Consider the following 72089-nt stretch of genomic DNA (forward strand, 5'->3'; position numbering starts at 1 on the left):
AGGTTCAAGGTGGAATCAAGAAGCAAGGTGGAAGCAAGTTATGCACACGAACTACAAAATATAATAAATGCGGTAGTTTGTCTAAGCAAAATGTTCGATTTACATCTAAATGTTTCCAAAAATAAAAATAGATAGATTTGTATGCCAAAGGATAAATAATAAAACAGGTAACTTACATACAATATTTGAGAGCAAATATCAACAGCCAGTGTAACCCAAAAAAAATTCTATCAAAAATCAAACAAGCGACGAAAACACTTATGAATATGAAAACATTTTTTACAAGATCAGACCTTATTCTAGAGCTCAGAATTCGAATGATCAGATGTTACGTTTTCTCTTTTTTGCTGTAAGGCTGTGAAATTTGGACAATGGACTCTGAAATAGATAAAAGGTGAGGTACTTCGGCGTATGAATAAACAAACAAAAATAATAAAAATAGCATAATCAAAGAGAGAAAAATACAATACTTAGGTTGTGTGTTGAGAGGTGAAAGATGTGAATTACTCTAAATTATATTGGAAGGTAAAGTGCAGGGCAAAAGATCAGTTGGAAGACGCTATAACTCGTGGCAGAAAGACCTGAGGAGATGATTTGACCGCTCATCCAAGAATAATCCACTGACACCGAAGAACGGAGAGACATACTATGTCCAAGTTTAAAGGATAAACAACGTTTCTAATATTTCATTAATTTCGTATTTTAGATATGTCTCTAAAGTCATTTTGAGTTGAACTCAAAATAATCAATTAGCTTGGTAAGATCGGTTAATGGATTAATTGAGAAAAACAGAAAAGAGTTTGGTCATATTGTTCCACTATAAAGACATAACAAATATATAGCAATTTCCCCGAAGAAAAAACGATGATTTTAGAAACTTCCTGTATAGAAGCGAAGCTTCTATACATGAGTGGTATTACTATTTCTCTATAGTAAAATGGTAAGGCTAGGTTTAATTTAAAAATACCTAACAAAATACAGACATTAATTTAGAAGTAAAAAATTAAAATAATATCTGTCAATGTTTAAATTTTAAAAATACAGAAAACAGCATAAAGTTTCCAGCTAGTCTACTGTGTTACCTACTGTAACATTTTTTTATTTTATTTTCTTTTGGGTCTGTGTGTTTGAAAAATAAGACAATTTTAGCACGCTACCCCAATCCCCCTCCCCTACTACCAAAAACGTAATTTTTTCGTTTTTAGATCAACGAATCAGATCAAAATAAGGTTTTTTATTGTTCATTTTAATTTTTTTTTTATCTTTTATTATCTTTAAACACTATTAAGCCGCGCATTTCAAAGAACGTTCTAAAATAATGCCAACATAATAAAACAAAATATTATTTTTCAGCCTTAGATAAATATTTAAAAATTTATCTATTACGAAAAGTTTTTACATAATTATATTTATGTATATAATAAAATTAGGGCTAGAATAAACATAGAAATACGAAATATAATTTTTTTTTATTAAATTTGCAAATCTGCTATTACTAGCGTACAATCTGCTATTACAAGCTATTAGTGAATGTGAATGTTGCAAATACATGAGAGGAGAAATTATCCAATGATAACACTCCCAATACTAACACTAAAAAATTAAATTAATGCAGGATTATAATTTAAAACTAAAATTGAAATGAAAATTAAAATTTAAAATTAAAATTAGTGAATAAAGTCTGTTGGCCACTGTCTCTTCAATCTTCTCCTGACTTCTGATTGGAGGTGTTGTTGTCTTGCTTCCTCGTTGGGGTGGGTTGGCCGATGTTCTAAATAATATCTTGTTAGTCTACTGATTTTGTCTTCAACGAACGGTATACCAGAGTCATTATGCAGTGTTTTGTTACTAACGTACCACGGCGCATTGAAAATAATTCTGATTATTTTGGATTGAATTCTCTGAATGATTTTGGTATTAGAAGGCTTCGCACAGCACCATAGTTGCACTCCATATGTCCATATAGGCTTTATTATGCACTTATACAAGAGAAGTTTATTATGTGTGCATAACTGTGATTTTCGGCCTATTAGCCAATTCATTTGGCGTATTTTCATGTTGATTTGGACTTTTTTTGTCAAGATGTGTGCTTTCCAAGTGAGCATTTTAATCAAGTGTCATTCCCAGGTATTTGATTTCTGTTTTACTGGTAGTTATATGTTGTTCAGTCTGATTCTCGGACATATGATGTTTCTGTTGGTAAATGTAATCTGATTAGACTTAGTATGGTTAACTTTGATTTTCCATCTATTCATTCATCCAGTCTTGAAGTAGGTTCAGGTAAATTTGAAGGTTTCCTGATGCTACTTTGGGGGTCATCATCAGTGTATATTATGGCGGTGTCATTTGCAAACATAGCTACTGTGGTTGTATTTGTTGTTGGAATATCAGCAAGGTATATGAGGTACAGGAGGGGACCCAGAGGACACTTCCTTGAGGGACACCGAATTTTATAGGATAGTAATGAGAGATTCTTGTAAGGAATCTGACTTGAAAGTGACGTTCTGTGAAGTATGATTTTATGAGTAGATAGTGAAGAGTGGGACATGATGACTTAAGTTTATACAGAAGACCGTCATGCCAAACACGGTCGAAGGCTTGGTTTATATCCAGGAAGGCAGCAGTGCAAATTTTTTTCTCTTCGAGGCATACATTAATGTTTTTAACAATCCTATGATATTGTTGTAGAGTTGAATGGGCTTAGCGGAAACCAAACGGAGATGTAAATGAGATAAAAAGTGTAAGAGTATCGGTGCTAAGAAAAGTGTGCTTTGCTCTTATTCCACGAATAATAACGTTTTTAGACTTTGTTTTAGATTCTTATGAGGTTTTAATTGAACTCGGAATTGGCTGGGAGAATCGACTGTGATAACATGTAAAATCTAAAAAGGATTTAAAATCTCTCGAGGATCTAAAAGGAAGTCTAATAGCTTCATTACTCGTGAAATAAGCGCAAAGCAAAATTTTTCTTAGCGCCGATACCCTTAGCCTATCCCAGACCTAATTATTATATACACAAATATATGTAAAAACTGGATTTTTCGCAACAGATATGTTTTTATGTATTTATGTTATGCTGTAAAACACAGGGTGTTTCAAAAAGGTATGTTATAAATCACGCATTCCAGGGACAAAAATAAATTGACTGAATCCAACTTACCTTAGTACAAAAGTGTACACAAAAAAAGTTATAGCCCTTTGAAGTTACAAAATAAAAATTCTTTTTTGCTTATCTCCTAAACTACTTGACATTTTGTAATAAAAATAGACACGTTTCTTTCTTGTTCTAAAAGCATTTTCCATACAAAAGAGACAACAAAATCTAAGCGCACAGAAAAATTTTAAGGGGGGTGTGCAGCCCTAAATCCCCCCAAACTTTTGAGTACGTTCAAATCAAATTTTTTTGGGGCATCCATAGTTTAACACATTATTTTTAAAACTTTTTTGCCTCTTATCACTTTTCGAAAAACTAGTTTTTTCCTAGTTGGCCATAAAATTACAATTAGTTTCTACGGACACAATAATTATAAACAGTTCCATCAATAATAGTCAATAATTTGAAGCTATCATTTACTGCGTGAATAAGATTAATATTAAAATTTTGATATTACATCGGCTACACATTTCAGGAAATGGCAGATATGGATTTAACTTTGGGTAAGTTGAATCAGATTAAATTATGATTTCAATAAACTATCGGGAATATCGAAGGTGAATGTCAAGAAAATAGTGCAGCAGTCGCAAGGCCATTGATCGTCGTTTACGGGAAACGGGTATATTCCAACCGCAAGTTGTTGACAATAGTGGTCGTCCAATAATGGATGCAACTGATGAAGACATTTTAGAAATCATTGAAGAAGTCCCTAGAACAAGTACAAGGGTTCAACTAAATGTTCCTCACGTAAGGGTTTGAAGGCGTTTGAAGGATCAGCTGCTTAAACCTTATCACTTAACAACGGTTCAAGAGGTATTGGTTGAAGATTACCCTAAAAGGATTGGATTTTGCGATTGGTTGTTAGTGGGAAACATTAAAAATGTTAACTTTATTAGAAATATTTTGTTTACCGACGAGGTTATCTTCAGTAAAAATGGAATCACAAACCATCATAACGTGCACATTTGGGCCGACGAAAACCCTCACATCAAAAAACGACTTATATCCAATTGCGGATAACAATCTAATAGGCCCAGTATTTCTTCCCAACAATTTAAATGGTGATAATTATTTGCAGTTCTTGGCAAACGATTTACAAGAGTATTTGGAAGATGTGAATATTGCAATAAGGCAAATAATGTGGTTTCTACAAGATGGCACTCCACCGCATTACAGTAATGAAGTCCGGGAATACCTTTGCAGGCAGTATCCTGGTCGGTAGATTGGAAGGGGTCGTGACGCACCTATTCCTTGGCCACCCAGAAGTCCAGGTCTTAACCCCATGGACTTTTGCTTTTGGGGGTTTATGAAAGAGAAAGTGTATTCTGTAACAAGAGAGGACAAACAACAATTAAGGGGTTAGAATAATTGAAGCTGCAAATCAATTTCGTCAGAAAAATATGATCTTTCAGCGCATTCGGTTTTCTTTATTAAAACGATACATGTGTATTAAAGAAAAGGTGGGTCATTTTGAATATTAATTGTAATATTATATTTATAGAGGTTATAGACATTTTTGTACTTTTTAATTCATTTAAGCCATTTATTTAGTTGCACGTAATTTTTTAAAGGTTAATGAAAAGGGTTGATGAAAACTCAATAAAAACTGTTTTTAAAAAAAGTGATAGGAGGCAAAACAATTTTAAAAATAATGTATTAATCTAATGATGCCACAAAACTCATTTGATTTGAACGTACTCAAAAGTTTGAGGGGATTTAGGGCTACACACCCCCCTTAAAATTTTTCTGTGCGTTTACATTTTGCTGTTAGTTTTTTATAAAAAATGCTTTCAGAACAAAAAAGTAACGTGTCCTATTTTATTACAAAATGTCAAGTAGTTTAGGAGATGATGCAAAAAACAATTTTTATTTTGTAACTTCTAAGGGCTGTAACTATTTTTGTGTACACTTTTATACTAAGGTAAGTTGGATTCAATCAATTTATTTTTATCTCCGGAATGCGTGACTTTATTTATGACATACCTTTTTGAAACACCCTGTAGATGCTCTTCCATTATTTTAAAACGTTTTTGAAATGTTAGGCCTAACAGTGTTTAAAGGTGATAAAAGATGAAAAAATTCAGTAAAACATTTGAAAATCGGGTTTTTGCATAAGGTGATTATATTTTTCTGTGGCTGAAAAATGCATCATTTCATCTTTTTCATGGATATACTTTTAAGCATGCCATTTAATGACGCGCACAACGGCAAAAAAAATAGAAAAATCCAAACATTCAAAAACACTTGAAAACCGGCATGTTTCAAGAAATCTCTAGCTTTTCTGTAATGAGCAATATAAAATCTTGATATTTTATAAAAATGTTGTAAATATGCCGTTTTAATGATTTAGAAATATAAATAAAGTTGAATCTTTTTCATTTATTTTTAGTATGAATTGGAGACGCATTGATTATACATATTTTTATTTTTCAGACGCGAAATGTTTCTCGTCAACTAAAAAGAGTAAACATCGTCGATATTTTAAAATCAGGAAAGCTAACGATTCACCAAAAACTTACCGCCTAATTGCACTTCTACGTATATTCTACAAACTTTTTAAAAGAATACTATATTATAAAATTAGCTAAGCAATACTCCAATATAAATACCTGTGGAAAAAGCATGATTTTGACCAAACCGCAACTGTACAGATCAAGTCCTCGCACTAAACAACTACGTAGACTCAGGCGTTTAAAAATAACTGAAAATATCTACTGTTTTCATTGCTATGTCAGCAGCGTACGACCCATAAGGAATCGGGGACTACTGACCAAATTATTACAAACGACCTATCCTCGAAAGATATTTTCGCCACTGAGATTACAACCCATTACCTCCAAGACGGAAGTATTCTGCTATCATTTAAACAGCAGACTGGCTACCAGTGCTAAGCCACATAGCCCCCACACAGGCCCGCCAAGAACATGCCTTTGTCAAGGAGTATAGAAAAGGTAACGCTGATCCTGTACTCGGCTTCCACGTTGGCATTACCTGCAGAGAGAAAAATAGACTTCGTTCAAGAAACAACACTCTACATTCTGCAAGAAGTCTAATTAAAAGGAACTTTAAGATAACTGACCATTGGCAGTAAGATTGGAAGAAGAATACTTCATCTAACCTCCGGAATATACCATGTATCACAAGCAAGCCAGAGGGTTTCGACCAACTAAGACGAATCTGGGCTACACTGAACAGAATAAGAACAAAGTGTGGCAGGTGCTCCAACTCACTTTTAGAGTGAGCCAAAATCCCCTTTCCAAACTGCGATTGTGGTGCTAAAAGACGAAGCGTTAAACATTTAGTGGAGAAATGCCAGATCCAACAGTGACAATCCGTCTGATATCTTAGTTGCGACCTAGTAGTCAACTAAATGTTAGTTTGTAAAAATTAATTATTATTATCTATTATTTGCAATGTATTGCGTAGACAAAACTAAACTGTAATATAGACTTACGCTAAATAAATATTTGATTCTGATTTACATTCTGCTAGAAGTCTAATTAAAAGGAACTTTAAGATAACTGACCATTGACAATAAGATTGGAAGAAGAATGCTTCATCTAACCTCCGGAATATGCCATGTATCACAAGCAAGCCAGAGGGTTTCGACCAACCAAGACGAATCTGGGCTACACTGAACAAAATAAGAACAAAGTGTGGCAGGTGCTCCAACTCACTTTTAGAGTGAGCCAAAATCCCCTTTTCAAACTGCGATTGTGGTGCTAAAAGACGAAGCGTTAAACATTTAGTGGAGAAATGCCAGATCCAACAGTGACAATCCGTCTGATATCTTAGTTGCGACCTAGTAGTCAACTAAATGTTAGTTTGTAAAAATTAATTATTATTATTTATTATTTGCAATGTATTGCGTAGACAAAACTAAACTGTAATATAGACTTACGCTAAATAAATATTTGATTCATGTTATATCGTTCTCAAAAGTATGATTGACCTTGTAAAAACTAGCAAAAATCTTTAAAAACATAGAAAAAACATGGTTTTGTATGAGTTTATAGGTGATTCGCCCAATTTTTAAATGTTTTAATGACTCAGTTACTTAAAATTTGATTTAACCCAAGAACCTTGATTTGATTCATTGTAAAGTCTATTAAAGACAATAAAATTGGGAAAATTCCCTTAAAAATAGTTTTTCGGATTTTTAAAGGTGGTGTGCCTTATACAAAAATCAGGAAATAAATCAGAAAAATATTTTAATAAAATACACCACATAAAACAAAGACGAGCACGAGCAGGTATCTCCAAAAAAAGTTTAGAATTTTTTCCAAAAAAAAAATTTTAGGTTATGTGACCCATTTAGACTATTCATTTGGTTCACTAATTAATTGGATTAATTGTAATTAATATCATTATTTACTTATTCTGTCTGTCTTTCCGTAACGGAAACTCCTGCGCCACCTTCTGGAAAAAAATTCAGGGTAGTATATTCAACCAAATAAACAAATAAAATTTCATAAAAACCGCTAAGTTGTTTCGAAAGAGTGTGACAACTAACTCTGTGATACTAATAGCTCTGTCACAATAATTTTGCTATTAAAAAATAGGGGTTGCTGATAGAAGGATGAAAATTAAGGGTGGTATGCATTGTTTAATACCACATCATAAAAAATTTTTTTCTGATTCTCATACCAAGCGAATATAAATATAAAATTTCATCAAAATCAGTGAAGAGGTTTTGGAGGAGTATGGCAACTAATTTTTGACACTAATATGGCGATTTAAAATAAAGGTTAGTAATATTAGTGTTGTGTGAATACAACGTTTTTTAAGAGGAAAAAGACAGTTAAGATTTGATTTCACGTACAGTGCGTCTGTGTATCAATTTTTAGATTCCCCTTGTATTTATTAACATCTTTATCAACGTCTGTTTTGCCTTGCAATTCTTAGAAGGCACAGATTAAAGCAAAAATCTGAATTTGGTTTCGAAAATTAGTTTACGGATTTTAACAAGGTTTTTTATTAGTTTGGACTGGGTGGACTATTCTAACTAAAACTCCTCGATTAAACTCAGTTTACATTAATTTAAATGTAAACAATTCACTCCGATATGCCGTTCGTTCTATGGCTGACAGTGATCTATTTTTGTCAAATGCGTCGAGCGCGGCGCAATCGAAGACGGCTGAAGGTACAGTGCCGTAACATGCCGCCCGCCTTGAAAGAACTACCTTTGCTCCTTAAATTTCTGACATTTATATAGAGAATGATAACTGCCTGAGATATGATATGCCTTTCCATTTGTTTCTATGAATGCCCTACTAGTTGTAGCCTATCCGATCATCCTTATGTTTCCCCTGATTTGTGAATAGTTGACTTGTTAACCTCAATGCCTTCTTCCAGATATTGACATTTTTCTTCTATAAAGCCTAAAAAATTAGCAAGTGTTGAGAAACTAGTCTTTGGTTTATGTTTCTGCCAATCCCGTTTTGTTGTGATGTCTAATTTACTTTCCAAAATTACCAATAAAATTACGTCCCATAATTCTATTGGTTGATCTAAAGAACTTAATGCCCTAATATCCTTTCTGATTGAATCTAAAAATGTTCGTAATTGAGTATCTGACTCTTTTACTAATTGTGGATGTTTTATGATCAAATGTATATGACCTTTAACCCTAGAAAGGTGGACTATTATTTACTGACAGTTATGGTGGACTATCGTAATTTTTACGACATCTAACAAAAAATTGAAAAAAAAATACAAATATAATTATAAACACTTTTATTACAATAAATTAGAAAAAATGTAAGTATTAGTAAGTGGTACACATATAAATAAAGTCGATGTACACTACTCGTTTGCACACATTGTACATATATTACCTCGGTGTTCGCCACATATAGCGTGATGGCATTGGTTGCAATATGTGGTAGTCATGCGCCTCTTTTTACTCGGACAATGGAAACATGCCTTGCGTTTCTTTTTTTCAGGTAACGGACGTTCAACTTCTTCGGAAATTTTGAGGACATCTTTAATATTTTGCTTAAGATTTCGACGTAAAGTTGGAATACACAATCGTTCTCTCAGCCAGGGTTCGGCGAGATGACGAGCCAATTCAACCATATATTCGTATCTGGATAAAACTGTTCTGTTTGCTTTTAATGTGTTTGTGGTGTAAATAACATACGAGTTAATACTTGCAATATTTATCATATTATAGAAGATACACAAAGGCCATCTCCTCGTTTTACGACCCGCATTCATATTCGAACACATTTGATCAAATGTATCCACTCCGCCTTTTGTTCCATTATAATCAGTTATTATAGTGGGTTTGCCATTTATTTTGGAAACATCAGCACCTTCGTGAAGTGTTGAAAGAAGTAAAACTACCTTATTTTTCTTTGGCATATATGATACCAATGTCTTTCTTTTATCAAAACAAAACATAGATGTATTGGGGACTCTGTTCTTTACATTTAACAATTCCTGTGGAATTTCTCTTTTATTTTTGCGAAGAGTTCCGATAATTGTCAGTTTGTACTGATCTTTTAATAACTCCTCTGCTAAGCTAACTGATGTAAACCAGTTGTCCATGGTAATATTTCTGTTACTACCATGAACTGATTTTGTAAGTTCCTTTACAAAATATGTACCCAACGGCAAACCATTTGTATTGGTTTTCTTGCCTAAATAAGGAATAGCATCGATCATATATTTCGAAGAGCTGTCACACATCATTACGATTTTGAGACCATACGAATTAGGTTTAGCAGGTAAATACATTCGAAAAGGGCAACGTCCTCGAAATCCTACTAACTGTTCATCAATAGTCAAATAGGATGAAGGTGTATATGATTCTCTGCAGGTGGTAATAAAAATGTCCCATATTTCGCGTATATGCGCAAAAGGATCATCTTGCTGCCTTTCTTTTCGTGTTTCTTTTTCATCAAACCTAAGACAGTTTATGAGATATTTAAAACGCTGACCACTCATGCAAGCCTGATAAAATTTTCCTGATATATTACTGTCAAACATATATTTCACAGATAGATGACTGTCTTTATTTGCTGCAGACATTATCAAAATTGCCAATAAAGCTTGTAGCTCATTTTTACTCATGTCAGAAATATTAGGACGACTGGCATATTTTTTAGATTGTCTTGTAATTTCAGTATTTGAGTGTAACAGAGTACGACATAATATATCCTCTGAAAAAAAATGTAAGAAATATTCTTCAACTTTTGTGTAGTTTTTGGCATTTCCTTTGGGACCAGCTATAAAATGAATAATATTTCTAGCTGCCGTTCTTTTTGACAATGAAGGTATTTTGTTTGACCACTTATGCCCGTTTTTACCTTTTAGAGCCTTTCCCGGATTTACAATAAACTGAGAAACAGTGGAGTTCTCACCTGATGTTCCAGGTACTTCTTCTGTAGATTTTTCGCTTTCCACCACTATTGCTTTTATATCTGCATCCATTAAATTTACAGATGAACTGGATACACTGGATGGCTGGAAAATTTTGGAATTATCACTATTTTTAGAGTCATCTTCTTCATCTGAATCGTCCGATTCAAACTCCAAAGCATCTTCTTCTAACTCCCAGTCACTTCCACTATCTTCAAAAGGTTCCTGCTCACTATCTTCACCATTCATTATACGCTGTATTTCATCGTTTATTTCACTTGCCGTTAAAGGTTTTCGTGATGACATAGTGCTACAATTAAATAAAATAATATTTACTACAAATATAAAAAAGAATTAGATAATGACTTACCAAAAACGTCACCGGCGTCCAAATAAACTTGAGAGAAAAAAACTAACGTAGAAGGTGGACTTTCGTAAAATTGACGACGTGCCCTCAAAAAATCTAATACATAAATACAGTAGTGGAGAAACGCACTCACCGCCTGTTAAATCAAGACTAAAGAAACAGCTACTGAGAAGTGTATGGGCAGAGGTTACGCGACTGCACCCGAACTGCGGCGAAAACCGAGGAGCGTCGTCAAATTTACGATAGTCCACCTTTCTAGGGTTAATAATTAATTTTGGATTTTGAAACCTATCTGTCAAAAGATTCAAAGCTAGCAAATAATTACTGTCGATTGCCTTTAAACTTTGTATAGTATCCGCTGCTTTATATTTTAAAGCCCTTTTTAAATTAACTTTTTTACATTACTTAATGTATTATTATTCTGAATAACCGATATGAAAATATCGTAAAATTTTGTCCAAGACTCATAATTTCCGTGGAAGTATGGTATTTCTAAAGGAGGTAGTTTAACATTTTTATCCGATCTAGAAATACTTTAATTTTGATTAATATGACTACCGCTTACTGAAGCATTTTATAACTCTTCAGCTTTCCCCATAGCTATATAATACTGTTCCTCAAAATCCTGCCTTTCTTTGGACTGCTGTGATGTGTCATCTGTATCCTCAATTTCAGTTTAAATATTGTCAAATTCATTCAATAAATCTTTGCATTTGGAAACTCTAGTAGTTAATAATTGTGATAATGTACTTTCGGTTAAATTGTTTATAAAACACTCGAAAATCGTTAATTGACCTTTCAAAATACCTCGTCTTTTGAATAAAGCATCCATTATGATAAACAGTAATAATAATAAGCAGAAATAAAAATAAATTCAAATCCAACCAATGTGATTGCTCAAATATAAATCCAACAATAGGTAGAAATAGGAATTTTATAATAAATTGAACACTCGCCCTGTATTTGCCTTATAAAATAGTAACATACCTCGAATTTGGAAGCACCCAGAAATACTTTAATTTATTCCAAAGTCATCAGCTGTTTTCAAACCATAATAAACCATGAATTCACTGCTGTGAGATTTTTGTAATAGATATCGATTGCTAGCCTCTGTGGTGGTGCAAAATTGTCGTGTTAATTATGTTCCCAATTATATTTCAAATATTGTCGCTGTGAAGTCTCCTATAGAAGGCTAAGCAATGCCAGCCATTGTGATGTATTTTGTCTTTGAGTTGATGTCGGTGCTTGCAGTAAATTGTTTACTTACTGGTAATATCCCGAGAGAAAGACCATTATGTGTTATATGAATACAACGTTTTTTATTAGTTTGGACTGGGTTGACTATTCTAACTAAAACTCCTCGATTAAACTCAGTTTATATTAATTTAAATGTAAACAACTCACTCCGATATGCCGTTCGTTCTATGGCTGACAGTGATCTTTTTTTGTCAAATGCGACGAGCGCGGCGCAATCGACGACGGCCGAAGGCACAGTGCCGTAATAATTAGGGTGAAAATTAAGTAATACATATAATTTTTAATGCCACGTCATAAAAAAAGATAAGAATTAAAAATTTTGTTCAAAAAATATGTTTGTGGTGGACCACTCTTATCTCTTAGAAATTAGAAAATGTCCTCACTATTTTATAGCAGGGATGAACTTGAAAGAAGAACACAGATGGAAATATACTCAACGGCAAAATATTCGAAATTCGTTAAAAATTAATGAAAAGTATAAAAAAAACGTCGAAATTAAAATAATCAGAACGAAAGAATACAAATATAATCTTGGTTGACTTTTTAGAAGTATTCCAGAAGGCAGATGGACAAAAATTTACGGTTAATATTAAAATCAAGAAATTGATGACAGCAAACATGTTTACATCTGAATAAATAATAAAATTAAAAAATAAAAAATTTATTTTTTAAGTTATATATTTTATATTAATTTTCTTTGATATTTTGACTCACAAAAATATATTTTTAATAAATTTTGTTATTTTGGAATAGTTTCGTACATCTTTACAAATATAATATAATTGATAACTCCACCTTTCTTTTAACTATAATCGCAATTGCTTTGTTTAGACAGTTTAAGCTTACAGACTTCTATAAAGACGACGTACGTTGTTCCTTATATAATTTCCACAAACAAGGAAACTTGGCACAAACTTCCCCGTTTAGTGTACAATACACTCCAGACCCGCCCCCAACACTTTCTGCACAAGCCCACCTCTTCGCCGAGCTTTATTTCGTTGAAAATTCATATCGTTCAACTAACTACATATATGCCGTAATAAATAGCTCAGTAAGTGTTTACTTTAATTCTGCTTAGAAAATATTTGTTCGGTTTTGCCTTCTGTTCCCGGCTCTCCAGAAATTTCTCCACAGTGACGAACTGCGCCAAGGGGAAATCTACGAAATCCTCCGAGGATGGTTTATACGATGTCCCGATGTACTTAGTCCTGAGAAAATTAGTTTTTCTTCGGACACAGAATATACACTACAACTGGGATTGAACGCAGGGCAGGCAAATGTGATTTTCTTTAAATCAGAAGTAGCAAAAATCAGCACAACCTTCTACTGCATAATAAATATTAATACTTATTTGTACATTTGTGTAATACAAAATATTACAATAAATACACAGTTTTAAAATAAATGTAAGAATAATTCAAATTGACAAAAATTTGTTATGGTATAACTTATAAAATGTTATATGTAAAAATTTTTTGTGCTTATTAGCAATGGTGCAGTTAATTTCTCAAACTCGCGCTTGTACTAACTGATATTTAAAAATTTAATCAAATTAAAATATAATGTAATACTGTTTTGTGTAATACTTAGAGGTCGCTGGTTAAATGAAATTAGCAATAATAATGGAAGAAAAATGCAATATTTTGACTGTAAATAAATTTAGAGAAAATAGCAAATATAAATTGTGAACAAATTACGAAAATTAGCTAGCTTTAACTCATTACTGTTATCTCTACAAAAAATAGGACTTACTTTTTAAAATATTGGTGTATTAATCATAGCCAGTGGAGTAGATTTGTAGCGTTGACTGTCGCGACGTCATCTGAGACAAAAAAAAAGGGACGTCCTGATAAACTCGATCTGCTTACTGTACGCTGTGTCGGTAGAAAGTTTCTTGGGTTGGGATGGACAAAAAAACCCTCTGGCCATTTCTGGGTGGTCTATGGGACAAGTGCTCCCCCATAAATCACCGCAATTATATGGCGCTTTTAAATGGCGATAATCTAACTTAACGGTCACTGAAATATGATACTTTACAGCGGTTTGTGTGCTGGCGACATAATTATTTTCAAAACAACAAAAGAAGTCAAATTCTTTGAACTTAAAAACAGACTAAATGTGTTTAAGTCAATTTAACAATGAAATTTTACTTAATACCAGGAAATAATATCTTTTAAAACAAATAACTAGTTAGAATAGACCAACAAATAGGACCATATTATAGTACAGTAAAAGAAAGTAAAAAAATGTAAAATATAAAAATATATAACTACATACTTTCCCAAAAAAATACAATATACTTACCTTTACTTACTTTTTTATAGTTTCAAGTCATTACATGCATCAATACTTCAGTGTATAAACGTGCTAAAGAGAGCTTTATATTTAATAAACTTATAACTTTACGACACATATTAGCAAAATTGTTATAGGTTATATTGAGACTCATAGTATATCGTGACATACACGAACGATGAAAATTTAAGCGTGGGATAGAAAACAAAAAAAGGTTTAAAACTCATCCACGACCCCAAGATACGACCATTGTTCAACAGCAGTAAAACTTATCGTCGTTAGTGGCAAAAAACTGTACAAAAGGTGGCAAAAATAGTCGATAAGGCTATTTTAAGAACATAGCTCATAAATTTCCGAACTTACCGGTAATGTCTAGTAAGAATTTATTAATATCATCTAGACAATGTTACTAAGGCACATATCCCGACGTTGCTACAGTCAGTTTATTTAATAACTAATCAGCTTAAGTACAAACAATAAATTCTCAATGAGTACCAGGCTAAGTACGAAGTAGACTCATTCTCTGTTAACACCACTTAGGCTCTTAAACACAATATGATTTCCCAGTATTAGTACAAAAAAGAAATATAAACTAAAGTAATAAACAACATCAAAAAGAGTAAGCAGGTACGAAAGCTGATGAAAAACCATAACCAGCTTTCCCGTGGCACTACCTTCAGACCTCTCAAAGATGACTTAAGACTAAACAGATCCTAACAGACTAAACAGACTAAACTAGTCCTAAAAGCTAATGCGCACTACAGCAGCTCAGGCCACAACCACTGGTCGGACCTTGGATGCATCGAATCCGACCTAAAATGTGACCAGCCGTGCTGCCAGCAACATGCTGGCTCTGAATCCAGCAGTTCGTTTTGTATTTAACAAAACATGTTTGTATACCGCCACTGGCCATATAAAAGACCAAGCAGACATCCACTTGAGGCATTCTTTGTATGCTGAACGAAGAATATCTAACTACCTACTACCTACTGCAACAGGTACGCTGAATGTGTTCTAAATCTCTATCAGTTTGGTGAGTTGAATGAAACTGATAATTCCTGCTCCTATCGGTAACTACATGCGCTGGGTGTAGCTAAAGAACTCCTTATACCGTCTGATGTATTGAATGATCCCGTAGACACTGGTTTCTGTCTGAGAAATCAATGTAACTCCTGATTAATTTTCCCATCGTTGATTTATTATTCTATAGTAATATCGTTAATATTATTCGTAATATCCAAGAACAAGAGTTAGGGAGAACATCAGTATTAATGATCACAACTTTAAAGTAGTAAAGTAGTTTAAATACCTGGGGGCGATAATCACAGCGGATAACCACATAGAAAAAAAGGTCTCAGCAAGGATAGCTGCGGGAAATAGAGCATTATACTCCCTTTCAACATTATAAAGATCGAAGCTGTTAAAATGAAAATCTAAATTAACATTTAAGTCGATTACTCGCCCAATTATTACATATGGCAGTGAAACATGGACTCTCAACCCGCGGGAAATCAATAAGATTCTAGTATTTGAAAGAAAGGTTCTTAGAATAATATTTGGCCCTTAAAAAGATGAATTCACAGGGGATTGGAGAAGACGCCGCAATGCTGAATTGGTGACTCTGTATGGAACTGAAAACAGAGTTAGACATATCAAGGCAAACCGAATAAGATGGGCAGGTCACGTGGTACGATCAGAGGATGACAAAGTGGTAAATCGACCGAGAAAAAGATGGAAGGATGATTTTGAAGCCGATTTATCTTTAATTGGGGTACAACAATGAGAAATAGAAGCGCAAAATCATAGAAAATGGAGGGCGATAGTAGATGCGGCGAAGACTCATCCCGAGTTGTAAAGCCAGTGAAGAAGAAGAAGAATTATTCGTAATATCAATGGGCCAAATATCGTCACACCATACATTTAAGGTCTACGAAAGCGGAAAATATAGAATTTGTATAAAATTAGAATAACCAAATGATTTTCATGTTGTCTATTTAGATTGAAATAAATGTCTTTAAAACGAATTCTGTCTCAGAATTCTGTCTTAAAATTCTGTCTATTCTGTCTATTTACTACTCGAGGTCATGTATAAGAGAGTACCAACAAGTATTAGAAGAAGTGTGGGAGAGACTTATCAATTTTATGTGAAAGAAGGATTTCATTAGGACTCAGTATTTAGTAATTATTTCTTATTAGTGTTGGATCAGGTAACAGTGAAACTATCGGGTAAAAAACCAAAACCGAGACATTCACTAATTTATTACTTTTAAGAAGGCCTTTAATACGTGACTCAATAAGCCGATTTGGCGGTGTTCTTAGTAGCGACAGTTATTGTACTACAATGGTATTATAACGATTGATTTTAGCAAATCTGTTGGTACTGTCCTCATATTGTATAATGTTATTAAACCTGTTGTAGCCTTTAGTGTTAAAGAGTTTTAGGATTTCTGTATTTTATACCATTTTGGTCTGACCGACTTATGATTTTTCAAGATTGAAAATACCTGCTAGGTACTACGTAATTTCTAATTGCCTTTATCCCTATACAGTATCGGCTTTTTTAAATACATTTTTCTATAAGTTTTTATCTTGGGTCACATCAACATCAATACCCTGTACCGACATGTCCTGCCTAAGCCTCCCCCCCCTGGTCTTTTTTGGTCTACCTCTCCTACTACTCTTAGAAACCTGCAGATCAGCAATTCTTCATATTTGGTGATGTTTCGACGTTGAACATAACCAAACCATCATAACCCATGCTTTTTCATCTTGGCAACATTTGGGGCCACCCCTATACTTCCTCTATTATACTTATTTTGAATTTTATTCCTTTTTTGTCACTCTATTCATCCATTTAAACAATCTCATTTTTGACACATGCATTGGTTATTCCTATTTCTTTTTAAGTGCCAAACATTCAGTTCCGTACATCATAGCTGGTATAATGGCTGTTTTATAGAATTTCAAATATATAGGAAATTTTTTATCGCACAACACACCACTCGCTTCCTTTCACTTTATCTATCTAACCCTAACTCTACTACATTCATCTACATTTATTTGCTCATTACTGTGTAACACCGATCCTGGGTATTTAAAACGATTATTTTTCATAATAATTTTATTATGCAAAGATATCATTCTATTTGTACTAAACACAGGAGTATTTGCAAAAGAACATTCTAAATAATCTGTTTTCGTCGTACTAATTTATAAATATTTTCCCTCAAAAGCTTGTCTCCACTGTTTCAGATTTTATTCTAAGTCACTTCCATTAGTTCCTATTAACGTTAAATCATCAGCATACATTAAGCACCACGGAATATTTTAGACTATAGTTTCGCTGTTATTTGATCCAGAACTATTGAGAATACATAAAAACTAAGCATCGAGCCTTGAAGCAATTCTACTTTCACATGAAATTTATCCGTCTCTTACACATTAATTTTTTCAATATAATTTTGTTGATATAATCTTTATGAGTTGTAAAATACTCTAAATAATTTTCACACAGTCTGCCTGTTCTCCCAAAGTCCAGCTCTGCTTCTGCGGAACATTTCTCCCCTGAGATCTAACTGTTTATTTAAGTTATCTGCAATCTGCACCCTTGCGAAACTGCTCCTGATAGTTACTGAAAGGGCGGGTATATTACATAGAGCAAAATTTTTCCATTTCTCTGTACAACTATTAAGCGGTATTTAGCTAAAGTTATAACACAACTTTCAGCTTGGTCGGTCGGAGCTGGAATAGGAATAGGCCAGTCCAATAATAAATAAAGAGATAAAGGAAAACATTCTTAGCTGAGATAATCTGTTTATAGCAAAACTACAGTTTTCGATAGAAAGAAAAAAGGGACCAATTCAGATTACTTTAATTAAGTCTAATAATAACATACACAATATTTAAATTTGAAGGATGTTATTAACCACTAGAGAATATAACATTTGTTTCACTATCTTTAAACCGTCATTAAATGATACGATTGTTCGACTATGAGCGCTGCATTCAGTCGCCATTTTCTCCTCATTAATTATATTTTATTAGGATATTCAATAATTATCGAAACTTAGTAGGTTGCTGGTTCTTTAAAAATTTTATTAGTGATAAATAACATGAACTTATGTACTCTTTTTTCATGATATAATACATACAGCAACAATTGTATAACACAAAAGAAATGTAAACACTTTATTCACGTTCATAGCATTTATGGTGACATATTGTAATTATATGTTCACCACAAAACCTGCAAAATTCCAAAATCATGGAGGAAATCTAAAGTAATAGCCTTGTTAAAACCAGGAAAGGACCCAGAAAACCCCAGTAGCTACAGACTTATCTCACCGTTGTGTCACTTTTTCAAACTATACGAGAGACTCATACTCGCCAGAATAGAAAAAAATGTCGACAAGCACCTCATCCCACAACAAGAAGGATTGAGACATGGCAAATCTTGCACCGGTTAAGTCCTCGCACTAACAGAACACATTGAAGCAGCTTTCGTAGATTTGACAGCAGCCTATGACACAGTAAGGCACAAAACATTGCTCCGCAAATTATATGCTCATTCAATGCTCATCAATATATACACTATCCCTCTAAAACACAAGTCTGCACTTTCCACCTTCGCTCAAAGGAAGCCAAGCGAAAACTACAAATTGAGTGGAATGGTAATACATTCGAACACACAAACCAACCTATATATCTTGGAGTAACTCTGGACCGGTCCCTCACCTACAGATAACATTGCATAAAAACGAGAGGGAAAGTAACAACTAGGAACAGCATACTCAGAAAGCTAACTAGAAGTAAATAAATGGGGCGCACGTCCTAGCGTTTTAAGAACAACGGCACAGGCACTGTGTTTTTCAACTGCTGAATATGCGTGCCCCGTTTGGGACAGATCTGTTTACACCAAACAAGTTGATACTGCCTTAAATGAGGATTGCAGAATAGTATCGGGATGCATAAAACCAACGCCACTCTCAAATCTATATAAAGCAGTGGGTTTTGCAGAACCCTCAACACGCAGAGGCGTTGCAGAGTACATAGAGAAAATTAAACAGATCGCAGACGAGCGGCAGGCCCTATACAAAGCTCGAACACCACGTAAGCGACTAAAATCTAGGAAAAGCTTCCTTAAAACAGTGCAGGATGAACCGCCTGAGTATTTTCCTCTTACCCATGTTCAATGGACCAGCCAGCACTAGACTTTAAAACGTTGAAAACTATGAATAGGATAAGAACGGGGGTCGCTCCAGTAAAATCAAACATGGCAAAATGGAAAAAAATCGACCAAGATGGTGTGAACTATGACTGTGGAGAAACACAGAATATTAAACATCTTCTTACATGCAGAAACTGTCCTCATCGATGTACCTTCGAAGATTTGTGGCTCGCCAACTAAGATGGAACCGACGTAGCCCAATACTGGGCCGAAATTTTATGATTGAAATGTCCGGACACGATAAAGTAAAGTAAGTACTACAAATAGGTTTTGAACAATCTGCACCCCTCAAAGTGGTCTTTTTTATTTTTACTTCGAGGTCAATAAAAATATTTGACTCTACCTTTAGTTTTTGCAGTTGCTACTGAAGTTTTTTCACCAGAAAGACCTGCTTGGCGTCTTATTTGAAGTCGTAATTATATTGGCAATGTTATGATTGCACGACTTGTTAGAAGGGGTCTGATGAGATCTGTACTAATTTGTCTTAGATATTTACGGCGATCCAATTTAGTATTAGTATTGCTATAATAAATTACCTGACTATTCATTTCTGCAATATTTATCAATGAAAAAAAGACTTTAAGTGACCATCGGCAACTTCTTCCAGAAACGGAGTAATTACACTTCATCTGGTCCACCATATCTACCTACTGCTTTCTTAGTCGTGGAAATTGTAAAAGGAAAGAACCTGCGGTTTTAAGTTTTCACCCATTTTTTCATAAATTTTGTCATTATCATGAAACGTAGATAACAACAGAACATTTTTTTTCTTGGAAACATATGGTAGTAAGACAGTCTTTACCGTAACCAAAAATGTTACTGTTTAGTGTTCTTCCTTTTGTAGCTACAAAAAGGGGAGGGATTTGTGGTTTATTCTTTCTCAGCGTTTCTACTAGAGGTATCCTATAATTATATAGCAAGTCAGTAGCCAGTGAAATGGACATAAACCAGTTGTTGCAAGTAATGTTGCGTCCAGTATAGGCAATTAGTTTTATCATACGTTTAACCACACTACTAGGACTATTATCTGTCACAAAGGGGCCTTCTGACTCCTTTGAAGCATTTATTTTCAACTTTGCTCTATGAAAAGTTTGAGAATCGTCAAGTGCAAACATTTTTATCCCATATTTTGACGGCTTACTGGATATAAATTTAAAACAGCTGCAGTTTTATCGAAAACCTTTAAGCATCTAGTTAATGCAGCAGTACATTTCAACTGTATAGCAAGATATGTACTTTTCCAAAAAGCGGTCAAAAACATTTCTATTGGATGCAAGTGCACGATGAAGGATATAGGATCACTTCTTTCACAAAACTGTCCGAGAACTTTCAGGAGCTGTTCCATCTGTAGCCCAAAGGTCGTCCAGATTTACATAAGATGCTTTAAAAGTACCACCTAAGTACAACAAGCCAAATAATAGTGCTCTAATTTTAACACTATTGGTACATACTGCATCCCTTTCACGAGAAAACTGTCTGAGCATTTATTAAATACGTATTGATATGCTGCACAAATTCGTTTGTCATTGCTTCAGAGAAAAACAATTTCTAGCATTCAATTGGTGTTAACATATTTTTCGCTATTTGTTTTACACCTGGTAGATGAATAACTATGTTACGCCTACGGGTGCTACTAATTTTTCGATGTGAATGAACAGTCCATTTTGTTATTTCATCTTTTCCAAGATAAACTGGATCAAATTTACGACAAACAGAAGCCACATCATTATCATCAGAATTTGCTGACAATTAGGAGTCTGTATTATGACCTAAATTTTCACACTGGTTTATATTACTGTCTTCTTCATCTTGTAAACCAGGTATATTTTCATTCTACTTTGTTTCGGTTTCATCTAACCACGCCAAAAGTTGTCTCTTTCGGGCTAAATCCATAATAAAATTCTTAGGTAGTACAATTATATCTCCGCGGTGAAGCTAAAACAGCACAACTAAAACATAACAAATTATTTTCACGATTGTTCGCGTACTGAGCGCGCCGCTCAGCTTATGACCGGACAAGAAATAAATATTTAGCGGTGGGCTATTTATGCTTGCCGGCAATGTTTTTACACATGCTCTACAGTTAAAGATTACACTGAGTCTGAATATCAGTTGTTTTCTGATCACCTTTGTTGCCTTAAAAAAAATTTAAACTGAACGCAGCGCTCACGACGCAAACAATGACGGGTTAGGATATATGTTGATGAGGCATTAAAAACAGACCAAAAAACTTCATAACAGAACTCAAAGGGTGTCAGGAAAAACACTATAATATTGAACTTGAAACACAAACTTCAAGGTCAAGACACGTTGGGTAGAAAAAATTGTTCTTTAAGTTATTTTCTTCCTTCGAACAAGTTGAGTAACTCCAGTATATCAACAACTTAAACTATATAAGAGAAAAGTCGAAAAACCATATCAACAATAATGTTTTTGAAAAGTATTTAGTATTTATTTACCTATTTTTATTTTTAAAATTTTTATTACTGTATTATAATACGATCTTACTTAATTATATATTCTAATTACTTATTTACTTATAAGGTGACAGTATTTATAATACTCTATTAAATTGTCATTTTTAGACTGGCTGACATTTATGGTAATCTGTTTTCAAGTCCAAAGAAATGTAATTGTTGTTAATTGCCTTGAAAGCACAGAAAACTGTTTAAAATATTAAATTTCTACTGAATTGTATGCAGAACTTGGTATCAAGGCGATACAAGGTGACAATTTAAAACCTTAATTTATAATAGGTCTTTCTGTCACTTTTTCTCGGGCAAACATTACATCTTTTGGCTACTTCCATTCGTTTACCTGATTGCACTTCATCATTTGTTACAGTTCCTTCAGGATGGACTTGTAAATTTCGCGGAAGCCTTAAGTTGGTAGACCGAATTTGTTTGTATTCTGTTAGTAACTGTATTGCTAATAATTTCAAAAATTTCCTTCGTTTTGACTGAAAATCGCCAGTATTTTGTTGATAAATTACTCTAGCATTTATACCTGCACAGTTAAGTATCGTATAAAAAATTGTAATGGGCCACCTTTTGCTATTACGTGAAACATCGTATGAAGCCGACAATTCATCTACCACATCTACCCCACATTTTGTAGCGTTATAAAAAGAAATTATTTCTGGTTTCTTACTTTCGCCAGTATTATCGTCAATATCAGGAGTGTGATGTAAAGTTGACATTAGAAGAACTACTTTTCCTTTTTTTGGAAACTAACGTTATACTCTCTTGAAATCCGAATTTTGAGGAATATACTGGCCTGTTCCTAGATGTTATAAAACTTTCAGGTATTTGCCTTTTGTTTTTTCTTACAGTTCCAGTAGACGTCAGTTGATGATCTTTTAAAAGCTTCAGCATCAGCTCATAACTTGTGAATAAATTATGAATGTTATATTTCGTTTGGTTCCAGATATCAGAGTTACAAGTCGCAGACCTACGTCGCTAGGTTTATTGCTCAATTGGAAGGGTCCCTCTGGCTGCAATCCCACGTATAGTTCTAAATTCAAAACATAATATGATTTTGCATCAACGAGAGCGAATATCTTTAATCCGTATCGTGCAGGCTTTTTCGGAATATGTTTTTCATCAATAGTAAGGTATTCGCTTGGCGTATAGACGTCTTGGCTATTTTGCACAACTTTTTCGAAAATTGCTCTAATTGCAGTCATTTATCAAGTTTTTTTTTTTCTTTTCGATTTTCTATATTGTCAAAACATAGACAAGACTGTAAAAAAATAAATCGTTGTAAAGACATCGTCTCTCTAAATAAGCTCATTCCGGTTCCATCGGTAGACCAAAGATCTTCTAAATTAAGCCGAGCAGACTTGAACATCCCAGCCAAGTACAATAGTCCAAACAATGCTCTTATTACAGTTGCATTGGTTTCGCGAACTGCATACTGATGGTTTTCATTGTAGCAAGTGGACTTCCTTCTTATTTTTAAATTAGTCAAAGTTACGACATCATCCGTCATACTAGGTGTAAAAAGTAAATTAAAACATTCTAAGGGAGTTTTCGCCATTTTTACATTTCGTTTTACACCTGGTAAATGCGTAATGATATTTACTGAGCGCGTTCTTACATTTATAGAAAAGCATATTGAAGATCATTTAGTGCCGTCCTTTCCTACGTAATGTTTCTTTTAACTCTCCTGTCCTTGCCCCAAAAGTTTATTTTCGATTTCTATATCAGCCACCGACTGTTCTAAATCAATAGCATCTTCCTCGCTGTCAGAGTTGTGGCTACTGTTGTCTTCATTGTCGGATTCGTTCTCGCCGGCAGATCTAATTACTACATCATCGTCTTGAGAATCGTCCCATAAAGCTTGAAGCCTCGCCTGCTCCCGTTCATATCGATAAACCATAGTCTAGAACAAAAACATAAATAATTTATGTATAAAATTTTACATTTTCATTAAAAATAAATACTTTCAACGGAAATTATATAAAAATGTGAATGCCCAACTCAAATAATACTACCATAAATATATTAACTTACCTGTGTGGTGGGGTATATGATACCCCAACGACGTTTTAATCAAAACAGCGATGCGTGCGTTCACTTCTAAAGTAAATCAACAACTGCGAGACCTCCTTCAAGGTTTTAACGAAAGGTACTGAAATGCCTGTCACGCTAATTTACCGATAAAAATATTGGAGCTAATTTTAAAATCACTGGGGTATGTCATACCCCACCACACTGGCGCCGGGTTAAAATACCATTCGTAGCTAGAATGTTACGATTTTAATTAAATTCGTCAACTACACTACCTTTATCTATATTTACAGCAAGTTCTTGGCACCATTAGATATTTAAATATTATGTTTATATGGAGTCAAGCCACAACGTTTTGATTTTCACTGCGGAAAAGGTTCTCAAAAAGAATTATTAAAAAAAAAGAAATTTTTAAATCGAGCCGAATCGAATTTAAATTAGAAATGCCACAACAAAGTAGTTTAGGTTTGGCTTTTTTGAATAACATAGATAAACGTGACATATTATCTTAATATAGTGAGGTTTATAAATTGACCTGCCCTACCTGTCACATCTTACATAGGTAAAACTTTCAGGTCATTTAAATTAAAAAGCAAATACAGTAAAGCCCAAAATAAACAGTACTGAACTTCTAACTATTTTATTGTTTTAAAAAATACATATTTTTGACACCTTATAACATGCTCCTCCTCTCTAAAGGCAGACTTAACACCGATATTTCAGATTTCTCGTAATGTTATGGAATAAAGGTTGTCTCAAGTCCGCGAAGAAGGCTCTAAGGGCATCCTTTAACTCATTGATGGTTTGTGGTGCCCGTTTAAAAACGGCAGTTTTAGCCATGCCCCAAATGTATGCGTCTGGAGATGTTAAGTCTGGAGAATGTGCAGGATAGAGGCGAAGTCAGTAAATCGTGCAATGAATTTGTTTGGAAAATTTCCCTGAAGAAATTAACAAACTGCTACAGCAGTACGGCAAGTTGCCCCATCCTGCTGGAAAAATTGGTTTTGAAATGCCAAATTACGTGCAGGACTAAATTTACGTAGATCAGGAACAAAGCGTGTTAAAATTTGTATTTACCTCTGTTAATTAAGTGTGACTTGCCTACCATTTTCTTCGAAGTATAGACCAATGATTCCGTGTCCCGAAACTGCACACCAGACACTTGCTTTTGCGCTATGTAAAGGAACTTCTTGAACTTCATCTGGTCTGGCAAAGCTCAGAAATCGATTTGTGCGACGATTTACTTTCCCTGACAAATAAAAATGGGCTTCTTCTGAAAACCATACATTTTCCAAAAATTCAGGATTAACTGAAAACTGTAATGCAAGAATTCAGGAATATTCCATTCTACTGTGATAATCCCTGGGATGTAATTGTTGATGTACCTGAATAACATACGAAAATGCACCCAGCTCCTTCAGGATTCTTTGCAAGGAAGTTCGTTTTAAGCCACGATGCAACGCTGTTCATATTTGGCTGGCTTTCGAATTTTCCAAGATTCGCTCAAAAACACGTTCATGGTTATCGTTGTTGTTAACTATCCTGGGACTCCCTGAGATTCCTTTTCGTGGGCACAATACATTACCCGTATTTCTAAATTTCAGAACAACCTTTAAAATTACAGCATTACTTGGAGAACGTTTATTAAACCGTTGTGTGATTTGATCACACACGTATTGCAGCCTTGCACTATTACGTCGGCCGATTTCGTATGAGCGAAAATAATGCTCCACAACAAACACTTCCTCCTCTGTACTTAACACAATTTTTTACAATTAGGCCCTAATGATTATTTGTTTAAGGATTACTTGAGAAGTCTATACTAGTTAATTTGAATATGACAACACGCACAAAGAGACATCTATGTTTCAGTTTCAGTACTGTTTATTTTGGACAATACTGTAAAATCAAAAATTAAAATTTAAAGTAAATTCATACTAATTTACCGCCATTAGAGATAATTGGCATGAACTGCCATTGTCTCACTATTGTGTGTGTGCCGTCGATTTCCTTTGACTCTGGACTTAATCCATTAGCCGATGTTTGTATTGTTTGTGCATTGTTTCACCATTGTATTCATAATTTTCTGCTTTTTAATACTTTATTGCCACAAATTTGTCAAAATATTTACATTAGTAGATTGTGTTTATTTAGTTATTTCTAGTGTTTTCGAAGAAGACAAACTTACATTTGTATGCCAAGCGACAGACAATAGAACACGTAACTTCCATAAAATATTTGGGAGCAAATATCAACAGCCAGTGTAACCCAAAAAATTTATAAATATATCTATGTCTCGTGGACCTTTGACCGGATCAAATTAAAAGACGTTATCCACTTATTGTACGCCAAAGGGATACCTCTTGGAGTCATTAAATCGATCAAAAATATCTTATAAAAACACAATAAAAATTAAATTTAAAGAACTAACTGAACCTATTGAAGCTGTCAATGATATAAGACAGGGAGATGTCCTAAGTCTTCTATTATGAACCAACCTAATTATGAATGAAATAATAAAAAAAGTAAGAAGCAAAGAGGGCTACCAAATGGGAGAAAAACCACTTAAAATAATCTGCTATGTATGTTGCACCAATCTAATATGTTATTTTTCCCAAAAAAGATAAAATGTATGGATATAACAGTAAATTTACTAAAATTTAAATTGGAGCTAGGCCACACATTTATTTAGCTACGGAAAGCTCGAAACTAAAGTGGAAGATCAAGTGAATAGAGCAAACAGAGTCACAGATTGCCTGAATGAAACAATATTTTTTTAAGCCCTTCTCTGTATTCGGATTGCCAAATATATGCCTAATTCTCGGCATTGATCTCTGCTGTTTGTAAGTCGTTTCCACATTGGCTCTGCAGTTTTTTTAATATCGTCGCTTCAGCGTATTTGCGGTCTTCCTCGTGGTCTTTTGGCTTCATATAGCCGCCAATTCCCGATATCACGCAAAGAAATGAAAGGCAGAATTTACAAAACAGTTATCAGAACAGAAACACGACCTCACACAGAGAAGAGGAAAAGGATAGCAGAAACAGGAGAGAGAAAAACACTTGATGGTAACACTATGGGACAGAGATAGAAGTAAAGATATACGATGTAGATGCAAGGTGGAGAACATCAAGAACTGGGTAAGAAATAAAAGAGTAGAATGGAACGATCATATAAGCCGAATGACAACAAATAAACTAGTAAAGATGGCAGGAGACAGTTCCTCAATAGGAAGACGATCAGTAGAAAGACTACGAAAACGATGAAACGACAACTTAGTGGAAGCACATTGAAAAACAGATTTATGTCTACGTAAAAAGAAGAAGAAGAAGAGTTAAAATTAAAACTTTTTTCTTAATCTAATATACAATAAATATAAATAACTTTCCTTAATATAACATTACAAGTACTATTTGACAAAAAATTATATCAATAGTTACCATTTCTCATTCTGGTTATTAACATAACTCCTCTCCTTAAGAACTTTTCAATATTTGTCAAAGTTCAGTGAAGCCCATGACCACCACATGTGAGCTAACCATCGAAGCTATAATTATTATGGTTACACGTATATTAAAGAAAATTCATTTAACCCATTTAGTCTCCCTGTACTCGTCCGAGTACAACAGCAGAAACGGCCTAGTAGTGACACAACTTGCAAAAGAGTTGTAATCCATGTATATTTCATTTTCTATTAAGAAGTGTTTTACTAGATTTACACAAACTATACCCCTTTAATATTTGCATTGAAATGTATTTAAATAATCTAGCGAGTTCTACTCATAAAGATGTATCGGTGGTAGTTGTTCGTCCTGAAGTTTGCTATTAAACTGAAGATGAGAACATAGATAAGGATGATTTTCAGACTCCTCGGCGAAATAAAGTTACTACACGAGTGATGACTCTGACAACGACGAAAACGACCATCTTTCCCTTGTTATTAAAAGAGAAAATTTACTGAAGGGTCAAAATAAAACCAAAGAATCTATCTGGTTGGAAGAAATAACTGATATTATGACATATACAACTGGTTACAAGGGTCGTTTGAAAGATATGAAAGAGCAAATCCCAGGTAAATATCCTATCGAACTAGTTGAGACATTTTTCGACACTAAAATTTTTAAATATATTACAGACCAGACAAATTTATATGTCCTAGAAATAATCATCAATTTCATGTAACGCAAATTTCACTTTTTACTGCATACATCTATTGGTATTTAGATGAGGATATTTATGATGCCATTGGGACGGATATAATTTTAACCCTTAGTTGCCGGATAAAAAAAATAATACAAATTTTTTGATGAAATATGTTCAAAAATACATTCAAAAAGTATAATTTTTTTCAAAATTTTTCAAAACCTTTTACGCAAAAAAACAGACGCGGTACTTTAAGGTACCGTCAGGCTGTGTAGATTAATTTAGTGTGGTAGTAAGTTATTAGGTGACTAATGATAAATACGGAGATTTTTATAAATTTATTTGTAAAAAATACATCAATATTCAACATCGTGATATATATTGAAACAGTTCTTCTTCTCATTCGAACACAGATAAACTTTGCAGGTAGAACATGTTGAATGAGGTCGCGATTATACACTTTGGCTGCTGCATACCTCACATCTACCTCTTTGGGCACCATATTTTACCCAGTGGGAGCCTCTTTTTGAAAGGCGTACATCGGATGGGATTGAATAATATGTTCCTTATCTTCTTCTTTCAAGGTACACATCACTATTCGGTCTTCATCGTTTTGATGGAGTTTTCTGAAGTTTGTGAGCCATCAGGCCCATAGCAACTCCTCTTCCAAAATCTAAAAGTGATTGGTTTTCTCGTATGTCGCAGAATATTATATAAGCATTAACGAATGCTATGTCTATTAATCCCCAAAATAGCCTATGCCACCACTTCTTACTACGTCTGTCAAGTCCATAAGCAGTTCTCAAACGATCAGCATAGTCAACACCCCCCATGAATTTATTGTAATCTTTTACAATCATGGGAGCAACAATATCAGCCTTCGTACCTATTTTTTTGGGTCCTTTGAACAGTTATTTCCTCACAACCGTGATAATTACTAGCAAAGTAAACAATTTGATTGTCCTTTCATTTCCACACTCCAATATCCATCGACGAAATCCTGTAATCAATCTCCGCGCTTCATGAATTTATCAGCTGTCAAGTTCTTAGGAAGAAACTTTTTATTCGGTCCACATGCTAAAGTTAGTTCACTTTTTCACTTCTCTTACAAGGGTATGGAGGTAAAATAGTTATCGAAATAAATCATTCTTTGCTTTCCCCATTCTTCTTCAGTAAGATGCAGAACTACACGGGCTCCTAGTCCAAAGTCCTTATACTCTTCTTCAACTATGCTGTGTTTTCCCTGGTAAATTTCAAATTTCATAATATATCCATATTGATCGGAAAGACACCATAATTTGTAGCCTCTCTTGATAGGTTTGAGAGGATTGTACTGCTTTAGAGAGCTCCGTTCTTTGAAAAGTTCGATTCGTCAACCGAAAGCTCACGAGCTCCTCTATAATTTCTTGAAAAATTTTCGTTCAGTTTGTCTATCATTGGCCTTATTTTGTATAGTTTATCTTGAGTTTGTGTGTTAATATTAGTATTGTCGTTTATATGAAGATTGCTCAATATAGCATCAAACCTGTCTCTGCTCATTGCAGCAGGAACGATTGCAGTTTTTAGGTCTTCGCTGTTAGACCAATAATGCCTCCAATTTGGTAACTTGTGATACTCCATGAACATGTTTATTCCTAAAAATGTTATCAATTCATCTTTTTTATATTCAGAACCTTATTTTTTTGGACAGCATATAAGTTGCTCTGATAAACTATATCATCAATTATGGAACCTAAAAGGCAAATAAAGATGTCAGTTCCAGTTTCGCAACCTGCAAATTCTGGAGATGGGATTGGTACATATTCTGGAGATGCAGTAGTTATTTCTCTTTTACGCCACTTTATATCTAAAATTGCCTCATTCTGCTGACTCAAGTCAATTTCATGCAATGAATTTACCTTGACATCTTCTGTTAAATCATTTTCTATGGACTGAGTCACATCTACTTCTAATGTACTTGAAGGTTCTGGTACAGCATTGTTAGAATTAATTAATGACTCATCATCATTATCTGATTCTTCGTCGGTTTGGAAATTTAGGTCATCCGGTATATCATCAAACAAGAAATTGTCAACAATATTTAATAATTCCGCATCACTTAGAGGTTTTTTGCTAGTCCAGTCTATTTTTTTTTCATCTAAAAAGATGAAACTGGTTAGAATATAATAAGAAACGATAGTTGCGAAACAAATTTATGTCCAGTAATAAATTACTTCCAAATGCCTGACGGTACTTTTAAGTCCGCACCGAAAAGTATCAGTTTTCTCAAACAACAGTAATTATTTATCATAAGTAAATACTTACGTTTGCAGTCAAATGTTTAATGTTTCGTCTACGATATTATAATCAGTTATACCGAAATACGTTGATAATTTTCAATTTATTGGCACATGTGTTACAGATGACAAATCACAACACAATAGTTAGGTTATGCACTAATATCGTTATTGTTTTAGAGCTTAAACAGTGTTGCCGGTTGATTGAAATTAACTTATATTATTCTCTATAAGGTACTTTAAAGTACCTATCGGAAAAAATCAAGGTAAATATAAAGATGTGTTTTAGACATATTTTTAAATAAGTGGCACTTTAAAGTACCGCCCGTCAACTAAGGGTTAAGGAAACCTTTTCAAGAAATTATAAAATAAATAAATTTCATGAATACAACGGATACAAAATGCAAGGATAAAATGTATAAAGTAAGGGCTTTCATGAAAAAACTAAATAAAAAAATTTTAACAATGTAGCATATTTCACAAAAAATTATCAATTATTGAAGCGATGATAAAACATTTTTGACATCACTTCTCTTAATAGTTCATAAGGGAAAAGCCAATAAGATTTGGGTGCAAGGACTGGATGCTTTGTAGTTCAAATGGTTATTGCCACAATTTTGACACATATTGTGGAACATCAGTGGCTAAGTTATTATGCTCCTTTTCTAACTTGACTGCACCGTACTGAAGACGATCAATAGTCAGAAATACGTATATGAGGTTACCTTCCATCTTATACACATATTTTATGATATTATTTTCCTTTGTTGCGAGCTATGCCGATACTTTCTACCTTATTTTACTACCAACTCGCATTAACTCGCATTAATGTTTTCGTGTGAAGCATTAATGTAGGTACATCTAAAAATAATAAATACGCTTAAAATTCTAAAACCTTATAATTTCGCAAAAAATTATATTTTTAAGGTAAAAACTCCTGGATATTTCGTCGAAATGAACATCCGGGTTTTAACCAAATAACCCGTTTTTCAATAGGTCTAGTAAAACAGGCACGAGCGGGACTATAATCCTTGCGGAAAGGTAAACTTTAAGGGGATATTTTGATAAGCAGATTTACCTGCTAAAAGGGAATCAAGAAATAATGTAAAGCATTATTAACTGCTAAAATTCCGGATTCCACTTCATGAATCACTACGAGATTGTCGAGGAAATATGAGGAGATAAAGGTCAAACGGAGGCGCATTTTCGGTATGGGATGATACCCTACGATTTAAAAAGGTGTTTCATCCATATAAAGAATCTACAAATATTTGAATACTATGAAATGTTTATCTTAAATTTTTTGGAGACTGTGTCAAAATAAATAAAGAAAAATTATTAAAAAATATTCACGAAGAAACGGAGCTGTGAAAACCCGCTATATATAAATCATCATCATCCTCAGCATATTCTATCGATTATGGTGTAGCCTCTATTACATACTTATTCTTTATATCTGCCAACGATTGTCTAAAATTCGCTTTTCTGTGTCATGTTGTACCGACTTATTTCCTTACGTCATAGTCCCACCTTAAATTTTGACGTCTGCTTGGTCTCTTGACTCCTCTTGGATACCACATTGTAATTCTAGTCGACCATCTATTGTCAGTTCTTCTCGCTAAATGTCCCGCCCACTGCCTCTTTAAATATTTAATTCTATGGATTACATCAGTAGTATTTATATATACATATATATATATATATATATATATATATATATATATATATATATATATATATATATATATATATATATATACAGATTCGGCAAATTTTCAACTACCGTATACGTTATTCAGTATGTGGAACAAAGATAACACTTAATTGTTTGAATAGAAGTGAGAGGCAGTCATAATCTCGACGGAGTAGGTATGACTTTTAAACAGTGTTGCTATTATTTCTGTTACATATTTCCTTCTAAATTTTAGTCCGATGCATGAGTCTAAAATAATATTTAAATCCACTACAGTTCATTGTAGAATAAAAATTAATATTGTCCCAAAAAAATTCAAATAAAGTAGCCACGTAATTGTTATTTTCTAATCGATTTTATCAATTACTTTATTAGTTAACAAAGAACAGTGATTTAAGTAATTTATGTGTGGCAACAAAGCATTATTCCCCTGAAGAGTTTGAAATTTTAAGCAACGCCTTCTTTTACAGTGCGAAGCGGCATAAAAATACACCGATGACCGACAGTAATTATCGGACGTTGATGGGGTGTAGTTCTTTGCATAAAATTATTTCGTCGCCAACTTTCCGTCAGTAAATCTTTAAGAAAAACTCAAACACTTATAGGAATTCGAGTTTTAAATGTAATTTTTGTAGATTTTTAGCTCTGGTAGCTAGGAAATAAAACAATAATTAACTTAACAAACATTAACTAAATATAAATATTATTTTTATAAGAAAAAAACCAATCAAAAAAATTATTCTAAATAATTAAAATTAAAGGCATTTTTAAAAAATCTCTAACCAATTAAATGTTCAAACAAACCACCATTTTAAGCTAAACAAAATCCGAATCTATCAATTAAAGCAAGCCTCATTGCATTTAGCTGATTTGGTTGTACTCTACTACAAAGTTGAACAATTTTTTCTTACAATTCTGCTAAATTGATGGCTCGTTCGAAATCATGCCGATATAATTTTGATTTTAGCATTCCTAAGAAATAAAATACCAAAGGTGCTAAATCTGGTAATCTAGGGGGCCATTTTATTGATCCTCGTGTAGAAATTATTCGTCCAGGAAATGTTTGTTCCAAATAATTTGTAACTTCGATTGCATTATGTGCTGGGCAACCATCCTGTTGAAACCAAACATCATCGAAGTTGACCGCAAGGTTTCGAACAGCTGGAATAATCTGATTGCGTAATAAATCTAGATACTTTCGCCCATTCAGATTTCCCGTAATAAAAAATGGACCAATTATATTATCGTTATAAATGCCAGTCCACAAATTTAATTTCTTTGGGAATTGTGTTTTCACAGCAATACTCAAATGTTTCTTTTCCCTAGACCAATAGCGGACGACAGATGGATTATGACGTTTATGGATTGTGAATGAAGATTCATCGGATAACATTTTTTAAACAGTTATTGTTTTTAAAAAGCAGCAATAAATAACTGTATTATTTCTACAATAGAATGGTTCCCATAATACCATTTCACCATTTGAATCTTTTCTTTTTGAAAATACAGTAGAACCTCGATAGGTCAAACCTCAATAAATTAAAAACCTCTATAACTTCAAAAAATTATATGTTCCCTTCCCATCGGAGCCCAAAACCTCTACAACTTAAAATACACAATCTCAATAACTTAAATAAATAATATCAATATTGGCCCTCAGTAACTTAAAGAAATGTTTTCACAATCCCTATAACATAAAATTGTTTACCAATGACAGCTGAACAGCTTACTGTATCATAAGTTTTGATCACTGTTCTAGAAACATCGATTTAGGTACTGTGTGATACCTTGCTTAAAATGAGTTCAAAAAGAAAATTAACAACGCTAACATATGCTGATAAATTAAAAGCTATTGAAGCAGTGAAAAATGGATTCAAAAGAAAAGAAGTTGCGGCTCTGTTTGGAACACACGAGAGTACATTATCAATCATCATAAAAAAAGAAACCGAACTATTGAAAAAACAAGAATCAGGAGACAAAAATTGCCGAATTCCCTAATTTGGAACAGTGTTTGTTTACGTGGTTAAAACAATATCGAAACAAAAACATCAGTATCAGTGGACCCATACTGAAAGAAAAGGCTATAGAGTTCGCTAATTCACTAAAAATCGATAATTTTAAAGCCAGCAATGGCTGGTTAGAGAATTTCAATAAACGAATGATTTAGCCTTAAAAAAATGTGCGGCGAAAGTACGAGCGTAAGCAAATCAGTCTGCCAAGAATGGAAATCTGACTTGCATAATTTAGTGAATAATTATGATCCCAATGATGTTTTTAATGCTGATGAAACTGGTCTGTTTTTTAAATGTCTTCCCGAAAAAACATTAACATTCAAAAATAAAAAATGTCATGGAGAAAAACACAGCAAGGAACGACTTACGATTCTGCTTTGTGCAAATTCTACGGGCACAGAAAAACTCAAACCTTTAATTATATAGGTAAGTCAAAAAAACCTCGGTGTTTTGCAGGTTTAAAATCACTACCCATGGATTATGAAGCCAATAAAAAAGCATGGATGACAGCAGAACTTTTTAAAAAATGGCTGAATAATATAGATTAGCAAAGGGCAACTTGAAATAGAAAAATTGTTCTGTTCATTGACAACTGAACAGCACACGGAGGCATACCACCATTAAAGGCAATCAAAGTACAATTTCTTCCACCAAACACAACATCACAACTTCAACCTTTGGATCAGAGTATCATTAAAAATTTTAAAACATTATACAGAAAAGAAGTTGTTAGAAGAATGATAGCTGATATGGAGCAAAATACGATTTCTTCTATCAATGTTCTTCAAGTAATGAGGATAATGAACAAAACATGGCAAAACGTAACACTCCTCACAGTGAAAAACTGCTTTAGAACCTGTGGTTTTTCTTCAGAACCTCAAGAAATCATTTTGAAGAGGAAGATAATAATGATCCTGAATAATGGAATAACAACATGCACTGTATTTAAAGTTATAAAGACGATGAATTTAATGACGACCCACAAACTTCATCTAAGAGCATATCAATCAACGAAGCAAGAGTGCTATAACGACTGTACGATCATTTATAGAGCAGTGTAGAAACATAAAAGATAACGTATTTTCTTCTCTATGTTATTTAAAATCAAATCGATTTAGAATCTATGAATTGTTTAAATCAAAAGAAAATCTCAGACTTTTTTTGATTAGACTATACCTTTAATTATTGCTTTAACTTTTTGTAACGAATATAATAAATGAATGTAGTGTATAATAAATGCCTATATTTTAATGAACTTCTGACCTATATTAATCCATCACAACATAGACCCTTGATAACTTAAAACCTGCATAACTTAAAATATTTGGTTTTTCCCTTGGAATTTAACTTATCGAGGTTCTACGACTGTATACGCTTGGCATGTTAATTATTTGTTTTCAACCTTTTACCACGACAGCTAAAAATCAAAGAAATAGACCTTACCTTATTGACCTTAAACCTGCTGTACAGATAAGGACCGCCTATTCTTTTGAGGGGAAGTCGTAGAGGGGGCAAATGGTTTATACTATTTGTCTGTCTACTGAAGTGCGATATTTATTTAGCTCACGCTGTTGTCGCATCTCAATTTCTCAATTCAGTATTCTTTGTTAATTAATGAAGTAATGATATAATCTTTAAAAAAATAATACTTACATGATTACTTCATGTAAGGTTTGTTGGGGCAATATTAATTTTCATTCTACAATGAACTGTAGTGGATTTAAACATTATGTTACACTCATGTATCCGACTAATGTTTTAGAAGGAGTTATGTTACAGAAATTTCGCAACACTGTTTAAAAATTAGACTCGCTACTCCAAGTGCGTGGATTGTGTCTCACTCGTATTCAAACAATTAAGTGTTATCTTTGTTCCACATACTGAATAACGTATACGGTAGTTGAAAATTTGCCGAATCGGTATATATATATATATATATATATATATATATATATATATATATATATATATATATATATATATATATATATATATATGTACATATAAATACGTTGGAATTTTCGGGTAAAGTGGTTTCTTTGAAATGAATGAAAATCTTTGTTTTTTCTAAGATACTCAATATTTCGCTATTTATTTGATAGCTTCCTTAGGAGTAAACTGAAAAAATTTGTTTTTCTTGGGTTTAGATTCAATAAATTATATTACATGTGCAACTAGATTGCGAAGTATTTCTAGTGTCATTGCTCAACTGGTTCTGGAAGACCGAAGAATCTGTCATGAGTCGTTTAGTAGAATCATGTACCATTCCTCTACCGGTATATCGATGACTGCGATCTACGCTACGCGATCTGTGCTATTCCAACAAATAAAATGACCGAAATTTTAGATAAATTCAACAGTTACCATCCGAAATTAAAGTTTACTATAGAAATTGAACAAAATAATAAAATAAATTTTCTGGATATCACCTTAAATCGCATTAATAATACAGTTAAAACCATGTGGTTTACAAAAGAAACATTGTCTTCACGATATCTCAACTACAATTCTCATCATTTATTCTCCCATAAGAAATCTGCAATTATAAGTCTTGCAGATAAATCTGTACAACTAACAGACCCAGAATACAAACCAACTGCAATAAAAAAAAGTAAAAAATGCTAGCCCGTCTCCTGTTGTCTTCGAATTTATCATTACTTTGTACTTTGAAAAGAAACAAACCACAAGATTCCACAAGAAATGCTGCCTTCGCCAGAGCGTGAGCCTGAATCGTCATTACACGGATTCAGTGCAGATCGTGTTACCATTTGTTCATATGTGCCAAAAAAGGAAAAAGCGTTATCTTGCTGTCAACAATGCATGACAACAATAATGGAAGCGGCTCAAAAAATAAACCTGAAATAATTCAGTTCTATAATAAAACTAAAGGAGGCGTAGACAATATGGACAAAATGGTTTCTCATTATTCCACTAAATTTGCGTTGGCCAGTAGCCTTCTTTTACAATATCCTAGACGTAGCTTGTCTAGCAACCTACATAATTTATACAGAGAATAATCCACAGAGTTCTACTGAAACTAGTAAACGTAGAATTTTTCTACAAGACTTACGGAAACAACTAGTGATGCCTGCAATTTCTGCTAGATCTAAAGTACCAAATGTATACCGAAATTTTTCATCAAGGTCAGGAATTGAGTGTATGTTAGGAAAACCTCTACCTACAGATTCAAGTGATAGAGCAGAGTCATTACCTTTTTAAGACTAGACGCCTCAAAATTGTTAAAAATTGCTACATTTGTATGTCTTTAGCGAAAACGCGACTAGAAAGACACGAATATCATAATGTTTGTAATCGTCCACTATGTAACGAACACTCAGTAAATATAAGTAAGTGTGGACAATGTGTTTGAAATGTAACTTTTATTTATGTTTCTGTATCACTTTTATTATAAAAAAAACTAGACACAGCTTCATGATTTACTAAACATTAGTATTACCCGGGTCCCACGGGTGTGGACGTAATGGTGTAAAAAATTTGACAGGTATTTTTAATATTCTTTGGTGTTTATTATAAATCTCTTTCATTCTAAAATTATTTATAATATTTGGAATAAAAATATTTATACCATCGCCAATGATTTACATAAACCAATTACCAAGAATACCCAGGTACCTGGGTATAGACACAAACAAAGGTTAAAGGGTTAAAAATAAAAATCAAGTTTTTCGGCATTTGTCTCCATGTCGCATTTCCTTGAAAAAATTTACTTATTTCATAATTTTACCTCTCACTGTATGATTGACAAGATTGTTTCTTTCGTTTTTCTTGAATTTCTTTCAAACTGTTTTTTTGACAGTATAGTCTAAACATCTGAGCATTTTTTTATCTTCTGCTTTCTCTAACCTTAATATCGGAACCGGTAAATACATATTATTATTAAATTACAACAACAGTTCTGATATTAGCTCCCATATATCTATCATAATCTCGCAACAAAGGATGAATATACGACCAATTAAAAGCAATATACATAATAACCACATCTAAGGCTGTTGCGAATTATCCTTCAGTTTCGCCCAAGATCAAAGGTAATAAATATCTTCGCATCCGTACGTTGCTAATTAATCATGTATAGCCTCATTATTGTCAAATATGTTTGTTGTTTGTTACATTTTATGTTTATGCTGTAATGGTATTAGGGAAAGATAATAGGGTAAACAGGGTAAACCCTGAATCTTTTATAGATAACTAGAATATTTCATAATTATTTACCTATTTAATAGTCTCCGATAATTAATATTATTATATTCATCTAAAAAGCGATTATATGCACAAAAACTATCCCATATTGATTTCATGATAATATTGAAGTCCCTTTATTCAAAGTCAGTTCAGTCACTCAAAAGGAAGCAAAAATCTCACTTCACTCTTAGCATTGATTATAAACCACACATAGATACCTCACTCTTTGGGTAAAACGAAGTCAGTGTTAAACTCTGCCCACTTACACCTCTTTGCCCCTCACGCCTAAGTACTACCAGACTGTATGGTGGCGACATTAATTCAAATCTTTGCCAATATTGAAAAATAAATTTGAGTTACCTGCTCCGGCCATTATCTAGTGCAATAGATGACAATATAAGGATGGCATTCAGCATTTTCACAAATAACTTTAACGTGCTTGTAATCTATATTATTGAATTCCGATTTTACTTCAGAAAAAACGCTAAAAATTGATTGATGAAAACAGTAGAGGTTTTCTAAAAATTATTTATTTATCAATACACTACAAAAAGAAAATAACAAAATATAAAATACATAATACAATTAGCAGTGATAAATTACATCTCATGTAAATTACTTTTTTGTAACTTTTCAAACAAAATTAATTTCGAGAATTGATGCAAACTAAAATATTTCAAGCTAATATACAGAATTTATTTCCAGATTTAGTCTATTCACGATTTAACGAGATCTAACGGATCTAACGAGATACAAATGCAAAAGTGTTAAGAAGGTTACAATGTTACAAAATGATTGCGAGGTGATAAAGAACATCAACACAAGAAAGCTGGAATATTTAGGTCACATTACCGAAGGTGCGAAATATGAGATATTAGGCTCATAATACAAGGTAAAATTAAGGGTAAAAGATTCATAGGTAGAAGAAGAATTTCCTGGCTGAAAAACTTAAGAGAGTGATATAGTTTCAGCTCAATAGATCTTTTCAGAGCAGCCGCCAATAAAGTACGGATAGCTGTGGTGATGGCCAACCTTCGATAGGAGAAGGAACTTCGACAAGAAGAAGAGGATATAAATTTTGTTCTGATAGTAACATTGTACTATAAAAAATTGACAATTTATCTAGAAATGGCAATATAGAAGTCAATTATATTCTGTACAAAATAAGAAATTGTATAGAGGTGAACTAAAATAAATATGATTTACTGTTCGATCGAATACTTTTTACATTTAAAAAAAAAATCTGAGGACTATCTAGAATTACGTCATCGAGGTTTTAAAAACAAAAAGTATTGAGTACCAAATTAAATTTTAACTTTGACAAAATACCACAAAATACCAACGTTAAAAATGAATAATGCAAGTGCTTATCTTGATTAAATGACAGGGAATTTCCAACATATAAATAGTTGAGGGCCATCTGCCTACGAACAATAGGTAAAAGCTGATAAACAGACAGGATTAGAAAGTTTAAAGCATCACTAATTAGTTCATATTTCAAAACAAAGTAAATAAATATATTTAAATGTCAATTCTTTTCAAACTAAGATTGTAAAATAAAATTTTAGGAAAAAAAATATTTATTATTTCTTGTTCTCAAGAAGTACTTTCATTATTGACAATATCGAAACAATTTATTATTAAAAGTCGAGAACAATTAAAAACCATGTTCATATTTATATGAAAGTGCTATAAAAATAAAAGTATATTACTCTTGAGAAGAATTAATATTCTTTAACAAACTTGGTATACGACTCATAATATTTGACATCTGATTCTTTCATTTTGAGTTTTAGGACATGCAAGTTTTTATCAATAATACATTTTCCCTAAACTGAATAAAAAAGTTTTCCATATGATTCCAAGGTTTTAAGATATACTGATATTATAAAATACTTGTTAATATCTTATATTATATCTTGCTAATATCTTATTGTAGATAAAACACATACTTTTGATCTAGCATCATTCTCTTCCACGCATAAAACTACAGAAAAATCAGCTATAATTAAGTAAAAACACATGTTATTTTTATGAACGCCCTAGACTCAGTACATTGATATAGTTTAGATTTACATGTATCAAAGATATAGTTAGAAAAAAGACGTTTTCATATTTATTTTAACCCATGAAGGACTGGAGTTGCCATATGGCAACACTGGTATTGACGTACGAATCTTATTATTTTGAGGTTATGTTAGTTTGTTTTGTTTCCAAGAACGTGCCGGTCTGTAGAAAATAAGTGATTTGAAGATATACACCTAACAAAAACTTAATTCGTTGGTGTTTGTGAGATTTTATAGTCACCGTTTTTGATAGTTGTAAAAATGGATATAAGATTTGTGTAAGTAGCTCAATTTGTCAATTACTTCTGAATAACTATTACATCTAAGTGGCTAAAGTAACAATTATGCTCTAATAGAAAGGTCATTTTCCCTCTGTGAATATTTGACAACCCTTGAAAAAAAGCGATCTTTTACAATATTTTGTTTTTATTCATCGCGTTGCCATATGGCAACGCTAGTATCTACAGGCATCTTGTTTTTGCAGGTGGGGTTTCTCTCTACAAGAATCTTTGAACATGGTTTACGAAGATGACGTCAACGTTAGAAATATTTATGTTGAGCCCCCAAATATTGGAGACCTCACTGATGAAGATTCTGGCGAGGAGGATTCATCGACAATCTGTCTAGAAAACAGCTGGAAGCAAATGTTGAGGTGCAAATGTATGGCGAAGAAGCAGACAAGGAGTATGACGACATCGAAGAAGATGCAGTTCAAGCGATGGATATTTCCCAGGAAAGCAGCGGAAGTTTCATCCCACAAACTACCTCTCAAGTGAAGAAAATTGAATACGAGTCCCTAAATTGGATAACGGGTGATTTGGTCGACAATGCCGCTAGTTTCCCAGAATATAGCTACGAACCATTCAATACGTTGACACCTGTCGAGATGTTCGAGTTATTTTTCGACGAGGATATAATTAGTTACATTCTCAACCAATGCACGAGTTATGCACTACAGAAGAACTTTCCCGACCCCAAAATTTCCGCAGGAGAAATGAGGTGTTTCTTTGCCATTTTGATTCTATCGGGGTATAATTGGCTCCCGGGAAAAAAATTTTACTGGGATACGAAAGGCGATATGGGTAATGCAATGGTCATGAACGCTATGCGAAGAGATTGGTTCCTTACAATTTGGCGTTTTTTTTACCTTGCAAATAATAAAGCCATCGTAGAAAGGGACAAATATTACAAGATCAGACCCTTAGCTGACTATTTACAGAAAAAATATAAAGAATATTACGTCCCTGAAGGCGAATTAAATTACGACGAATCTATGGTGAAATACTTTGGACGCCACTCATGTAAACAGTCCATAAAAGGAAAGCCGATTCGTTTCGGATACAAAATTTGGTGCCTCAACACTAAAAGTGGGTATCTTGTAAGCTTTAACATGTACCAAGGAACCGATCCCAAAGCAAATAATCATTATTATAAAGTTTTTGGAGCATGTGCGGCTCCATTCGTCACAATGCTCGATGAACTGCCCAATGATAAATCAAGATTACCCCACAAATTTTTCTGCGACAATTTATTTACGAGCCTCCACCTTTTGAAACATATAAAGGATAGTGGCTATAGCCTTATCGGAACAATACGGGAAAATCGCATTCCCAAAAACTGCCCTATAGAATCGAAAGCTAATATGCAGAAACGCAAAAGGGGTGATGTAGAGTCGATTCTCGAGAGAGAAACTGGTATTATAGTTGTAAGATGGTTGGATAACAGCGTCGTAAGTGTAGCGTCAACATGTTATGGGGTGGAACCACAATCGCTCGTGAAAAGATATTCACAAGCTGAAAAGAAAATCATCCAGGTTCAAAGTCCATGCCTGATTGGTAAATATAATAATGCAATGGGGGGCACCGACCTAATGGACGAAAATATAAACCGCTTTAGAATAGGAATGAGGGCAAAAAAATGGTACTGGAGCTTGATTACCTGGATGCTAGATGCGACTATACAAAATGCGTGGGTGCTACATAAAAAATCCGGCAACAAGTTGACACAGTTAGAGTTTAGGCGTGAAATTGTGCAAGCCTATCTGACCAAATACGGAGTGCCTGCAAAACAAGGTGGCCGACCGTCTAGTTCACTCTCAAGTCGTTCCTTTCATAGAGTATCTGATGATATTAGATACGATGGAGTTGGGCATTTACTGGAACCAGTACCAAATAAAAAGAAAATTAGGTGTGCAGGTGAAGAATGCAGGTCGATCATGAGAACAAGATGCGCCAAATGTGAAGTAGGTTTGTGCACAAAGTGTAATGTTAAATTTCATACACAGCTATAGAAAGTTTTTTGCCGATTATCTCTCAATTTCATAGAATATTTTTTACTTTTATTTCATTCGGTTAATGTAGCCATAGGAACCTAGCGTTGCCATTTGGCAACAGGCAATATTTTTAGGTTTTAATATATTTAATAATTATTTTTGTCGTTTTCTAAGTAAGTTTTGTCCATTCATAAGAGTTATTTGTATTATTTATGTAAAATAAAGATTTTCGAAAACTTCGTCCTTCATGGGTTAAGTACAATTTGTGATGTTTCTGGTTTGTTTACTTTTGTGGTGTGGTGTGGTTTATAATCAATGCTCTTAGTTAGGTTACGAAAATACTTTACTTCGTGAGAATAATAGTAAAAAGGGAAGCACATTAAGTTACAATTGGATGATATTCGAAGAAGTATATACTTTCTTTGTACATTTCAATATCTAAATGTCTTAATATTGATTTTTTAGAAACTTTTTCAAAAATGTTATTGCAATGAAAATATATTTTAATTCAACTCACCAAAGTTTATAAAAAAAATTGTCATTATCATCATCATTTAATCTTCGCTTATCCACTGCTGGACATAGATCTCCCTCATAATTTTCCATCTATTTCGATCTTGTGCCTCTTGCATCCAATTCCTATGACAACGTTTTAGATCGTCAGTCCAACGTGTTAGTGGACGACCCCTGCTTCGGTAGGCATCATCTCTTGGTCTCCATTCCTATCTCTTTGTTTTTTTTTGATGGACAAAAAAATTGTAATATAAAAATATCATCAAATTATTTTTAACAATCTAACAACTGTATACGAGTGGCCTTACTACCTATACCATTGGGCGGTAAATGTTTAAGAATAAGATGACAATTTTATTGATGGGGTCACCAAAGCTCTGTCTCAGGTGTAGTATAGGATTTTTTATATAAAAATGATTGCACGTCATTCAAGATTTACGACGTCAGACCCCACAGCGTTGCCAAAATATCAGAATAGTTATTAAGTGAGGAATTTTTAAAATGTCAACTACTGCAACACACTAAAATACATAAGAAAACGTTTTAATATAAAATTATATATTCTAAATTTTAAACTTACGTCTTTTAGAGCATTAATGGTAAAAACGTCCCGCCATTATTTCTTGTTCAAAATAATTTATCTTATATTAAAGCTTATCAGCTTTCTACAGACTATGTAGTTGTTTTCTCATAGCACAATTACAACACACAACAATAATTAGTTTTTAAAGCTATTAATCTAAATTTAATATGTATTTATAAATACAATTTATTAATATATAATATATTATGATCAAATTGTGTAAGAAATCAAAACATAAACAAAATTCTTACTCTAAAAAAGAGGCAACACTCTAAACGATTTTGCCACAAGATGAACTCTCATTAAAATTTGAAGTATTCGCGTATCAGTTGCGTACAATTGTCTAATCTATTTAATTATTGTTTTCATCAGCTCTCTTTTCCGTCTAGCCAAGATTACCAAGTCGTTCGCAAATGCTAAGCAGCGATGTTTTTATTTGCGGTAGATCAGACTGTTCTATTAATGTTTGCTTCCAGTATAACCTTTTCTAATATTATGCTAAACATTTTAGATGATAATGGACCTCAAAACTTTCTGTTCTTACGATAAATATGAGTCATATTAAAAACCTGTAAACATTTTTTTATTCTCACTTTTGTTCTAGTATTTTCTCCGACCCGCTAGAAACCAGTCTGGCGTTCCCTTTTATTCTAGACAATTTAAGGGTCAACATCCGCCAGCTTCGAATGGATTCCAGAACTAACGACTGTTTGATATAAATAGCGGAATTTTTATTATGTGAGGTAGTCTGAAAATATAATCGAGTCGAGTTTCTAATTATAACGCGGAAATAAATATTGTAAATAAATAATATATATTAGAGTAGTTTTGATAAGTGTAAGCATATTGTATATATAAATTAAATAAAGACTTTAATAAACTAAGTGTTAGGGTAATGCTGTGGGTGACAAATGAAAGTAAAAGACTTATACCATCAACATGTATTAAAAAAAGACAAAAAAATGATTTATTATAATCAAAAATCCTGATGCCAAATTTTTGAAATTATGTAGTTTATAAATTTTTAGAATAACTTTAAAAACATAAAACTTTAAAAACTTCGTAAAAAACAAAATTTGGACCAGGAAATTAATTACATTCCTGAAATGCAAGAGTGTGGTTTGTTGTCCGATATTATATCATTCAGCAATAGGCTCAAATATCATGCAAAAAGTTTGATAAAAAGCGCCACCAATAATAACGCCGAAACCTTCAATTCTGTTATAGCAAAATTTGTTGGAGGTAAACGTGTAAATCACACCAAGAGAGGTGGCTATCGGTTAAGGTGTTTGGCGGCAACAGCCTCATATAATTCTCGGGGAAATTATTTAAATCATATATTGCAAAATATAAGCAAAAGTCCAACTGGTTATTACCAAAATTTATTTGCTCAAACAAAAATTAAAAAATGGGTCAAGCAAACAAAAAGACAAAAAAAATATATTAAAAAACAAAGTAATAATCAACCTGATAAAGACTATGGCCTAAATGCAGAAGAGTTAGTTCAGTTGTCAGATGAAGACTTTGAAGCAAAAAAACTGGAATTTAAAAAAAAATTACAAAAAAATATCTCGGAAAGAACAGAGATTTTTAATAATACAACGAGTCAAAATAACAGTGCTGCATGGTTTATTGAACGTCAACAACGATTAACGTCCATCAATTTCGGAAAAATATGTAAATTGCGAGACAAAACAGACAGAACTAAAACAGTGGAAGCAATATTGAATCCAACGTTTTGTGGAAATAGATTTACGGAATACGGAATTGCGAACGAACCTAAAGCAAAAACAAATGTTAGAAATAATTTTAAATATAAATATTGAACCATCAGGCCTTTTCATACATGATGAATATCCCTTTCTTGCAGCTAGTCCTGATGGTTTAATAGGTGTCTCAGGCGTAGTCGAAATCAAATGTCCATATAAAGCAAGAGAACTTACGCCTGAAAAAGCTATTAAACAAAAAAACTTCAATTTTGCCAACTAATTGATGACCAATTGCATTTGAAACAAACTGATTCCTATTACTATCAAGTGCAGGGACAGTTATTTATATCTAATAAAGAATACTGTTACTTTGCAGTATGGACCCCAAAAGGTATTTTATTCGAAAATATCTATAAAGATGTAGAACTGTGGGAAAATATGCTACCAAAATTGCAAGATTTTTATTATAATTTTTATCTGAAACAGCTTCTAAAGAAGCATTACACATAATTCTATTATGTGAATTTGATAGTATGCGTGATTTCTATTTAAAATATATCCATTATCTTTCACTTCCATATACTTTAGTATTTTCTTTCTATTGCATCTTTAGGCCATAAATCTTTGTTGAAATTGGACATTTAATTTAGACAATAATATTACCTATGAGTCGATCAGGAGTTGCAGCTAAAAAACGATATTCCTGATGAAGAAACATTCCTGATGGCATATATCTAAAGCAAGTATCAGCATAGTATCTCATTTCATAAGACCCCGAAGAGCTATAATTTATTCTTTTACCTTCTAGGAATTTGATATTACATTATTATGTACTGTTCGGCATAATTGGTACTCATATTATTTATAAGACTATTTGCATGAAATTTTACTCGTGCTGCACATAAGCTAATATCTTTCAAGAGGCTGTGTTCTTTCATTGGTATTGTATGATTTTCTGTGACAAAAATAATCTGTGCAATTCAAATAGTTTCCAAATACATAAAGATGACTATTAGATATATCATATCTTGGTTTATCTGACTGTCCATGATATTCAGTTGCTTTTGTAACAGCTGTTCTTAATCTTAATATGTTAATTTTTAAAAGTTTTCGTAAAAAAATGTGTACCAGTTTGCCATCGGAACAATATCGTTTTGTTGCTAATTCTAATTTAAGGAAGGATAGAGGACCGAAGAGGAGTAGGCAGAAGAACAATGTCATGGCTACGCAACATCAGAACTTGGACAGGCATGAACGTCCAGCAAGTGTTAAGAGCGGCGCAGAATAGAAAAGAGTTTGATGCAGTGATCGCAAACCTCTAGTAATGAAGTGCACCAGAAGAAGAAGATAATTCTTTTAATCTTGTACAATAGTTTCTTATGAGATGGTTACGACATTCAATTTTCACTGTGTAGTCTTCACTGTGTAGTTGATAATGTAGATTTTGTTGATTGTCTATGTTGTAACCTCCTTCAATATCGTGTATATAATATATTATATAAATATATATATATATATATATATATATATATATATATATATATATATAATTTGATATAATAATAATGTAGATGGATAATGGTGAATTGAAATTACACTTACCGCCGTTTGATGGAGACAACCGCATGCAACAGGAACCACGACGAAAATAAACTCGATTTTCGATATTTAGACCAGCTAGGGATAAAAAAAGAGTGGGAGCATTTGTCGAAGAGTGCCACACGAAAATGGTACTTAATTGACAAGTCCGATGTGGCCTTATTTTCTATAACTTCTGCTTTCTCTCGACAGAAAAGATTATTTCATAAAAGACCAATATCTCAGCTTTTCTTAGAAAGTAAGCTGAGTTGTTCCACAATAGAAACTAACTTCTTTGTTAAGAGGAAGGGTTTCTATTTAACTAACGAAAGGTAATAAGAGCAAGGACAACCAACTGTAAGCTATATAGTTGTTGTGAACAGGCATGACAAATCGTTCGTTGCTTATGGGTTATTTTTAAGACATCTAGCAAAATATATAGACATATGTGGCGTGAAAGTAATTTTCTAGCAGGAATAATTAGGGAAATTTTAAACATTCTTCACAAGTTATTGATGCAATGCCTCAGTAATTATTAGTTTTTTTTTTGGTCCTTTTTTATATATCATTGTTGTGACTATATTACCCCAAGATGAAGTAAATTGCTTTTCCTTAAATAGGTTATTAAAAAGTAAAGTTAGGTATAAGATCTAGTTGTTAGGGATATGTTTTAAGAAGGATCATAAAGGATCCATCAGAACCAGAAGATTTGTTGTATTTACAGTTGTTAAGGATTTTCCTTGGATGCAATGATATCAAAATAGGGTCATTCGCATCACAAAAATATTTAGTTTCATCAACCGATAAACCAATATTGCGATATTACGTCGTTTGCCACGTATTCTTATGGCAGTGGTACAAAACGTATCAGCGTACAGTTAGAAAGGTTTGTTATAATTTTTCTGTCATGCAGTTTTTTTTTTCTTCTCAGTAAATTTTGGTATTCTTTTTGAAATAAACATATAAGTTGAGATACTCTGAGGTACAAAAGAATTTTGTTTGCAAATTTGTAGTTTATCTTTCACATTTTTTTTAACTTGATACATTCATGGTCAAACTAAGACTATTGTATTCGGTTATTATTATTACTATTTATTTTACAAATTTTAAGTTTCAGTTCTGTGGCAATTTCGTTTACAGCGTCAAGAAAATTATTCTGAGCAACGTCCATGTTAGGTATAACTGTAACTCCAGAGGAATTCAGCTTTTGTAATTTATAACAAACATATTGTTCCTCTGGAGGTTTGAAACGTATTATTTCAAATCAAATCAATTACACTTTTCCCTAGAGAATTAGCAAAAGTGAACTGAGTGGGAGAGTTTAAAATAGCTCTTCCGTTTATTACACAGAAACCGTTTGTATCCATCAAAAAGAGTTCTGCCTCTTGTATTTAAAACCTTGTCAGGGCTAAATCTTATATTCATTCACGTGTTGGTCTTCATATAGTATAGGTCATTAAGTTAATAGCAATTTAATACGAGTTTTTATTATCTTAAATGTGATTGAAAAAAGTACAATAAATTGGCTGTTAAGTACAAACCAGGTGAATATTATTTTAATTTGCTTATTTGGCTCAGAATTTATTAGGCCTGTCACTGAGTTGCAGACTGTGATCTAAGCTGACATTTACTTTTATTTAACTTTTTCTTAATTTAACCAGTTGCTTGTGGTTTGGGTAACCAGGATAACAACAACATGTCAAACTCAAATTCACATACAAATACTAAAAAATGTATTTAAAATCCTCTATAAAAGGTATATAATTAAAACACTCAATCGGGCTACATCACAAAACGTTTTTGAGCTACTAAATATTTGGGTAAAAACCCGTTAAATGTTATTAATTTAAATTTAGGTTACATTATTTGATCTTGTATGTTATGATGTTAAAGTTACAAGTGGAATTCATAACTTAAAAATATTTTTGAGTAGGGTAAAAGAAAATCTATATACCTTTTGTAAAAAATCACTACACGCTCAAACATATACAATAAAATCTAACGAAATCTTACTAACTTAGAAGAAATAAAATAAAGTGGCTACCAAATAACAGTTATTTTTAAATTTACAAAATTCTAGTCCCTTGGTCGCCGAAAACTGTTAAAGTATTAATTATTTTAAATAGTGAAGTGGTAGTTAAATAGTAAGTGGGTGAAATTAAAAAGTTTGATCTAAGAGCCGAATGTTAACGAACAATGGGTCTAATACCTTTCTAAAGATCTCTGCGTGATATAATATACATATTTAATATTTAGAAGCAGCTATTTTAGTTTTCCTAAAACAATTTTTTGTAATAATCGTTTAAAAACAGAAACTTTCTAAAACACAATATTTTTGCATGAAAATTACATAACGCTGTTAAATAAATCAATATACTGCCACAACAACCTCTACATGCCCCTAAATTCCAGCTAAAACTAATTATACTCCGGAAATATTGTTTAAAGTAGTTTCTCGTTTTTGCGTGAAGTTTTCAACACAATATAAATCAAAGGCGATGTTTTTTCCAGCATATTATGCTGGAAATGAAGTACAAACTTTTCAGCCGGCGGATGAACGAGCTGCCAAAAATGAATCTGACCAAAAGTGAAAAGCCCTATGCAGTTTTCCCGATGAAACCAATTCATTCTGGCAATTGTCGAGCTTAGGAAATAGATCAGGAAAACAAACACAAAATAAATTGGTTAGTATAATTTATTGTATTATACAAATAGAGCAGGGCGGACTTGTTTTGAGGTGTATATGAGATGTGGCAGTCGGATTTTTTCAGAAATAGTTAGGTAATAACTTCAAAAATAATAACTGACTTCTCTTTATTCTCAAACATGTCTAAAACAATAATAAAAAATTTAAAATTTTAAAAATTATTAAAAACATCGATTTTTTTCTACTTTCCTTGCTTATAACTTCATTTTGCAGCAAAACCGTACTGAAATAAAAGAAGGACAATTGAATTTTTTATAAGACACTTCTGGTAAAAAACGTTTTAATTTGAAATAAAAAAATGAGAAAATTGAAAAAAAAATTTTTCCTTAACCCGCGATCAGTACAGCTGTTAGAATTTATCTAACATTTTTAATTTTTTTGTGTTACTTTTCTTTCGCGCCTCGTATATTTATCTCCGGCCAGCTATGCCCCACTCAATGTTTTGTCTAGTCATTCCCATGTTTAATTTAGATTTAAATCAACAAGAATATGTTTCTGTTCAGTGCGCTATGAAAGTAATCAGTGTCGGGATGTTAGTAAAAATCTAACGCGGTACTGATTACGTAGTTACGAATTTTGAATTATATTAAAATATTTTTTAAGTATTAAAATCATGTATTAAAATCGACGAAACCACAAGACATCACTAAGAATACGAACTTGGTAAAAGAAATGAACGAGGTGACAGACTACTTCAATTCTGCCAGGAGAATAACATGATTGTATCTAATCCATTCTTCAACTTACCAAAGAGACTTTATACGTGGAAATCACCCCAGGACAATGGCGAAAGAATAATTCGAAACCAGATTGATTTTTTACTGATAAACGAACGATACAGAAACTTCTTAAAAGCCATTAAAGCTTACCCAGGCGCAGAGGTCTTTTCAGACCATAACCCTCTAATAGCGAAAATGAGTATTAAACTAAAAAGATTGGAGCAGAAAAGAAGAGCAAATCAAATAGACGTCAGTCATTTATGTAACCTGGAGGTAAAGGAGAAACTGCAAAAATGTATTAATAATAATTTGAAAATACTTCATGAAAAATAAACATCTCAGCCAACGAACAACATAGATAAAAAATAGCAAAACATAAAAATGACGATAACAGGTCCTGCGAAGAAAATTCTGACTAAAGAAAAACCAAAAATAAAGCAAAGGTGGATGACTGATAAGATCCTTCTTCTCATGGACAATCGGAGAATAATGAAAGAAAAAAACGAACAAAGGTATAAACAAATTCAAAAAGAAATCAAAATAGAAATCAGAATAGCAAAAGAAGATTTTTATATAAAAAAATGTGAAGAAATAGAGCAATTGCAGGAAAAACATGATATTTTTAATGTACCTACATAAAAAAGTGAAAGAACTTGCAGGTACCTACACAAAAACGTCAGCAGCCAAATACCCTGTATAATGTCAACGGAAACATAATAACAGAACTAGAAGAACAGTTGAAGACATGGAAAAACTATATTGAAGAACTCTTTGCAGATGATAGAAAACAATCTGAGCTAAGTAACATACAAGGAGACGAAGGTCCAGAAATAACGGAAGAAGAAGTAATGGACGCACTAAAAAGAATGAAAAATGGTAAAGCCCCAGTTCCAGATAAAATACCAACGGAAATCCTTAAACTAATAGAAAAAGACTCGATTCACATTTTAGTTGAACTTTTCAATAGCATTTATACATCAGGAAAAATACCACAAGAATGGCTTTTATTCACCTTTGTTATTATACCAAAAAATATAAATGCCAAACAATGTAGTGATTACCGTACAATCAGTCTGATGAGGCATGTACTGAAAATATTCCCGAAAATTATACACTCTAGAGTACACAGAAAACTGGAAATGGACATCAATAATACCCAGTTTGGATTCCGAAATGGACTTGGAACAAGAGAGGCGTTGTTTGCACTGAACATTATGTCTTAAAGATGTCTTGACATAAATCAAGATGTATTCATGTGTTTCATAGATTACAACAAGGCCTTTGATAAAGTGCGGCAGGATCACCTAATTAGACTCCTGACAGAAAAGAATTTAGATAAACGAGACATCCGACTAATAGAAAATATGTACTACAATTAGAAAGCAGTAGTGAGAGTAGAGAATAATACCACTGAAGAAATTGAAATAAAGCGAGGTGTGAGACAAGGGTGTATACTGTCACCAACCCTGTTTAATCTCCATTCCGAAAACGTAATGAATAGAACACTCTCTGAGCAACCGTAGGTATTACAATAAATGGTGTTAGATTAAACAATCTGAGATTTGCCGACGACACCGTTCTGATCGCAGAAACACTTGAAGAGCTAGAGACATTGGTGAATAAGATAGCAGACTGCAGCGAAGAATATGGACTATCTTTGAACATAAAGAAAACTAAATTTATGGTAATATCAAAATCAACACAAAATGTCCAAAATTTATATTTACACAATGAAATTATCGATCGAGTTAGCAAATACAAATATTTAGGCACTTTTATAAATGAAGACAACGAAACTTCGCCTGATGAGATGTTACGTACTTTCTGTGCTGTTCTATGGAATGGAGTCATGGACGTTGAAAAAGATTGATACCAAAAAATTACAGGCATTTGAACTGTGGATGTATCGCAGAATCCTGAGAATATCATGGACCGAGAGAGTCACAAATGTCGAGGTCGTGAGAAGAATGAATAAAGAAAAGGAAGTCATATTTACCATCAAAAAACGAAAACTGCAATACTTGGGACACATTACAAGAGGCGAAAGATATGAACTGCTTCGAATAATTATGCAGGGGAAAGTAGCAGGAAAAGGTACATAGGAAGAAGACGAAACTCCTGGCTAAAGAATCTATGGGAATGGTATAGCTGTAGCAGCAACGAATTGTTTAGGTCAGTAGTTTCGGAAATACGTATAGCCCTGATGATCGCCAACCTTCGGAACGAAGATGGCACTTAAAAAAGAAAATATTTTTTGTGAGCTAGACCTGGACTTTGTTGTTATTTGTGATGGCGTACGAGAGAGAACAGCAACGGTTACTAACCTTTGGGAGGCTATAGAAGATGATATGCAAAAAGATGAAGTCGATCAATCAGACTCAGATATTTTAGACGCCGCTTTCATAAGTAACGAAATAGATAAAGAGAATGTACAAGGTCCTGCCTCTACACAAACAAATTTGGAAAGATTTGAAAGAAATGGTCCCTATTATACTGGTAAAGATTGTACTAAATGGTTAGTGCACCAAAATAAAAAAAAAAGTTGGAAAAGCCAGCCCTCAAAATATTGTTACAAAGACACCAGGTGTAAAAGGTGTTACAAAAGAAGCCAAAACAATATTGAATTGTTGCAAACTTTTTTCTTGAATGAAATCATTCAATATAATACAGATTGTACCAACGAGAAACTTCAAAAAATTAGACTCACCAGAAACGCAAACCATTACAGTCCTACAGATTTTGACCAAATGAGTGCATTTGTCGGGCTTTTATATCTTGCTGGTGTAAAAAGAGCCCAACATTTAAATACTTCAAAATTTTGGAGTACGGACGGAACGGCCCCAGAATACTTTGCTGCTACTATGTCAGAACGCTGTTTTCACTCTTTGGTACAGGCTTTTAGGTTTGATGATATTGAATCTAGAGTAAAAAGAGTCCAAGAAGATCATTTGGCGCCTGTGCAATACGTTCTGGATAACTTTGTTGGGAAGTGTTTACAACATTACTCGGTGAGTAGTTACATAACAGGAGATGAGATGCTTGAGGGTTTCATAAGGAGATGCAAGTTCCGCCAGTATATTACAAATAAACCTGCGGAATATAGCATAAAAAACCACGCTGTTGTAGACTCTCGAATGTTTTATACACATAACAGTAAAATTTATGCAGGTAAACAACCAACTAGTCCATATGAACTAAAGAACGATGCATATAGTGTTGTAATAAGACTTTTAAGATATTGTAGTGATACTGGATGAAATATAACTATAAACAATTACTTTACACTGTATTTTTGGCTAATAACTTGGTAAACAACCACTGTTTAACGTTAGTTGGCACATTACACAAGAACAAGCGAGAGGTTCCCCCAAATTTTTTAGATACTAAATTACGAAAAAGAAATAGCAGCATGTTTGCTTGGAGAGTCGATCCCAATACTTCTTACCTTATATGTACCAAAACCTAATAAAAATGTGCTGATGCTGTCGACGTTTCACAAAGGTGATGGAATTGATCCAGAAAGTGGCGATGCAATGAAACCTTCAGTCATAACAATATATAATCTAACAAAAGGAGCTGTTGATGTGGTGGACAGGATGGAGGTAAAATATTCTACTACAAGAGTGAGCAACCGTTGGCCTTTAACTGTTTTTGTTCTTTACTCACAATATTGCTGGCATAAATTCACAAACTGTTTACTACAGCAATACAGACACAAAGCTCAAACGAAGAATATATCTGACAGATCTTGCTAAGCAACTTAAGAAGCCCCATATTGTTCGTCGATCAAGTATTGTCAATTCCAGTAAGGCAAAAAATTAGAAATATTCTAGAAAATAAAGCCATTTCAGTTGATGCTGCCGAACTAAATAATCGAAATGCAAAACTTCGTTGTTTCTTTTGCTCGAAGGGAAAAAACAGATTTACTCAGCACCTATGTCATACATGTTTGAAATTCGTATGTAAAGAGGATATTGCAGAAACAGTTTTGACTTGCGCTGACTGTATTAACAAAGGAGAAGATTCCTGAAATAATAACTTGGTTTTTTTGTTGTTAATTTTTTTGGTTGTAAACAGTTCTTTCATAACACCGTTAAAAAATTGCATAAAGTTGTCATTTGCAACAGTTATACTAAATTACATTTTATCTTACCAGTCGTTAAATTTTCCAATAAATATATTAAATACAATGACCAGATCAGCAACGGTCAAACTTACTAAAATCTGGAAAGATACGATAGACATAACCAGGAACACGAAACTGCTCCTAGTACGGACGCTTATCTTTCCTATTGCTACCTATGCGTCAGAAACTTGAACCAATAAAAAGTCCGACTCAAGACGATGCGCATACCCTGGACAGCACATCGCACAAATTGCGCATATTGACAGAACTCGACATCAATACTAGGCTTACCAGAACCATCAATCAAAATATATTGAGGTACGTTTGACACATTACCAGACGAATGAAAGGCGTGGAGAGGTTGGTAGTTGAAGGCAAGCTAGATGGTAGAAGAACTCGAGGAAGATCGCCACTGCGATAGTCAGACCAAATAAAGTGCGCTACCGGTTACTCTCCGTCTGAGGCAGCACTCCGCGCCCAGTAGAGAGAAGAATGGATAGCAACAATTCGCCAAATACCATAACGTCACCACATCATTACGAAGAATAAAGGATAGAGGAAGAGGATATTAAATACATAAATAAAATAACAATATAAGCTATGAAAAATACTGCCAAGTACCAAATACCTTACGGAACTACGTTGTTATGTTAGATAACATCTAACACGGTACCTACGGCGGGAGATTCATAGGCGGTACCGATCGCGGGTTAAATCTTGCACAACAAAAACTAGACCACATAACGCATTTTCCCAAAGTTATCGGAAAAAATAAATACTTATGTATTTTCTTATTATAAATTAGAGATTAAGCGGAGAATGGGAGTGCAATCAGACATAATCAACTATATAGAGGAGAAGAGACTATCCTGGTACGGCCACGTCAGAAGAGCGGACAGAGGACGCTGGATAAACAAAATCACAGAATGGAGCCCGATTGGAAGAAGAAAGAGAGGAAGACCCCGAAGGTCATTCAGAGATGAAATCAACGAGGCTATGGAGAAAAGAACCCTGCGAGATGGAGACTGGAATGACAGGGAAAATTGGAGAAAACGGTTGAGTGAAGGAAGACAGTGAAAACTGTGGAAATCCTTAGTAGTAGTAGTAGTATAAATTAAGTTTATTTTCTTAAATACAGGAAATTAAGTCTACATATTTAAGGTTTATAATGTATTTTAATAGAACATAAAGAGGTCCGTGATCTTCTATGGCACGTAAATTTGATCTTACATGTACAATAAGCCTTTGGACTGTTTTTAAGTCGATCTGACAAAATCTTTGCAAAATTCTTTGCCTTAGCTGATCTTCATTTTGGGCTTCCCAACCAATTATACAATTATACACCATTCGACTCAAAAAACACCCCAAAACTCTTCTATAGGCCTCGCCTGAGGCACATTTGGAATCTTGTCGTGCTTGGGAACAAAATTTATACTTTGAGAAGTGAACTAATCTGTCGTTCTCCTGGCGTAATGGCATGACACTAGGTCGGGCCAAAAAAAAATGGCCGTTTTCATCGTTGGGGTGATGAGTATTTATCAATTGAACAAGCTTTTTAATATACCTGTCAACGTAATTGTCAACATTATCAGTTTCACCGCGAAAACGCCCAAAAAACGGCTGTGAAACACCAGCTTCTGAGATGGCATACCATACTAAAATTTTACCGGCAAATTTTACTTTTTTCTTAAACCTAACTTCGTCCGATGCATCTTGTACATTACATGTATAAAATCTGCCGTTTCCCTTAATTTCGGAATTGAATAAAGTAAAATACTTTTCATCATCAATAATGAGAATTTTACCAGGAAAATGAATATGTCTCAATGCAAGGGAACATCTAGGATTTTTTTCTAACTGGGCTGGTGTGTACTTAGGAGCGTTTTTTCTTTTATATCGTTTTAAATTATTTCTAGAAATTCTTCTACTTACAGTCGTTCGTGAAACATTATATCTTTGGCCAACATTTGGCAAATACTTTCCTAATTGGTTCTCCATACTCTGAATTAATCTCTGTTCCCCAGCAGGAGTTAAAACTCTTGGTCTTTCACCTTTGGGCAAATTAAGGCATGTTATACCATTTTCGCACTCTTTAATTGTCTAGTAAATCTTTGACACAGAAGTATTTTGAGCACTAAAAATTCTTACAATATCACGTTTTGGTCCAACTAAACGATAAATACTTTGACTGACTTTGACTAATATTAACTTTGTACGATATCTTAACGAACCGTATTTAACGGTTTAGAGGAAAGCCGGAAGGTAGGAATAGTAAACTTTTTTTTGTATATTTTTGCGGCCCCAAAATAACAATATCTAGGAACTAGACGACAATGTATAAAAAATAAGTCAAAAAAATGGGGGTTTAAATTATTTGTTAGCTGTGGAGTGAGCGGTATCGTTTACCATTTTTTTTTCTTATGCTGGTGAAAATACCTTTTTGAATCACATTTTACAAATTTCAAGGAACAGTACTTTGGAATAGCGCAGAAAGTGGTAGTAGCCCTATGTAGAAGTATTCATGAGAAACCGTATAAGATTGTATATTTTAATTATTGGTTTACGTAACTTGAATTAGTTACATATCTAATAAGTGAGTTAGGAATATTCAGCCTAGGGACTGTTCAAAACAATAGAATGAGAAATTACACTATGGTTTCTAACAAGGGGGTTCAAAGAGGTAGCGAAGCGCAATATAAGATGCTGTTTCCAGTCAGCATTCTCTAGCCTCTCCTACTCAATCCCTATCCTCACCTCCACGGAGTGCGGCTTGGGCTGCACGGTTGAACCCTGGAAAACCTGAGCAACCTTGCTGGAGACTGGGTAACCAACCCCAATGCAAGGCAGGGTCAGGGCTGACGAGGAAGGGAGAAGTGGTCCTCCAAAAGGGGGTTGGTGAGCAAGGTGAGCCTACCTACTGTCAAAAAAAATCAATGCTCAGAGAACCGAACAGAAGCCTCGGAATTGGACGGATACACAGATGACGAACCACGCAAGAAAAAGGACAAAGAGACCAAATAATCTACGAATTGGCACTTGGAACATCGCATCGTGGAACAAACGGGAACATGAAGTTGTGCAGGAATTGAATCTCCATAAAATTGATATATGTGCCCTGAACGAAACAAAAAAGAAAGGGAAGGAAGTGCCAATAGAAACAAATTTATATTCCTGTACAGCGGAGTAGATAAAAGAAAACGAGCTCAGGCAGGAGTAGGTCTCTTAATGCATAATAAATAAAGTAACAATATTCAAGAAATCAGATACATCAACGAACACATGATGCTAAACTTTACCAAACGATACTTAATATTATCCCTATATATGCACCTGATAACAGCAAAAACAAGGAAGACAAAGATGATTTTTATTGATAGCTCCAAAATCTACTGGACACCACAATAGCCGGTAGTAAAACAATAATTCTCGGCGACCTAAACGCCAGAGTAGGCAACATACATGTGGCTGCAGTTACACAAAGATTTAACGAAGAAACGCTCAACAACAACGGAGTAAGACTTCTAGAACTTTGTTTAACGAATAACCTCCGAATTAACAACATATACTTTGACCACCCAATACAACATAAGATCACCTGGTCAGATACAAGAGGACGTAACTCTATGATTGACTACATTATAACAAACAGACAAATACACTCCAAGAATATAATAGATGTGCGCACTCTATCTTCGGCCAATGTCCATCCGACCATGGCCTGGTACTAGGAAAAATAAATATATCAATCACCACACAAGGCAATCGAAATACAAAAGTATAAGAAAAGTTAAACATAGAAAGCTTAGAAGAAGACGGGACACAAAACTTGTATAGAAACAGACTAACAGAAAAGCTAAACAGCCATAACCTATAGACTAAAAAGAATATAGAAAAAACCTGGAAAATTATTAAAAAATGTATCCTACAAGCAGCGGAAGAAGCTTTAGGTAAAAGAAAAGTTAACAGAAATAAACATGAATACAAAACTCCATGGTACAACGAAAGGGTGAAAGCACTAGCAAATGAAAAGAATCAAGCTTTCCTAACATAAAAAGGAGTGAAGACACCGGAGGCACGAGAAGACTACGTGAGAATCAGGAATAGAGTAAACCAAGAAATAGATAACATCAAAAAAGAACACTGTGAGACATTTACCAAAGATATGGAATACGACTTCTATGGATCCCAGGAAAAGGTGTGGAAGATGATAAGGAGACAAAAACAGAAATGAATGAGTTTGTACGCATAGATAACATTACGGAGGAACAGCATTTCACGAAATTATATGGAGAAGAAGAGAACAGAGAAAGAATCATTAACGAAACTGCCGATAGAGTACTAATATCAGTAGAAGAGCTACAAGAACGAATAAAAAAAATTAAAAAACAGAAAAGCACCTGGTCCTGATAAGATAAACAATAAACTGCTAAAATATGGAGGAACAACACTACGCAAATGGCTCCTAAAATTATTCGTCGGTATAATAAATACCGGAGTAGTACCAGCGGAATGGAAGGAAAGTCTTCTGCTACCGATACTTAAAAAGAGAGACTCGAGAAATCCTGAAAATTATAGAGGAATTAGTCTGATGAATATTACATTAAAATTGTTAACGGCAGTCATAAAAGATAAAATCGAGGAAAAAGCGAACATGGCACATAAACAACAAGGCTTTCGGAAGAACCGCAGCACAATAGACACAATTTTTATTATCAGACAAATAATAGAGAAGTCTATTGAATATGGAAAACTAGCATACATGTAATTGGTAGATTTAAAAAGTGCTTTTGACAGGGTGAAGCGAAATGACATCTTAAATTTATTACAAGCTGAACAAATAGACCATCAGATAATTAGGACAATTAATGAAATTAACAAGAACAAGACCAGAGTTATAATGCCAACAGGGGAAACAGAATGCGAAGAACTAAAAGGAGGAATCCGCCAACGAGACTTGCTCAGCCCATTGTTATTCAATATGGTGATGAATCAAATAATTCACGAAGTAGATACACACAGATAACGAAGATGACATACAAAGGCAGCTCCACACCTTCAATATTACAGCAAACAAACTTAATATGAGAACATCAATAGAAAAAATTAAATGTATAGTGATCAGTAAAAAGTCGCTGGATGCAAACTAGAAATAGACGGCAAAATTATAGAACAAGTAATAAAATTCAATGACCTGGGAGTAGAGATCACTAGTGACAGGGATATAAGAACAGAGACCACAAGGCAAGCATCAAAACCGGCAATAGTAAGTAGTTGCCTCCGAGAACTCATATGGAGAAACAAATATCTGACCACGGAAAGCAAAATAAAAGTATACAAGACAACAGTAAGACCAATCCTAACATATGCAGCGGAGACAAGAACCGATACAAAAAAGACGAAACAACAAATCAACAATATCGAAATGAAAGTATTAAGATCAATAGCGGGCATATCATTAAGAGACAGAAAAACCAACAGAAGTATATGCGAACAATGCAAAATACAAAATATTAACAGGTGGATAAAACCCAGGAAAAAAAGCTGGAACGAACATGTACAACATCCGTATAGCAGAAGACCCGTTGGAAGGCCGCCAAAAAGGTAGAAAGGTAATGTACAGTCAACAACGACTGAAACAGAATAAGAGGCGAACAAACAGGAGTAGCCCTAGTCGCACGAAGAAGAAGAAGAAGAAGAAGAAGAAGAAGAAGTTTCTGACAAGGTATTACTTAAAAGAGGACGAGGTAGGTTCGAAAGTGGTAGCTATAACGGAATGAAAATTAGTATTACCAAATGGGCAGATAATAAATGTGTTAATTTAGTTTCATCATTTATTGATATCACAACAAGATTTCATGTTTAAAGATACTGTAAGCAACAAAAGATACTTACATGCTTGTGTCTTTATATCAAATAGGCCTAAAGTCACATCGATGGTACCTGAAGTTGCTAGCTCAAATGCTAGATATAAGTGTAAGTAATGAATTTCTGCTTTATAGAAGATACTTCAATGCTCTGAACGTTAAAAAAATTGTTTGATTAAAAACGTTCCGCAACGACATTATTCAAAGCCTTCTTCTTCTTCAAGTGCCATCTTCGTTCCGAAGGTTGGCGATCATCAGGGCTATACGTATTTTCGAAACTGCTGACCGAAACAATTCGTTGCTGCTACAGCTACAGCTACAGCTATAGCTAGCTCAAAGCCTACTCAGATCAAATAAAGCAAACATAGGTCACGCAGTTGCTTGTTAATTTCCTAACAAACACATCCGAAGTCCGGGAGCTACTAGTCCTACCGAAGATACTAAAGCTACCGTTTGTTAGAACAGTGCGCAGCGCACAGCATACACATACAGCAGAATCTGTTGTACTCGACTCACGGCAGTTTTGGTTGAGATTCGTTTGTTAGATTAATTCGCATAAATATTCTGTCGCTCTGAAAACAAGTTTAGAAATTAGTTTCACGTTTATTCTCTCAAAGGTTGTACGTTTAAAAAAATTAATTCTTGCAAACTTAACGCAATAATTTTATTACTACAAGAAGAGTAGGAAGAAGAATAGTTGATAACTTTAAATCTAAATAAAAGAAATAAAAATGTAAACGAAATTTTTTCATGTCTTAATACAGAAGGTGCTTTTAAATTAATAGTCGAAGAAAGATTGTTTTACGAGGAAAAATTTCGAGAATATTTTAGACTTTCCAGAGATTTATTTGGAAATGTCTTATAATTTGTACTAGATCCACTAGTCTTTTATCTTCCTCGGGAGAAAATTTAGTATGCATCACTTAATTATTACAATAGTAATAACTACATAAAAATAAAATTATAATTTCGGTATAGATGTGTACGCTGTGAGCTGAATGTTTGCGTCCAAATCAAATCGCAGTTGATTCCAGCGCACACCGTCGACGTACACGGCTATGGCTATGCAGTTCGCGCAGCTCAGCAGAACCTAACAAACCGTTATAATAGAGAAATATTTGTTTGATTTTGATGAACGTACGCGGCGTTCGACTGACTGTGAGTTATGCGTCGCTCACTGTTTTAACAAACCATAGCTTTAGATAGATAACATTGATTGTTGTCCCTTAACAACAACCAAAGGTCGGTGTCGTTTGTGTCCTAAAGGACAAACTACCTTCAGAAATGTAATACACGACTATGAATTGTCTCTGAAAATAACTATTTTATGAGTTACCATAAAACTAAATTGTAATTATTTTTTAATAAAGCGTTTATTAGTGGTAATCTTTTATGTTTTAAATTCTTTTTGGCAATGTATCTTATAGGATACAATCTGTAAAAAGTATGAAATGGAAAACAAAAAAAAATTAGTAAATATTTAACCCCTGGCCAATTAAAGGGTTAACCTCACGCATATATTTACTACAAGTTATTTAAACGTCAAGTGCTTAAAATTATATTTTTAGAAATATTAGTAGAAGTAGAAGTCAGCATTAAGATTAAGATAGTTTTGTATCCTTAGCGTTCTGATCTGCTGAAAATTATGAAGTTTAATGGCGATTTTCGGTTTTCGAATATTTTTAGTAATTTAGTATGTGCGGTCTATGTAAAATACCCTGTGTAGTTTACTTTGTAAACTCTAGACGTCAGATTAAAATATTATTTAAATCAAAAGTGATATTATAATAAAAGTATAGGGCGAATCTGTCAGAAATACTTGAAGTTATTTACTTATTTTATCCTTTCTTCCATTTCTTTTAAGTCCATATAAAGATTGATATGTAGTATATTTGATTTGTAAATATTGTGTAAAAGTTTTACAATAATAAAGCTATCCGTTAACAGTTTGATTTGTTTCCAAAGACGTAAGATCCATGATATACATCACAACTTTTTCCTTAGTCTCCACGGGCATTTCCGTTTCCAACAATAACACAAAGTCATGAAGCAAAAACTAAAAATATGAGGTGGCTATGACGAAAGTTCGAAGTAAACAAAACAATATAAAGTTGGAAGATTAAACGCGAAGAGAAATAAGCCTCAAGTCTCAGGAGCTATAATGGTTGTCTGAAAATATAGCCAATTCATCAGCGGCGCACCTATTGGGACTTGTCCCGGCGATAATTGATGGATTCCTCTTTCCAGTCCTTCATTCGAACAAATAACAAAACATTTAGCGGATTAATCTGGGAAAGTTTCCGCCAAGTTTGTTTGTGAAGGTGTGTTTTGGCAAAAGTTTGCGAAGGCCGAGAAAAAATACAAGTAACGGTGTTTTCATATAAAAGGGCATGATGAAGCGATTGTTGCCAAATATTCGATTGATTGGGCGAGAATAAGAAATAAATTGGAGAAGAATGTAATTTATTACTGCTCTCTTTGACTTCCAGCCAAAAAGAAACTATAGACTAAAATATTATAACTTTTAGATGCAAGTAACAATTTCATGTTTACCGAAATACAATATTTAATATAAAAATTAAATTTATTTATTGGTACATAATGCAAATTTGAAACTATACTTTACAGTGAAGTAAACAAGCTTCATGATCAGTCTTAATAGTAATCAACGTAATAATTTTGTAGTAGTTTTTTTACAAAATTTTTTATAAAAACATTTAATTCTTTATTATACTACAAATATGGAGTCATCAGATATACTGTATAAAGTCACCCAAGAAAGCCACAATTACGGCATATTATGTATTAAAAAAATATGTAGCTGAAGTTGATTTTGCCCATATTATAATTTTGTCTGACTCCTTAGCAGTATTAAAATCTATTGGTAAATATGGACCACCAAACTTACAAGACTGCACATACATTTATAGAACTAACCATATTAATCAAACTCTTTTAACCAAAGGAATCAAGGTACATTTTCTCTGGATTATAGCACATGCAGGATTTGAACATAATGAATATGTCTACTTATTAGCCAAACAAAGCATTTCAGCCGATACCGTTATTCTACATAAAGTAACGCTTTCTGATAGTATTATTTCTTGTAAGTCATCATTGCTTCGAGAGTGGAGCTACCAGTGAAAGGAATACTCTTTTATGAATCAAAATAGATACTCTTTAATTCAGCTACATATTCCCAAATTTCCTAGGTACAAATCTTGTAGAATTTCAGGAGGCACATAACTACCATTATTAGAATACGATTCGGGCACGCATATTATCCAAAATACGTATTTAAAATACAGGTTTTGGATGATGAAAAATGTGAGCATTGTGGAGAGGAAAGTGATTTAGATCATATATTTTTTTGTTGTTTTAAAAATACAGTCTATTCATCCAAACTTATAAATGATTTATTAAAATATAAAATAGCAGCTCCTTGGAACATACTATATTTCTTACCACTTGACTCCGTAGATGTTTACAACTCTTTAATTAAATTTTTAAAAGACAGCAAATTATCATTATAATTCCTATTGTTGTTATGTCTTACATAAACCAATGCCCTGGTAGGTCCCTAGGCGAGAAGAATGTGTCCCTGTTCTCCTAATATCGATGTAATCTTTTATTTTGATGGCATTTAGGTAAATTATAATGATGGATACTGTCTTATTCTTTTTGTATCTGGCTGTATGACGATAAGTCCAAGCCAAAAAAAATACATTAAATTTTTAGAGAGTTTAAATATGGAAACAGCAGAAAAGCTCAAGGAAACAGAAGATATCGAAATAAAATTGTTTTACCTCTGCAATTAAATGTGGCATTCCAGACAATGGGTCATTGATTTAATGAACTCTACAATCACAATAGTACACAATCCAGGCAGCTTTCGTAAATGCGATATTTACAGAACTATTTCTCTTATTCCATATTTCAGCACGATACTGCTACAAATAATCAATATAAGGCTAAAAACTTTCCTCCCTAAAAAAATTACATACAAAAAAATACTTTTAAAATATCTTCTTTATTTTTCTCTCCTTTGTAGTCAATTCTCCTTGTTCATTGGCGGATAGACACCTTTATGGAACGATGTCACTCGATTTTTGCGCGGTCGTCCTATACTTCCTCTACCAATAATTAATAACTTATCTCATAATATTTTGATCACGCGGGTCTCCCTCATTCTACTTGTATGATTATCCATTATTTTTCTGTTTAGTGTTTATTTTTTCATAAACTGTTCATACACATACACACATCTAAGTGTTAATATGACTGTTTTGCGATATAGTGTTATTAAGGCTCCTGCCAGTCTATTCGCTTTTTTTCATTACTTGTTGAATACTGATTCGATTCTAATTATATTTCATTGGTTTGTTGCTGATTAATACTGTTTTGGTTTTTTGAGTAAGGACTAAATTATTTTGTTTTTAGATTAAATCTATGGGCTAGTCTTTGCAGTCTGTCGTCATTTTGAGCTGTCAATATAGCGTCGTCTTCTTCGAATTTTTTCTTCTTTGTTTTTTATTCTGTATGCTCTATCTTTGTTATTACCTTTGTTGATTTCATCCATGATTAAATCAAAGAGCATAGAGCTAATCATTTCTCCTATCTTATTCCGCTGTCTTTTTCTATAGGTTCTGTAAATTCTCCATCTATTCTGACTTTTACTTTGTTGATTTGGTAGATGATTTCATGATATAGGGGTATGATAGATAGGAAAACGATTCTCTATTGTACAGAAAAGGTAATACATCTTTGTGTGACTCTGTCATATGCTTTCTTCAAATCAGTCATACACAGAAATGCTAGTCTATTTTACTCTAGTGATTTCTCAATAATTTGCTTAATGTCGAATATTGCATTGTACACGATCTTAAAGTACCAAAACCCTGTTGTTCATCTACTAAACTTATCATCTGATTTATTAGTTCTTATAAAGACAATTTTATTTGTAAGTTTTCGGGTAGTATTTTACAAGTTTTTATCTCTGTAGTTTTCTGACTGCTTTTAAACTCCTTTTTTGAATAGTAAAATTAGTTCACTAGTTCTACATTCCTTCGGTACTTTATTGTGATTTATAATTTTGTTAATTAATGTTGTTAATCGTCCTTTCTATGCTGCTCCACAATACTTTAGTAATTCATTTGGTGTTCCGTTTTTACCTGTAGCTTCTCTGTTCTTTAATTTTCCAAACGTTTTCGAACTTCCTGAGTATTTATATTGACTGCTTGTTTATGGTAATCTCTATTGTTTCCAGTTCTAACGGTATTTGTTTTTCCTCTGCAAAGAGCTTATAAAATAGTCAATCCTTCAATTTTTTTACGTATTTTGGTTCTATTAGTTCTTTTACTTTCGTTCTTTGAGCTCTTATAAAACGCCATATTTTCTTTTACAGACCATAAAAATGTTCTATTTTTTTTTCGAAAAACGTTCCCAGTGAACATTTTTCTTACAAGTGCATGTGTTTCATTTTTTATTGTCTTATTATTATCTGTTATTTATTCTTTTATTTATATTTTTACTTCACTTCGGTGCAAAATCATGGAGTTATTCGACTTAAAAAAGATTTATATTTCTTTCATCAAGAACTTCCTTAGCTAAAGCTTAGATATAAAACTTAGCACACTTCTTCGATAACAACTTTGGTCTGGGACCAGCCGGGAAGAAGATGGGGAAGAAAACCTGTTTTAAGATAAAAAACATACATGGAAAATTCAATGATAGACAGAGACCTCAGAAAAGGTGACTGAGAAAATAGAGGGATGTGAAGGACGAAAATGGTCAACTCATAATGGAAAAAAGGTGATGAAGGAGAAGAAAGGAAAAATATAAGTTAATGAATATAAATTATTTGAAACTCATTATCTCACTTAGCAAGTTCCTAGATGTTAAATTGTTTTAAAATGAAGACTATTTTATTTTAAAAATGATCCAGAATCTAGATAACTTAAAATAAAAGAAGAACTCTAATTCTATAAAAAAAGCAAAATTTCCAATAGATTAAGATATTTTCATAAGTTTCTTGGCCTGAGCTTGTCTTCTAATCCATTGCGAATTTTACGATCACTATGTTAAAATAGTATGTCTGAATCGCACAACAATCTAAGAACGTATTACATAATGCAAGAGATTTCAAAAATAATGTATTGCATGCTTTATATTTTTATTTAAAATGTCAATGACATCTTTTTAACATAATGTCAATAAAAATAAGCGAATTTTATCAGCATTTTATTTGCCTTTCTCTTAAAAGCTGAAGGCTACCAAATTCATAAGAATAGTGTTTATTTTTTCCACAGTCTTGACATTAAATTTTTGAAAAAAAAACTTAATAAAAAATCGTTTATAAAAGGTATATATATGTATATATATATATATATATATATATATATATATATATATATATATATATATAATATATATTATATATTATATATATAATATATATATATATATATTATATTTTTCAAATTATTTTTTCGACCGTACTGTTTTAAATATTGATTTATAGTATCAGCAATCGGTCAGGAAATAAAACTCTATTTGTTCAGTCTCAATATTTCGTCACGATTTTGTGACTTCTTCAGGAGAAAACTGTAAACTTATTAGAATAATTAATGATTACATGTAAACAAAATGAATATTTTAATACTTACAACTATAAGAATGAAAATTTAAATTTTTTTGACATATCTAAATAAATGACATATTTGTTTGATTTTATTAAGGAGTTATGGTAACCGTAATATGTTATAGAGTGAATTCCCGTTGTACAATTTTCAGCGAGTAGGTTAAAATAAACAATTATTACTATGACAGTATTATTCATTTTATAAAGTGGAAAGATGGAATTAATAGAATTGAGAAAGAATCAGGAACACGATAAATTGATCTATAAAATGTAATTGATGGTATGTAGTCAGTTACTGCAATACTGATATTTAGGAATGTAATAAAATTATAGGTACAGTTACTAGAGAATTACTAAGTTTGTGTTTAAAGGTTAAGATCTATCATATTATATATTGTTTAGTATGTTGCAGTAGATATTACTTAAATGATTGGTGTTTGTTTTATAATTGATAGATTCAGGAGTTTTATTAATGTGTACCATTTCAAGGAAAAGCCGATTTTTATAATTATCAACTTGTTCCAAGATTTTTACATTATTAAAGTCAAAGTTATGTCCTGTCTTCAAGTGGTGGTCCACTAAGGCACAAGAGTTTTTTTGTATGTTACAGTCACTTTTGTGTTGAGTGACACGTTTTTTAAGCCACTGTTGACTTTGACCAATATTACAACTTTGACATTGACTGCAATTTATTCTATAAATTATATTACTCATTAATGAATTTGGAGTTTTAACTTTTATTTTTGAGAATAACCGTGAATTTAGAAGTGGATTGTATTTAATTAATTTAATGTTCGGAAATGTTTTGAAAAGTGGGACAATTTGGTCTGTTAAATTTTTTATGAAAGGTATTTTTTTATATGAAACTGGTTGTGGATTATTTATTAAAGCTCTATTGTAAAAGTTGGTGTTACCAATAAGTTTTTTTAATATATGTTTTGGGTAGCCATTGTTTAAAAACATTTCAAAAAGTTTCTTTAAATTGACATCTAGGAAACTCCGATCACAGATTGTCGTTACACGATTTTTCATAGATACAATTGTGTTAAATTTTTGATTTCTAGGATGATTAGAATAATAATTTATAAATCTGCCGGATGCAGTATCTTTTTGATACCAATCTAATATGATTTTGTTATCATTAGTTCTTATGACTTTGGTATCTAGAAAAGGTATACTATTTTCATTTTCATATTCGACAGTGAATTGAATATTTTGATGGAGTGAATTAAAGATCGTTTGTACTGTCTGAATATGGTTGAATGGTACACTGCATATTATATCATCAACAAATTTATAAATAAATGCTAGTGAAAACGGCAATTTTGAGATTCCAAGGTCTAATAAATGGTCTAGGATAATTGTTGCTAAAATAGGACTAATAGGACTGCCCATTGTACAACGGGAATTCACTCTATAACATATTGCGGTTACCATAACTCCTTAATAAAATCAAACAAATATGTCATTTATTTAGATATGTCAAAAAAATTTAAATTTTCATTCTTATAGTTGTAAGTATTAAAATATTCATTTTGTTTACATGTAATCATTAATTATTCTAATAAATTTACAGTTTTCTCCTCAAGAAGTCACAAAATCGTGACGAAATATTGAGACTGAACAAATAGAGTTTTATTTCCTGACCGATTGCTGATACTATAAATCAATATATATATATTATATATATTATATATATAATATATATATATATTATATATATATAATATATATATATATATATATATATATATATATATATATATATATATATATATATATATATATATATATATATATATATATATATATATATACATATATATATTTATTCAAAAACCCTCTTGTGCTAAATCACACAAAGTTTTTGAAATAAATATTGGTTAATGGTTAGGAGACTTCTATAAGACCTCGTGTGTTAACGTATATATACCTTTGTAGCAGCATTAAAGATGGATTATTTATTCCGAAAACATTCTAATATTTGGCACAAAAGGAATTTTAAATAAATATATCTTTTATTTAGAATTTTTTTACTTTATAGAGGACAATAAGTTTTGCTTGTGGATATTACACGTTTAATTTAAGATTTGGAAGATACCATAATCTTGATTATAATTTGTTGTTCCAGTCGAACTTAGAAACAATTGATCGTTATATTTTGTCCTTTTTATATTATGTTCTCCTACCGATTCCCCTGCCATTTCTTCTAACATAACGTCCGTTTTTACAAACGCACCGACCGTAATGGTGAAAATTTCAACAATAAAACTTATTTCCAAACACCTTCTAATCTCCAGAGAGTCATTTCGAACCGACAAAGACAAGGTGTAAATGTTTTTCACAACTTATTGTGAAATATACAACGGTCCGGTTAACAAGATAACGATTTTCGATAAATATAAAGTTTAACAGATATAACAGTAAAAAAATAATTTGAGAAAATACCTTTAATGTTTTTAATATACAATGATTCACTAGCACAAAATCAAAAGAAATCAGTAATATGTAGTTTGTTATAAAGAAAAAATAGTTAAGTATGTAATAACCTTTAAAAAACATAAATGACACCTTAAGATTAATTGATATAAGGTTGAATGCTCGAATAAATGAACTTTGATAAAATAAAGGCAGATATCGAGCACAGTTTTATTAATTAAATCTTGCCCAAGTACTTTCGCTCCCTAGATCATCTTCAGGGGCATCTGAAATAAGCCAAAAAACGTTTTCTAAATGAATAAATTGATTAACCTCGATAAAAACTCGAAGTTAATGGATGATAAAAAGTTTTTTGTGATTAACGTTTTAGACTTACTTCGTCAATTTTGGGCTATCCAACAATTGCAGAATGTCATACACATAAAACTAAACATAAAGTTGCACATAACACTACACTAAACAAGGACAAACAGTTTAAAATTATTTAAAAGTCAAAGCTACATTCTGGTCAGCAACAGGAGAGATAATGGCTCCCGGTATTAACGGAAATTGCTTGAATGGGCAGTCACAATCACGAAGACGTGATCTGCACATTTCAAAAATTCTATGTAACTAAGCATTGACCAAAGATCCAACTGACACTACTCTAGGAAATCAACTGATATAATATGACATATAAAATATTTTAACTAGATTGCGTAATCCAGATCTCACACTTAAACCTGTCACTCACTTCATTTTCTCCCTTTTTATTTTGATTATTTATTGTTTGTAGTCTTTTTTGGTTTAAATTTTGGCATATCTTTGCGCGAATCAATTTTTGCCTTAATAAACTGTCTCTTTTTTGTATTACCCAACAACCGATGAAGATACTTCAGTTACGAGCTTCACGAATCTCTCTACAGATTGGGTGTGACAAGGAAATGTAGCGATGTCGATGATTATTTTTAAGAGAACCGAAAATAATATTTTTCAAATCCTTTACTTTCAAACTTTAAAGCAATGGAACGCAAGTTATTTTATTGTATTGCCAATCAATTACATCAATATCAATATAGTCATCTGCGTCAAGATCAATTTGAGGAATAATAGATAAATCATTATTTGTCTTAGTTTTTGCAATGAGAATGCAACGAAGTGCAAGCTGTCTTATATGCAGGCGAGTGTCATGCAGCATACATAGTAGAGGATTTTCCGGATGTACAAAATAGGCATTTCTTTGAATTACAGGGACTCTAACACTTTTTAAATTTTTCTCTAGATGTCGACTACGTTTTATTGTTTGAAGAACATGCTTCGCACCATTTACACATGATGAGTATGAACCGCAACAATAAAGGTCAGGTTCTTTTATTCTTATGTTGGATTTTCAGTACTATCATAAAGACGTAGAAAGTTATTTGCCAATATGAGCTATCGAGAATGATTTAACTTCCCAGGTCTTCGGTTTAATAAATCGACAAAACATCCCCCTCTAGAAACAGTGACACAAATTTGAAACAAATATTTCTGATAGGCACTTATGTCAATTAAATCTATTTCTGGTAACTCTCATTCAATAATGTTAGATATACTTTACAACTAGCATATTTTCGCAATGCACTATTTGATTTCCTATAGTTTCTGCAAAAGCTCTTTTACTTGAGTTTGACCGTAAAGCTTTTGGAAAAGACGCCTTAAAGGCAATTCATTAGCGTGAAGCTGACAGACAAATCGTTGTAAAGGGCGTCCTAACTTTAACTTTAGTTGTGAAATTACACCATTTTTTTTTCGTGTACCTATATATCACAGTTCCGTCACAGCCTACTACCACTAGTTCTTTTAGACAATTTTTTAAATCTCTAAAAAGTTGGTAACACTTTGACAAACGCTTGGACAATGAAACATGCTCTTTGTGTGCGGTTCTTCTGTGGGGCTTGCCTTTAATATTTTTGGTAACGAAGGTTAGTATCTTTCCTTCTGTCAAAATATATGATCTTCAAAGTTTCGAGGGAGTTTTGCATAAAACCTTTTCCTAATTGATATCTTCCTCTTATTAGTTTATTTCTGTCTATTACGTCTTTCGTGTTAGCGTTGGTAACAATTCAAAGGTATAGCACAGCTGCTGCAGATCTGTCCGATAGTCCATAGAAGTCACAGACTTTGGCCAAGGTAGGAAGTTTGAAATAATTTTGTGTACACTGCATTTCTGTATTTATATTGACATGCGTAGTGGAAGGCAATTCATGATCTATTTTCATATCAGTTTCTATCTTTCACTTTCTTGATAAGTTAATTCTGCTTTCATGTTAAACGGATCGTTGTAGTTATTTTCTTTGCATCTCTTTTTTATTCTTTTGGCCTTATTTGTTAGCTTTAAGGTTTCTTTTACA

Source organism: Diabrotica undecimpunctata, chromosome 1 (genome assembly GCF_040954645.1).
Source record: "Diabrotica undecimpunctata isolate CICGRU chromosome 1, icDiaUnde3, whole genome shotgun sequence".
Taxonomy (NCBI): domain Eukaryota; kingdom Metazoa; phylum Arthropoda; class Insecta; order Coleoptera; family Chrysomelidae; genus Diabrotica; species Diabrotica undecimpunctata.